Source organism: Callorhinus ursinus, unplaced genomic scaffold (genome assembly GCF_003265705.2).
Source record: "Callorhinus ursinus isolate GAN/ISIS: 27379988/994484 unplaced genomic scaffold, GSC_fseal_2.0 scaffold7, whole genome shotgun sequence".
NCBI lineage: Eukaryota > Metazoa > Chordata > Mammalia > Carnivora > Otariidae > Callorhinus > Callorhinus ursinus.
Window position 1 is genome coordinate 73,908,481 of NW_027397069.1, and position 60,948 is coordinate 73,969,428.

Genomic DNA, 60,948 nt, shown 5'->3' on the forward strand with positions numbered 1-60,948 from the left:
TCCATAAACGGATCATCATTCCCCACTCCCGTCAGCCAGGAAGATCGGTGAGAGTGAAAATCAGTTTTGCTCACTTGTGACTTCCCAGCACCCAACGCAGTGCCTTGCCTTATGGTCATTGTCCCGCCAACATTGGCCAAATGCAAGACTAAATAAATGACCAGGCTGCAAAGAAATAGATTGAAATAAAGCCTTTATTACCAAAAATGATATGTAATAATGGTGATGTGAAAGCACCAAAGATCTAGCAGGGTCACTGTTACGGACGGTAGGATATGGAATTTTAGCGTTAGAAGAGCCTTTCTATTAAAAGTCCTATATTTCAGTGATTCTCAATTTTTTTTCCAAAACAGCTCATGTGTGCACTTAGGGATTTTTTAATATATATTTTTATTTATCATTTTTTTATTTACACCTAGGATTTTATGCACAGTCTCCAACACACTAATATATTTCCACCCCTTTCCTTCCACCGTAAAAAATGTTTATTGGAATGCAACTCAATGAGAGTGACACTGTCACATGGGTAACCTTGAAGCCACTCTAATCTATTAAAAACAAAAAAAGTAAATAACTCACGGACTGTTTTTAGGAACCCTCCCCTGATGACCCTTGTGTGTACTTATTCACAGCCTTCCCCCTCTAGTGGACTTCAGCCTCCATGTGGGCAGGGGTGGCCCCAGCTCTGACACAAATCCACACATTCCCAGGTGCAGGAGGACATTTTTTGAGTTACTGAATTCTGAATAAGATTACATGTTCCACTACTCACAGCTGGTCTGTGTGTTGAGATGCAATAGACAAGACTGCTACTCCAACCCACCACCGTGTTTGCAGATTAGGTAGAGTGACTTGCCCCAAGTGACCCGAATCACAGCACAGCCAGAGCTATAGTAATAGTTCTACTGTCGATTTACTGAGCTGCCATCGATTTATTGTCGATTTATCGTCGATTTATTGACAGCTGCCATCCGGTATGTTATGTTTTTTGCAAATGAGGAAACTGAGTCTTCAAGAAGTTAAATAACTGTGTAGATCAAGCAATGGATCAGGGATTGAGACCACAAGGGCCACAGAGCCCACCTGCCCACCTGCCCACCTGCCCACCTGCTCCTCCTCTGCCTCCTGAGGATCCCTCCCCATACTCCAGATTTCTTTGCACCAGTTCATCAAGCAAAACTACAGAGCACCAGTTTGGGAAGATTTGTAGTGAACAGAGGATTCTCTTTGTCAGTCGAGCCCTTGATGAGTCCAGACAGCCCTTGATGCATAAATTTGTTTCTGAAAAAGTCAACCTCAAAACCTAACATCCATCTATGGAATTCCAATCCTCCCACTAACACCCACAATAAAACGGTAAACATATTCCAGGGAGAAAGCAAAGAGAGGGAGCCATTTTTTCACTTGACTTAATAAACTTGCTGAATGCTTTGTAGGCATGGGGCATACAGAGGTAAACCAGACTCAGGCTTGCCCTGGGAGCCCAGGATACAAAAACAAACAATTTCAATACAATATGCTGTGTGGTCAGTGAAGGGAGAGGTGCTGTCTTGCCGGTAAAGACCCCGAAGGAGGTGATGTCTACAGTGAGTCTAAGAATGTGCCCAGCAGGGGAGCTTGGGCACTCCAGGGAGGAGGGAAGCATGAACAGAGACAGGGAATCAAGAAAGAGCATGGTGCACTTGGGGAACCAGGTCAGGGGCCCTGGGGCAGAGGGGGAAGGAAGAGCAAATGTTACCCTTGAGGAAGTGCAGGGCTCCCAGGTGACAGGAAGCTGGGAAGTTATATTAGAATCTGTCCCGTAGGCCAAGGGGACCGTAGAAGTTCCTAAAGTGAAGAGAGCAGTGCAGTGAAATGTAACTGAGCGTGCACAGAGCGGAACCCAAAAAGTTCAGAACACAGAGTTTAACACTTTAGGTGACAAAATCGAGCTCAACCTGATCTTAAGGCCACAAAACCTGGCCTGCACTGGTCTGAAGCTATGTATAGACTTTATTTATCCAATTAATGTCATGCATTTTTCTGAGCAGAAATATTAATGCTTTGGAACTTGAGGTGCTACCTCAGATCCTGCTGGGGATGTTACATAATATTTGGTATGTATAATGTATTGCCTTTCTAAAATCTACATTCCAAAACCCAGCAGGCCTCAGGGGAGTAGGGAGGCAGACCTATACCATTCCAGCAGCTCTGTGAAGGATGGAGGAAAGGGACTGTGATTTGAGGTGGAGTCCAGATCAGCTGTTGCAGTATGTTCAAATGGGGTGGGGGGGTGCCGTGGTAGAAGGATAGAGGAAAAAGAAATGATTTTGAAAAATAATTTGGAGAGAAGTCAGCAGGATTTGGTGACTATGGGCAATAGGGTTAGGCTAGGGCGGGGACAAAGACTCCAAGTCTTTTGCTGGGTGCCCATATGGATGGTGGTGTCCCCTTAGAGATGGTGTTCACAGGAAGCAGGTTACACTTGGACACGCGGAGTTTGAAGCACCCATGAGACATCCAGGTAGAGCTGTCTGACAGGGAGTTGGACATACAAGTCAGAAGCTCAGGGGAGATGTTTGGCAATGAATGGTGGTAAATTAAAATTTGATAGAGTGATCCCAAGCAGAGGCAATTCAGAATTATTTTCCACCTGGCAAGCAGAGAAAGGCAGAGAGCATCTGGCCAGGCTCTCCAGAAACTCCCTAAAGAAAGTCTGTCAGGTAGAGTTGAGGCAGGTGCAGGAAAGCAGAGAAGAGGCTCTCGAGTTGCCCTAATCGTCTGTTCCTCCTGCCTTCCTTGTGCTGGCTTGGTCACATATAAAGCTGCTTGCTCCTGTTGGGCCCCATTAGCACCAAAACACCTCTCCCTATACAGCCTCGCCTACTCTCCAAAGGTGGTCACTATCCACATCCTCTTTTGTTAATTCCAGAGAGACGAGTTACCAGGCAAACAACATGGTAGCAATTCAAACAAACACCATTTTATGGCAATAAAATAGAAACACACGGTTTGCTCTCTCTTCTATTGTTATAGAGGGGGAAGAATGTGGGTTTATGCATCTTCTGAAACTGGTGCAATAAACAGTTACAGAATCTTTGGGGCGCCTGGGTGGCTCAGTCATTAAGCGTCTTCCTTCGGCTCAGGTCGTGATCCCGGGGTCCTGGGATCGAGCCGCACATCGGGCTCCCTGCTCAGCGGGGAATCTGCTTCTCCCTCTCCCACTCCCCCTGCTTGTGTTCCTGCTCTCTCTGTGTGTGTGTCAAATAAATTAAAAAAAATCTTTAAAAAAGTAAAAAAAAAAAAAAGAACAGTTACAGAATCTTCTGAGCTGACTTTTCATTAAGTATAGGTAAATACAATAATAAGACAATCATATATCCTTCCACCACCACACTTTCCCTAGTGCTGGATTACTTATTTTTAGTCTTAGATACCTTTAGTATACATATTTTTACTCTTCTCTAGATAAACTCTGAAATGGTTTCAAAAGTCATTTGTAAAACATAGTGTGTCCTCTAGTAATAAACCACTGAATTCCAAACCAGAGAGAATGTATAACAGTGTACGCATCAAACAGTCACCAACAAGGTGGCTTTATTCAAAAGTGTAGTTCTGGAACAGAAAATAAACAATGGAATTGCCAACGGCTGCAAAGTCATGTTCTGTGACACAAATTCTTCTCATTCAATGAACATAGACGGTAGCACAGCCATTTTCTGTTTTTGTCATTAGAATTCGTTACTCATTTCAAGTGGACAGAACTCTGTTGTGAAACACCCAGCATAAGCCTGCTAGAAATGAAGAACCCAGTCTTAGATAGAAAAAAAAGGCAAGATGAAATAAAGGGATTTAACAATATAGTGTCAATAATATCTTTCTTGATTTCTCTTTTTACAGCCCAGAGTATGTGGGCTGGATGCTCTACTCTATGAAAGTATTTGAGGAACTAAGGTTTCTTCCTGTCAATCTCCGTCACCTCACCAGCCCCCCAGGACATTGGGCTTGTCTTCCACGGTCAAAGTTGAGTCTCAAGGCCATATGGGTCTCAACTCATGGGAAGGAGAAAGATGGGGGAATGAGCGTGTGATGTTTGTGGCCCAGGTCCAAAAATGCCATAAATTTTTTCTGCTTGCATCCATGGCTAGAAATTAATTAGGTGGTCAAACCTAGCTGCAAGGGAGGCTGGGAAACTGAGTCTCTAGCGGGGTAGTGGTGAACTCAGCTACCCACTAGTTGGGAGAAGGAAAGAATGAACTGGAATTAACAGTGGTCCCCACCTGTCTGTGGTCTCCACATCAAGCCCAGTGACAAGGTCAGCCCAGGCAGGTACTGTCTGAGGATTCCTGGACTACCCATAGGCTAGATCTCCTCTGCATGGAGATGAAGTAAATACATTCAGAAAATTAAACAGAAGGAAGTGGGCATGTGATTGGGATACATAAAGGGAAAATTAGATCACTGTCTTCTAAGGTGAACTGTCTTTCACTCCCAGTGGAAACAGAACCAAATCAAGTCACTTCACTTCTCCTGCTTACATTTGTTTGAAACTAAAAGAAGAAGGAGGAGGAGGAGGAGGAGGAGGAGGAAAAGAAGGAGAAGGAGAAGAAGAAGAAACTTATGCTGGGCCATCGTTTCCACACTCTAGAAGGTGGTGAAGGTAAATGAGATTGTGCCTTCCCTCTGCTTTGCTTTCCAAGAGGCACTGCAACCTGCAAAGGACAGTACAGACTGCAAGTTTGGACTGCCAAAGCAGTGTCAGGAGGAGCACATGGAAATCTACCATGATTTAAGAAAAATGCTAGGTGGGAATTTCCAAAAAATAGGAACCTTAGTGGACATGGTGTAATACAGTATAAAGGAGAAAAGCTTGGGCCGAAGTCAGAAAGCCTAGGTGCAAGCACAGATACAGCATGAACTAGCTAGCTTACTATCTGTAAAACAGGGCTAATAAGTTCCTCATTATGTTATTTTAAGGATTCAAAAGGAAGGTACATAAGGTTAGCCAAGATCTGATGAATGCTTACTGTGTGCCAGGCACTACTGAAAATACTTCACAAATCCTCATGTCCTTAATCCTGACAAGAACCCCTATACACGTAGGGATAGAGGACCAAGCTAAGGCACCAAGAGATCTGCAGTCTTGTCCCAGGCTACGAAGTTGGAGGAAGTGGTGCAGATGGAATTCAAATCCAGGCAACCTGATTACAAAGTAGATGCTTTTAAACACTGTGCTAAGTGGCTTGGTGGAGAATAGGTATATAATAAATGTTGAAAATGATACTAATGGCTCACAATTCTTCAATTATCTATCAGTCTCATTAATCTTCCACCCCCTGAGAAAAGGCAAATAAATATTCTTTATAAACTGGTATTACCCAAATGTGAATTGACACCAGTATGGTTAATATTTCATTGAGTTCTCAAATCTCTTTTTACAAATAATTAATTAAGCAGCACAATTGGAACATGTGATTCTTAAGTCCAGTAGACTCCCATTTGGTGTAGGCACAACACTATATAGTGCAAGGCACAAATTGGCCCAGTTTCTATTGAGACAAACCATAGCTGATTTATTTACTGCCCACCAAGTGAAAAGTTCTCATTCTAGTTGTAGAAAACAAAATTGAGGCTCTGATTGAGTCTTCTCTCCCTTATATATAATTTGTTTTCAGGCCATTAATCCATAACCCGACAGTCTTGCCCTTCATGTCATATCTTAAATATAAAGTAGAAAGGATAATTCTGTCATTGGATTACATGTATTAGTTCTTTCCTCTAATCTCTCACAAACTTCACAGCAGTCTGAATTCTGGCGTTTGCTTCAAAGGCTCAGTCCTTTCTAGAGAGCAGTAGCTAATCGAATGGGTTTATAATTTGTTCATACATTTGTCACATAGCCCTTAATATAGTTCCCTGAGTGTGCTCAGAACCATCGGGTGTGGTTCCCAATTTAGCCTCGTGACAAGTTGTCACGTGTTTCTGAGATAAAAACAGCTAAACAGGAATTTTGAAACTTAACTCCTGTTCTGAACTAAAAATATAGAATTAATCATTACAAAGCATCCCCAAAAAGTGCTCTATATGATATTATATATACATCTTGATTTTCTTGTTGGTTTCTTTGTTTTGCTTCCACATCTCCTTTGTTGAGCGTTGTAAGTCTAGTCACTCTCTCCTAAGGAACAGTGTGCTGTCCCCACATGAAGGCTTCATTTAAAACTGGGGTGGGGTGGGGGATGCTTTCAGCCATCACTCATCAGGAAATGCTCATCCCCAGATTCATCTGCCCCTCTCTGGCAGATCGCCCCCGTCCAAAATGGTCATCAAGGACAAATATCCTAATACTCTTCCCCTTCCTCTGAATTCTCCCTTTGCCTGCTATTTAGCAAATTTTAGGAGCTCTTCCTTGATGGGAAAACATCAGGCTCTAGTTGTACGTAAAGGGAGCTGACTTGTATTTGGGTTCCCTGATGTCCCAGGATTACACTAGCATCCTTATATCCTTTTATCAATGTAATAACTCTGGAAGGTTGATATTATTTGTAATCACTTCACATGTGTTTACATTTTTATTGTGGTGTAATTAGCATACAATAAACTTCACAAAAGTATATAACTTGATGAGTTTGACATATTTACACACCCAGTAATCAAGATCATTAACATATCCATCATTCCAAAAGTCTCCCCGTGTCCCTTGGAAGTTCTTCCTCCCATCTCTGTCTACTCATCTCCAGGCAACCACTGATCTACTCTCTGTAACCCTACCTCAGATTGAATTTTCCGTAATTTTACTTAAATGGAATCATACAGTATGCAGTATGTATTCCTTTTTGTCTAGCTTCTTTCATTCAGCATAACTATTTTGAAATTCATCAATGCTGCAGCATATTTCAGTAATTCATTTGTTTTTATTGTTGGGCAGTATTCCAATGTACAGATGTTCTATAGTTGATTCATTCACCTGCAGAGTACATTTGGTTTTTTCCAGATTTTTGGCTATTACTTAAAAAGCTGCATATTTTTATGAACATATGGTACATATTGGGTACATACATTGGAGTGGGATAGTTGCATCATACAGTAAATATATGTTTAACGTTTTAAAAAAATGACAAAATGTTTTCCAAAGAGATTGTAAAATTTTATATACACCCGCTGTGACTGAGAATTCCAGTTCCTCCAAATCCTCACCAACACTTAGAATGGTCATTTTTTTTTTTTAATTTTAGCCATTTTAATAGGTGTGTAATGGTATCTATCTCATTCTGGTTTTATTTTGCATTTCCCTAGTGAGCAATTACGTCGAGTATCTTCATGTACTTATTCGCCATTCATAAATTGTTTGGTGAAGTGTCTATTCAAATATTTTGCCCATTTTCTTGAGTTTTGACAGTTAGACTCTGGATATAAGTCCCTGGACATACAAGTCAAGACATACTTTGCAAATATGTTCTACTGGATTGTGACTTTTCATTTTCTTAGTAGTATCTTTGAAAGAAATGTTGCTCTTTCTGTGTTGTATCTGAGATATCTTTACCTATTATCACAAATATCTTTTCCCTTGTTTAATTTTAGGAGTTTCATAGTTTTTTGTTTGATGTTTTAGGTCTATGATCCATTTTGTTTTTGCACATGGATATCCAGTTGTGTGGACCATTTGTTGAACAGCTGTCTTTCTCCACTGAATTCCGTTTGCATCTTTGTCAAAAATTAACTGTCCATGCTGACAAGGATGTGGAGCTCTCATTCATTGCTGGTGGGAATGCAAAATAGTACACACTTTGGAAAAGAGTTTGACAGTTTCTTACAAAACTAAACACACTTTTACCATACGATCCAGCTATTGGAATCCTTGGTATTTTCCCAAAGGAGTTGAAAACACATCCACACAAAAACCTGCGCCTGGATGTTTATAGCAGCTTTATTCATAATTGCCAAAATTGGAAGCAACCAAGATGTCCTTCAGTAGGCGAATGGATAAACTGTGGTATATCCAGGCAAGGGAATATCATTCAGTGCAAAAAAGAAATGAACTATTAAACAATATAAGTTGTTTAACTTATTTAATTTATTCAACATCCAACATTAGCATCAATTGTTTCTAATATTCCCTTATTTTATTTCAACATCTGTAGAATCTGTGGCAATGTCACCTCATCCTTTTGATATCTATAAATTTGTGTTTCCTTTTTTTCCCCAATCAGTTTGGGTAAAGGTTTATTGCTTTTATTAATCTTGTCAAAAAAAAGTTTCAGATTTCTTTGATTTTTTTCTATTGTTCTTATGTTTTCTATTTCATCAATTTCTGTTCCAATCTTTAATTTTCTTTTCTTCTGCTTACTTTAGGCTTATTTCCTCTTATTCTAGTTTCTTAAGATGGAAGTTGAGATCATTGATTTGACAACTTTCTTCTTTTCTAATATAGGAATTTAGTGCTACATATTTCCCTCTAAGTTTTAATTTAGCAGTGTTCCACAATTTTTGATATGTTGTATTTTAATTTGTATTCATTTCAAACCACTTTATAATTTCACTTCTAATTTCTTCTTCAAAACAGGGTTATTTAGTAGTATGTTACTTAGTTTTCAATATTTGTGGGTCATCCAGAGACCTTTCAGCTAGATGAAATCTATTGTGATCAGAGAACATACTTTATATGACTTAAATCCTTTTAAATTTATTGAGATTAGTTTTATGGCTCAGAATATCTTCATAAATATTCCTTGTGCACTTAAAAAGAATGTATACTCTCCTCTGGGGGTCCGGGGTGGGGCAGTGTTCTATAAATGTCAAATAGGAAACTGGTTGAGAGTTTTGCATAAGTATTCTATATTCTTAATGATTTTCTCTCTACTTGTTCTATCAATCATTTAAGAAAGTTATGGAAATCTCAAATTATATTTGTGAATTTGGCTATTTCTCCCTGCAGTTTTATCACATTTCATTTCATACATGTTGAAGTTTTTTTTATTAGGTGCACAAACATTTTGGATTTTTATGTTCTCTTGATGAAGGGACTCCTTTATCATCATGAGATGAACTTCATCCTTGATATCATTCTTTGCTGTGAAATCAGGTTTGTTTGATGTTAATATAACCTCTTCTGCTTTCTTTTGTAGGATGTTAGCATGGTGTATTTTTCCATCTTTTACTTTTTATTTTTCCATCTTTTTACTTTTAATCCATCTGTGTCTTTAAAGTTTATTTCTTATAGGTAGTATATAGCTGAATTTTTGCCTTTTTAAATCTAATCTATCTCTGTTTGGGGATGTTTACACCATTTACTTTTAATGTGATTATTAGTGTGGATAGGTTCACACCTATGATTAGTGATTGACTTAGAGTTTTATACCACACATCTTCAACTTATTGTGATATTATACCACTCTATGGATATATAGTATAAGAACCTTACAATAATATACTTCAATTTATCCCCTTCCAGGTTTATGCTATCGCTGTCATGTATTTTACTTTTACATATGTGATAAAACCTACAGTACATTGTTATTATTTTTGTTTAAACAGTCGATTATCTTTTAAAGAGATTCAAATATGAAAAGTCTTACATATTTGCCCATGTAGTTATTTCTGGTGCTCTTCGTTCCTTGGTATAGATCCATATTTCCCTGTGGTATCTTTTTTCTTCTGCCTGAAGGATTTTAAGATTTTAGAATTTTTAACATTAACAAGTAATATTTACAATTAAACATTTCTTATAGTATGGGTCAGCTGATGATCAATTCTTTCAGTTTTTGTATGTCAGAAAAAATCTTCACTTCACCTTTGTTTTTGAAATATATTGCTGTTGGGTATATAATTCTTGTTCAAGAGATTTGTGCTTTCAGTAATTTAAAGATGTTACTCTGCTATCTTACTGCTTATATTGTGTCTGAAAAGAAATCTGTCATCCTTAACTTTGTTCCTCTGTATGGAATATGGGTTTGTTTTTTTCTCTTTCAACTGGTTGCTTTTAAGATTTTTCTCTTACCACTAGTTGTCAGCAATTTGGTTATTATGTGCCTTTGTGCAGTGTTTTTGTTTTCACATTTATTATGCTTTAGGTTCACAAAGCATCTTGGATCTTTGTGCTTATAGTTTTTATCACATTTAGAAACTTTCTGGCCATAATTTATTCAAATATTTTTTGTTTCCTCCTCTCCCTCCTCTCTTTTGAGGACTCCAATTATATGTATATTAAGCTGCTTGAAGTTGTCCCACAGCTCACTGCTCTATTCAGTATTTTTTAATTCCCTTTTTCTCTGTCTTCCTTTTAGATAGTTTCTATTGCTATAATTTTGAGTGCACACATCTTCTATTTTGCAATGTCTAGCCTGCCATTAATCCCATCCAATGTATTTTTCATATCACGCATTGTACTTTTTATCTCTAGAAGTCAAGTTTTAATCTCGTGTTGCACCTACCCTGACCCAAAATTCTTTTAAAATATGGAATAGAGTTATAATAGCTATTTCAATTTATTTTTCTGTTCATTCTAAAATATTTGCCAGTTCCACATCAGGTTGAATTGAATGGGTTTTTTCTCCTTCTCATTATGGGGTGTATTTTCCTGCTCCTTTACATGTCTGGTGATTTTAATTGGATGACAAACATTGTGTATTTTATCTTGCTGGGTGCTAGATATTTTTTATTCCCATAAATTTTATTGAGCCTTTTTCTGGGATGAAGTCGGCTTAAAATAGTTTGATCCTTTCTGGTGTTTCTTTTAAAATACATTAGGTGTGGGGTCCCTGGCTGCCTCAGTTGGTTAAGCATCTGACTTTGGCTCAGGTCATGATCTACAGGTCCTGGGATCCAGTCCCACCTCAGGCTCCCCACTCCCTGTCCTTCTGCCCCTCCCCCTGCTCATGCTGCCTCTGTTTCTCTCTCTCTCAAATAAATAAATAAAATCTTTTTTAAAAATAGAGTCGGTGAAAATAAATAAATAAATAAATAAAATAATAAATAAAATACTTTAGGTGGGACTGCAATCGTATTTGGTCTGAAGCTCATTATTCTTCACAATTGAGGCAAGACCCTTCTGTGTACAGTGCTCTATGAATCTTGAGGTTCTCTAATCTGGCTGGTAGGAAGAGTCACTATTCTTTGTAAGCTCCAAGTACTGTTACCTTTCATCCTTTAGGGTGCTCCTTTCTCTGTCTTCAGGTTATTTCCTTATACTCATGTACTAATCAGTGTACAGCCCCTTTCTAGAGGGCAGTAACTAATCAAATGTATTTATAAATTGGTCATACATTTGTCACATGCTCCTTAATATAGTTCCCTGAGTGTGCTCAGAACCATTGGGTGTGGTTCCCAAATAAGATAGCCTCATGACAAGCCATCACATGTTTCTGAGATAAAAACAGTCACACAGGAATTTTGAAACTTAACTGCTGTTCTAAACTAAAAATATAGACTAATCATTATAAAACATGCCAACAAGGTATGCTAAATGACATCATATTAACTTTATGCATGTTTTATTTTTCAGAGACATTTTTTAATTCAAAGTCAAACCAAGAATGAATTCCTTTGGGAACAATTTTAAGCACCCAGTTGAATGAAAACCAAAAGATCTCCAAATGGCTTAAGTCCCTTATTTAAAGTACCTGCTTTAAGAGATGGTATTCTGCTTCAAACCACATCCTGGTCCTCTTCTCCAAGAAGAAGTAATATTTTATATAAGAAGAAAAACTTATGACAATTAGTTTATCACACTTTTTCAAGGGGTAGGCATAAGCCAAGCGAGTCAATATATAGTCATATTGTATATGAAAACAAATTTTAACCATTCTGTTTTTATTTTCATAATCCCAAGAATACAGTATATATCAATAATTGCTTGCTGAATAAATTAATGAGTTTCAATGAAAAGTTCCCTTCCTTTAAATTTTGGTCAGATTTTAAATCATCCATTGGGTATTATATAAACATATTGAAAACCCATAGGTTTATCTAAGAATAAAACTCAATAGCTGAAAGATTTTTAAAAGTTTGTTAAAAATAAAAGCACCAAATATGAGCCATGACTACAAAAAAATGACTTTTAATTATTCAAACTACAGTAATACCTCCATTATTTCTATTTTATTTTTAGTTTTCCTATAATCTAAGCTTCTGCTACTTGAAAAAAAAAATATGACCCAAGCGTCTATAGTAACCAGCTAATTAGGACATAGAACAACTAATCTGAGATGCAGTTTCAGCCATTTAAGAATACATTTAGGACCACATGGAACACAGAATAGGGCCATGGCTCATGGATATGAGCTAGATGTGACAAAACTGTGTTTTCAGGCAGGTTAATTCCCTTCCTTCAACAGGAAGCATTGTTAAAATAATGCAACTCTTCCACATAGTATCTATATATTAAAAGCAATAAGCATTTTGCATCTGGAACCAAATGAAAGCTCTGAGACAGAGCATAGTAGAATTCAGCCTTCTTGCTTGGAAATAAGCCAGGAGGAAGAAACAGGAAGCATATATATGTAGGCACATTAGAGTCACCACAAAATTAAAAAGTTGCTTCTCTGAAGTAGATCTTCAAAAGAAATAGCCTGATTTCTAACTTTTCACCCATTTACCCAAGAGTCATTTATAACTTGAATCTATCTCACTTCGGATATCAGGTGAATGGCAGCATCATAGAAATGTCCTGCCCTTAGATCTTATCCAACCAGGGACAGTCTTGATGTATCTCCTGAAGGGTGGAGAATTTCTCCCCTTGCCAATATGCCCTGCTTTGAGTACTGCTCTAATTCAATTAGCCCTCATTTCCTAAGCCAGATTTGGGATCATAAACCTCTTCTGGGAAAATTCCAAAGACCATCCAACACATTCTATCAGTTCTATTTATTCTGTACCATGCACCTAAACACGTGTACTCTTTAAATGTGGAATAGGGAGAAGGAGAGCCAAGAGAGTGGGAAGTCAAGGTACCCCTATAACAGAAAAGGAGATTGAAGCAAGCAACAAGGAAACCAGAAGCTGAGTAACCACAGATTTGTGATTCTGATGAAGACAAACAATGAAAGATGGATAATTTCATCTCTCTGCTATTAAAGCTATGGTTATATACCCATTTATAGTTTAGTGACATGAATTCTATGGGAAATAAAGTATTTTCCATAGCTCCTTAGTTCTTTTAGCTTCACTGAGTTCTGGTACCCTTAAAAGACCTCACAAATCTAAAACTGATAAACTTTTAGAATTCCATTGCCTTTTCCTTTGGATTTTCCTAAAGAAGGAAAAATGAAACAGTGTCTGTTCTGGTCTTGGTTTTCTTTCAAACGAAATCAATTTACTGTCAAGAAGGAGCTCATCTTTTTTTTTTTTTAAGATTTTATTTATTTATTTGACAGAGACATAGCAAGAGAGGGAACACAAGCAGGGGGAGTGGGAGAGGGAGAAGCAGGCTTCATGTCGAGCAGGGAGCCCCATGCAGGACCGGATCCCAGAACCCTGGGATCATGACCTGAGCCAAAGGCAGACGCTTAATGACTGAGCCACCCAGTCACCCCAAGAAGGAGCTCATCTACTGAAAAAAATCTGTATCATCAAATCTAAGAACTCTCTTAAAATGCTTAAAACAATAGGATTTGAATGGGGTTGCCTCTGAGTTTTTATATTTTAGTGTAAACTGACGTAGTTGAAGAAAATTAAGTTCATGGAATATTACCAATGTTGTCCTCATTACCTTACAATGTGGACATTCCAGTCCTATAGTATCTTAAACAAGTACTGTATGTTTGTATAATCATTGACATAGAACCTAGCCTGGTATTTAGGATCAGAATGTCTGGGTTTTTTCCCTATTATATCCTCAACACTGTTCCATGTTATATAACAGTCGTTCAATACATTGAAAGAGTGAAGTGTATATTTTAAAAATTATGTTATAGGGGCGCCTGGGTGGCACAGTCAGTTAAGCTATGGACTCTTGGTTTTGGCTCAGGTCCTGATATCAGGGTCTGGAATTGAGTCCCAGGTGGGACTCCACACTCCGAAGGGAGTCTACTTGAGATTCTCTCTCTCTACCCCTCTCCCTGTGCCCCTCCGCACCCCGTTCTCTCTCTCTCTCAAATAAGTCTTTTTTATTTTTTTCAAATAAATCTTTTTTTAAAAATTATGTTATATTGTACCTTTTTATTATCCTATATTTTCATCGCTATTATATTGTGGATTTTGCCTGTGATGTCAGGCAAATGTGAGGGGGGAAACTGAAGTGAGTAACACTAACAAAAACGAATAGAGTCACCTTCCTCTGGATAGAAATCAACAGTAACCAGCAAAAGAGCGTTCTTCTAAGTATGGCCTCAGAAAGTACAGGGCAACAGAGCTGATCCAATTCAAAAACTGATTCTGGTCATCTCCATGAACCAATGCCCCTCCCCAAGGGCTAGGAAACCCTCCAAGACCAGCGCTGGCCAATCAGCCAGCACTCTTTATATCCTCAGGCTCAGTCAGTCACAGGCATCCAGGAAATATCAGTAAGAGTCCAGATTCTCCAAGTACAAAGCACTTTTTCGACCCAGTTAGAATGCGAGCGACTACAGCTCTCTTTCTGTACCTCCTATCACCTTTTGCATTTCACCTTAGCCATCACCAGCCATAAGTCTGTACTGGACACACTCTGTCCCGCAGCCCCTGGTACTCTCCTTACCCCGTGTTCATCCAGTATACCAGGACGCCTGTTTGTTGAAATTCCAAGTGTGCCATCGGGAATTGGGTCTATTTATTGCTGATGCCATCTCCCTACAATAAAACGAAGGAAGGGGACGGGGAGGGGACGAGGAAGGGAAAGAAAAAGAGAGAAGGAGGGAAAGAGACTTTGGTCAACCACAGAATAAAGAGATGTTCAGAGTATGGCTTCCTTCTGAAAGAAGAGTTAGAACTCCGATATTGGCACAGACTAGGAAAAGCCCTCTTGCCATTAGTTGGAAACAAGAGTCTCACAGAGCTGTCATTTAGCCTGTACACATGCGTATCCTAGAAGCCAGAGGCCACAGCCAGGTGGAGCTGACAGAATGTTTTGCAACATCCCACAAAATGGTTAGGAAAAAGCCTGCATGACTGTTTTTAAAAATAAGTGTCTCCAAGCTGGGCCATGAACACCGTCCACAATGCTTGTCCCTCCCCTTGGTGAGGAGGGCAGGACCAATTGTTCAGCTCTGAATGTCCTCATTACGCTTTTTAACTCTTTAGTTCCCGGCATCAAATGTTCCTGGCTAAGTCCACTAACAACAATGAGAATCATAACCAAGATCGCATATATCAGTAGAAGGATCTTCAGAAGGGACAGGAAAAAAAAAAAAGAGCCGGTTACAAGTGCAGCCTGCCAAGGGCTGTTGAGATATTTGGTATGCCTACAGTTATTTTCAATTAAAATTAAGTTGTAAAAACGTTTTCCAAGATATCAGATGGAATGTAATTGGTGGGTAATAACAACTCTAAGGATTTTCTTTGACCATTAACCAAAATAACAAAGAGACCTCACTTTGGTGTTTCGTTTGCCTCCCTGGTAGCCGTCACAATAATCATCCAAACTTAGAGCCAAATGGCTCTCAACCTGATGACTAAGCCAGTATAGAAGCAAGAGGGAGCATTCACATTAAGAATACTCATTTTCACTTTCTTTCCAAAGAAAATGAAACACGAGGTTATTTCTTATTTCCACACGGTCCTGTCTGGTGAAGAAAATGTTACATCAAAAAATGCTTGTAGATGATGGATGTTAACTAAAGTTATCATGGGGATGCAAGTAAAATCATTACGCTGTACACCTTAAACTTAGACAGTGATGCATATCCGTCTTATCTTACTAAAACTGGGGACCAAATTCTCCTATAGACCCAAGAGAAAGCAGTCGCCAAAGCACACTGGAAGTAAAAGGTAGAAATCACGCTCCCAGCCACTGTTCACACCCTGGTGACCACACCTGTTGTGTCCAGGGCCACGGCACAGAGCTGAATCCCAGAATTGGGGGCTATATGCTGAAGGAAGCAGGCACTGTTTATTCTCATACTTCCCCCCCGTTCCACTTTTAACAATAATATATCAATTCTAAACTGTGACACGTCTATGGACGGACCCACAGGGCATTATGTGGCATATATAACACATGTACACACACATGCACCCGAGGGGGGCCGGTGGCTCGCACAACTTTTGAATCCATCTGGCGTATTTCCCCACCCCCGCGATTTCATTGCTCTCTCGTGCAAGTGACCACAAACAGTGGATCTAAATTCAGCACATTTCAAGGTCAAATGATGCAGCAAACAGAATTTGACCTCAAACAATATGCCTTTGTCCGTTCACCCATCCACGTAAATGTGTGCACACACTGCATTTTGCTCGCTGCGAGTTCATAAATCTTTATCCCAGATTACTCGTTTCTTCATCTAATGCTTACAGAAAAGAAAAAAAACATCTGGATGTTTGTTCCTCTGCCTCCAGCCCCCACACCCCCCATCCGCTCAACACACACACAACAGCTGTAAGAGGAAGGAGAGCTTGTTTTCAAAATTCCATTGGTTCATGTAGGCACATAATCTGAAGCAGCTCCAAAATGGACATCGAGTAAAAAATACCAGTTTTCAAAAGTCTGTAATTATGTATTTACACAAATTACATAATCCTGTATGTATTTACATACAATTACAGATTATCAAGTAAATAACACAATGTTGTAGTGTTAATGAGATGAAATAGAAGGAAAACACCATAAACTAAAGCCATTCATTTATCTACAACACAGGACCTGGCAGAGACAGGTTCCCCAACACTGACCTGGCCTGTCCTTCACACTGCCTGGGGACATTCACGTGACAGATGGGAGGGTGGTTCAGTCCGTGCCCGTTAAGTCTCTAACCAAGGTGCAAGTGCTGCCACCAATAAGACAGTGGTTTGGCTATCTGAGCGTCTGTTTGTGAAAACTGGACCCACCCATTGCACAGTGGCTCGGAGCTGCCATCCAACGGGCTTGCGGTCTCTTACGACAAGAACCCGAGGCAAACCCACTTGCTCTAAAGCCCGACAGGACAATGCCCATGCCAAAACCCTGAGCCATCTACTCTCCCAGAACACTTATTTACATAAATTGCATAAGTCAATATTTATTTATTTACAGACCATTACAGTTTATTGTTTCCATTGCCAAAAGCATATAACATTTTTCTTTAAAAAAAAAAAAAAGAAAAGAAAAAGGTACCAAAACGAAATTAACTCCAAAAGTAGACGTTAAAGTAGCATTTTCTAGGAATGCGTGGAGATTTTAATCTTTTTCACAAATTGGTTGCTTTCGTTCAGGCCGATTACCTAGCATCTCATGCTACTTCAAGATTACTTTTGGCTACCTCCTAAAACCAGTTTCTTCAGTGCTAAGTATTGTTACCTATGACATCCTAGAAACCTGCTTCTTCCCTGTGGTCAGATGTTTAATGTTTTCAGCCAAAAATATCAAATGCCTTTTGGAAAAACTAAAGCCTGAATATGTGCACATTTTAGCAGCAGCAAAGGGTTAAGTAATAAATAAGAATACTATATCTTGGAATTAAATGCAGTTTCTGTTTCGAAAGTTAAAGAAAAAAAACCCGAGAAAATAAATGAAGAGGACATTCTGAGTTTATCATAAATCAACTACTTTACATCGCTTCTGTCCCCTCCCCCCAAATATTTCTTAATTCCAAACGTTAGACTTAGTTTTTCCTTAATGCACATCAGCAGGAGGGCTCTGCTACATACTCGAACTTGGATTATAGAAGGGCCACATGTGCTCATGGCAATAAGTCATGCGCTTCTACTTCCAAACAGCTTTAACTCAACAGTGACATACTTTTATTTTTCATAAAGAATGTGCATCAGAGCAAAACAAAGTTGGAATATTAAATTTTAAAATTAGTTACATAAATCCCAACACAATTTTTTAACTGTCACTTTCAATTTCCCAACATAACTGGCTAGAAAGTGTTATATGTGGTATGTGAATTTGTTATAAATTCCTTTTTCTTAAATATTGCTTTAAGAATTTGGCTCTTTCCTCCTTAGTATATAGTAAGAAATAGTCTTCCTTGCCCAAGGGCAAGTTCCAAAATTATTGCTACTAAAGAAATATGTATTCTTATGCTTTTCAGCATAAAATGTTATAAAAGCCTTGTAAAAGATATTCTATATAGTAACCTCCCCTCTTAAAAAAAACTGAGTGCTTGTGAGGACCATTTTAAAAAAAAAATACAGTCAACAAGTGTAATACTTTCCCCCTCATTGTCATTACTGATAAAGATTTATTAGTTTCATTTTGCAAGTTTTACTTGAAGGGTGCTATTATGTATTACGATGGTTCACACCAAAAGCAATTTTCTGTAAAAGATGTTACAATGACCTCTATGGTGCTTGTATAATGTCATATTTGATAGTGCACAAATAAAAAGTCTCCAAGAATGATCCTGTTTAATCTGACTCTGTCCCTTAAAAAAATTAAAAAAAAAAATCTGTGCTAAGTTTTTTTTTTCTTTTTGAGGATTCTAAATCAGTACAATGTTTGATGTTAGTCCTGTTGTCCTGGAGATCAACTAAAATAAAAGCATAGTTATTGTTCAGCTTTGGTATATTCTGCAATAGGTTTAAACACATAGGATATATACCAACCCTTATATTTTCCAACCGTGAAGTTACAGTGATGGAATAAGTCACTTATGAGAGAGGAAATATTACAGACACAGAATAAAAGTTTGAGACCCAGTTTTTCTTTAATCCTCTGGGATAAGCTAGGAAACAAGCAGTCTGAAGAGTGAATACTCAGTGTCATGAATGATGTGCATAAGTTTACAATAATATGGGCACAAAAGAGATTGTCGCCTTTAGTACATTAGGGTCATTAGAATTTCTCATATCCATGCACCGTTATATTTACTTGCATGAATTTACCACAGGTTCGTAGCGGACTTTGCCATTTAATGCTTACAGAGCCTAAAGCTTCCAAAATGCCTATCTGGCCTGTACATATTTCATTAAAAATAAACTCTATATAATAAATAAATATATAAAATAAATAAAATGTTGCCTTTGGAATTTCTATAAATAAATTTAACTTTTTTTTTATTTTTATTTATTTATTTTTTTTTTAATTTTTACTAAGAGGTCTTTGCTTTAAATTCACCGGGATGGAACCAGTGAGCATTAACTGAAAAAGTCTCTTAAGTAAGACTGCACCCTCCATGCCTTTGAAAATGCAGCGTACCCTTGCGCAGGCCACCAGCCAAAATCCTGATGAGTCGAAGTATGGCAGCTGTGCTGATACAAGATGAAGTACAACTGATCAAAAATGTAAAAGCGCGTCTAAATCCCAGCATGCATCAGGCCGCGGTCCTCTCTGCTTCTGCTTCTCTCTTCCATCTCCCCTGCTCCTCATCCACGCACACACTCACACCCCCGCTCAGTCTCCCTCTCCTCCTCTCACAATAAATCAAGCAAGTGGGCAGCGGCGGTCCTCCAGGAGGACAAGCCTGTTTAAGTGCAGAACAAAATCAGCATGTTCCCATCCAAGCCTCCATCGTACATTATGCATGCGGCAAAGTTTGGCAACTGTGGAGCTGGTGTGATGACACAGCTAATCAATAAGAACCCACTGCGTGAAACCTTTATAGTGGTTACTTTTTTAAGGGCTCAAGTGAAGAAATTGTCTTTGTCAACTTTGGCTTAGAATATCCTTATATAGTTCAGGTACTTTGTCGGGGTCCACTGGTCTAGGTAAAAAATGTGTGAATTTCTGGTGCCGTTTAGTCCTCGTTCCTTCTCTTGGGGTCCCGTCTTTATTTAATGCAACATAGTATCGCCTTCCAGTGTCCACGTGTTTATACAGATTCGAAGAGTACGTGTTATACCAGTTTTCTTCAAACTGTTCTCTGAATACACACTCTTGGGTTAGTTTCTCCTGTTAAAACAAACAAACAAACAAATCAGCATTTTCCAAAATAGCTACTTTCTGTTTTTAAAGCAATATCCAATCGCGACACAATATAACTCTGGTGAGAAAATACTGATTTTAACCCATGTTAACCACTGTGACGTATTTTGCAAAAAGTGCCTGACTGTATAAATTTAACTACATTCTAATTGTTTTCCATACCGACTGAAGTTCAAAAGATTGCAAACGTTTTCTAGTTAGATTTTTTTCGTATGTCCATTATTTGAACAAGCCCGACAGACAAAGGACGACCAATGCTATGAGTTGTTCCCATTTTTACTGCAGCAATTAGGACGGTGACCATCCTGCGAGGTAGAGCCTTCGCTGAAGGGAAAAGTTCAGATAACTGCCTCATCTTTAATATATGCTTTATAAAGTACTTGCAATATAGACCAACATTCTCAACACCAGCACTGTGGTCAGATACCTTCTGCCCTCTGAAGTAGGATAGTTGCAAATTTGCAATGTCCAACCCTTTAAAATTCTGATCCAGAAAGTCTGGAAATACGCATTTTTAACAGGCCTTTGGGGGAATTCTGATGCAGTTAATCCATGGTCCACATTTCAAGATAGAATGCTTTCCGTGTGACTGAGTCTTCCTGAAGACAAAGAAGTAAAAACAATTGTTGTAGCCCTCCTACTTAAAAATGTATTGCACCTCTCCCTCCACCTGAGCTTTATGAAACTCTAGGTCCCATTTAACCGCATGCCCCAGGGCTCCTGCAGCCATGTGTCTCCTGGACAGAAGTCATGACCAGAAACCACATACACCTCACATCCCAGAACCAAGAGCACACCCAAGCCACAAAAGCTGTCCCCTGGAGAAACAAGGCAATGGGACTAGTAGCCTCTTTGCTCTTCTCACCACTAGGCCACAACTTCTCAAATCAATAGCTTCCTCGTCGGTACTTTTAAAACATGAACACAAAATGACCTTTAAAAATATTCCCCTTGCTCTTGCTCATCTGGCAACTTACATAAATAAGAAAACAAACCAAAAAAAAAACACATGTCCATGCACACACTTAAAACAGCAGAACAGGTAAGGGCATTTGACATTCTTCCATTTCTGACATTCAGACCCAGAGGACAACAAACTAGACATCACCAAAATACAGATATCCTTTTTTTGTTGTTGTTTAAGATTTTATTTATTTAAGAGAGAGAGCAAGAACAAGAGCACAATAAGGGGGAGCAGCAGAGGGAGAGGGAGAGGGAGAAGCAGGCTCCCCGCGGTGCGGGAAGCCTGACACGGGGCTCAAACCCAGGGTCGGCAGACGCTTAACCGACTGAGCCCCCCAGGCGCCCTCTTTACATGCACACACCTGAGACACAATTTAGCACACTGAGTTCATAGAGAGTAGGCAGGCAGGATCCATCACGTCCTTGCACTGGAGTAAGTCAGGAGAGCAAAGGGAGAAAGGGAGAGAATTTGACAAAATCAACAGTCCAATGTGAGGCCGGCTCCCCTATTTCTTTTACGAACCGGAGGCTTAACACCCACTCCAAAGCACACAGGGCCTGCCCGCACCTCCTGATGGGTGCTCTTCCAAGCCCCGAAAGGGCTTCTGACACAATGTTATCTCACTGGACAAGTTCTTCTTAAATCAAACAGGGCAAAGCAAAAAGAAAAAACAACGTGTCTGTCAAGGACAGATTCGACTGTCAAGGACAGAAACGACGGGAAAGCTTTGGAAGGCTGATGCTGGGTTCACAGGGACAAAATGAATTGCGGGAGTGAGAAGTGCTCCACGGCTCCCCCCTCGGAGGGATTACTCCACTGGGGTTCCAGGAGGAGCTCCGCCCTCAGGAGGAGGGGGTGAGCATCGGAGAGGCAGCCCTTCACCTCACTCCACATGGAAACCTAGAAGTGCATTCTTCTGAGAAAACACAACCCCTGCCCTCCCCTGCACTGGAGGATGAGGCTGCATGTGATTTCTCTTTCATCTCTATTAAGACTGACGAAATAAAAATAGTGTGTTAAAGACATTACCAGCAATTTTAGTCTTTACTTCCATCTGTATAATAAATATTCTCCTCACAGACAAGATTATTCCTGGCTAAAAATGCCTGGTTTGGGTTTGCTGTGATTAAGTAAATTTTCTAAACAAATTGTTTTTGTTTTTTTCTTCTTACCTAATAAAATGGACCAGCGTATGGAACTGTATGCTGAACCTTTAGTTCCTCAAAAAACATGAAAAACTAATTCATTTTAAGCTTGCTTTTTCTCAGCAGGAAATCATATCACCTGACAGACATTTTACTTAAAAAATAGAACACTTCTTTCTTCTTTTGGAACCATGAGTGATGTACTAGTCCTGCTTGCTTTACAGAGCTACCAGACCTCTCGTACAATGGCCTTTGTTGGATTAGAAACACAGACACATCACCTCAGCAGAAGACAGGAAGTTTTTGCATGCTGGTGAAGAGCCCAACTGTGGCGTCAAAGGCCCATGCACATCCCAGCTTTGCCCTTCACTAGCTGTGGGACATTTACGACTCTGTCCTTAACCTCCACAAGCCTCAGTAACTTCAGCTTTCAAGCAGGTTAGTATCTTCAGACAGGGCTATTACAAATACGCAAAGAACATGCCTGGCACAGAGGAAGCCCTCCATAAACAATGGTGGTTGGTGACATTATGTTAACATCATAACCTCTCACAACTGGGAGGAACTTTGGAAAACAGCTAATACAACTTCTCCTGTTAAATACATGGGACAGTGAGACCCAGATGTGAAATGACTTGGCCCTGGTCTCTGCCACAGGATCTCGTTATTATGGGACTGAAGCCACTAGAGCAAGAAGTTTCCAGGAGCCCTACTGGAGGCGCCGCACTCCGGAGACCAGTCCCTTATGGGTTTTTTTGGCTTTTCGCTAAACACTTTGATTCCTCCAGACCTCCTCCTCCAGGGAGGCTTCTGGTGCTGTTTCCAAAGGGCCAGGCACTAGAGAGGGCTGCGCAGGGGAAAGGCTAGGGCTCGCACACCATGCTCAGGAATTACACGAAGCAACTGTTACTCTTAAGACTCCTATGTGCTTCCTTCCTTCTTTACCTTAACAAAATGTAATTTTTAGAAAACACTATTCGCTTTGCGGGAGGAATGCGTAGAGATGATGAACAAAAGTCTACAGTGGTAGGGACATCACAATCTAGCAAGGGAACACATTTGTTTTCAGTATTTATGAAAAGATTCTCATTATATATGTTTTGAGGGGTTTTTTTAGTCTACCAAACAAACAAACAAAAAAACCTTTTTTTTAAAAAGTTATAAGCTAAGAAACTGAACTAGCCTTTTCACTGCTCTATTTCCCCTGGCAGGCTATTACAGCACTTTTTATATATACATAATAGAACTTTTTAGGCAACCCAGAAAATAAAGTGAATTATCCCATTTAAAACAGCATCATCTATAGCCAGAACTTTTTGTGATGGTTAAGAGTTCAATTGCCTCCTACGCGGAAGGGTTGTCTGACTTCAGTTAACAAGTTAAATGAGATCGTGCAGACATTACATTGCAAAAGCGCTGGTACATTTCAGCTCCTGTAATTATGACACAATTAGTATAATGCCACTCAGATAAACTGACATACCTTAAAAATTAAAACGATCATTAAAATTAAAGACCCTGTTACTTTTTTATGCCATGTATATTCTTTTAAATAATTTCTTCCTCTTATTGGGGATTACATTAACGTGTGATTTCTGCTTTGGAGAGACAGATAAAATAGCAAGATTTACAGAATTACTCTCTTTATGATCACACTTTAGAACTCAGTGACAAAATACTTAGTCGAGGTGACTATACTTACGTATTTGTACCCCGCAGTGATTTTTCTAAATTAAAAATAAGCAAACGAGTGCAAATTGGGACAGCAAAAACATATTAGCCTGTATTCTTCTATATATGCAGTGAAGGAAAAAAAGTCTCTGCCTTCCAATCAACTATACACTTTAGAATTATAGAACTCAGATGTTTTAAAACTCACCACATGTTTCCAATGCAGACAGTTTATAGAGTATTCCACTATAAAGTGATCAATTCTTGTTTTATTGTATTTCCATGTTTTAATTTTTTTTTCTTTAGATTATTTAACTATAGCTGTTTATGGCATACCTATCTTTGAACTGTTGGATTATATCACTAGGCTTGGGTGGAGAATGTGGATTTAATTCAAAAGTCTACTAAAGTCCATGCTTTGGAACAAAATCTGGTGAATGTTAGCAACTATGGAAACCTCTTTTCATTTTATATCATCAAATTCTAAGCAGTGGGAAAAACTGAAATTAAAACTTCAAAACTTTTACGAATCCTATTAAAACCAAAGAATGAGATAATAATGTGAAAATTACAGCACACCCTAGGGAATGCTTAGGAATGTTATAAGACATAAACTCATATAGACACCACTTAAAATATTAGACAATTGGAAAATGTGTAATCCACATGGGCATTACTATGCCCAATTCATATCTATACCCACTTAAAAACTGAAATCAGAATTTTCAAAATTTGAGGCTCAACAGTTCTCATGGAAAACATATAGGCTTATGGCGTGCTGCCATTTTAAAACATGATTTCCATATTCCTTTGTATATATAAATACATTTATAAATATGTTTATAAATATATATGGTGTAGCTTTAACCACACTATACAAAATGGTTGCATTTATTCAACTCAGTGGGTCACTTAAACTAGTTGCACAAACCAGTCCAACCCGTAAATCCAAGGTCAGTGACTACACAGAAACTAACTCGATAGTAGAGTTCCCAAACATTTTGCAAGTTAATGATTTGATGCAATCACTCATTCTCATATCTCCCGTTTATTACAGTCGTGGTATTTAAACCTCCCTCAACCACAATTACTCGTACAGATGTACTCTTCCTCATTAATAATCTAGCAGTAAAGTCTTAATGGGAGTTGTTGCAAGGATCGGGGTGATTAAATATAATGACTAAAGGACCATTAATAAGAAGCCAGGTCTTTTAACTCTTCTCTCCTGGGAGAAGTCCCCAAATGGACAGAAAGCAACAAACACAGAGGAGAATAGGCAAGAGGGCACTATTTCTTATTTTATTAGACTCCAATTCAGAGCCAACCCCCCGGCACCTTGATATGGCTCCCCGTAAGCCCCGTCTTTCAAATCCCCACCGTTCCAGAGGGGCCTGCTTTCTTTCCATGATCTCAGAATTGTGGGAACAATTGGATCAGTTGTGTCTGGTCAATGTAAACAAAATGAAGCAAGGAGGCAGGCAGTTTTTCATTTGGTCTCATCAAAGTATAGAGAAAATTAAGAATTCCGACATTCTCTCCACTCCTCCCCCTCCAAACACTAAACAAAACAAACACAAGCCACCCTTTCTCCAGGAGCAGCTTACTTGGGGTATTTGCGGATTCAAAGGCCAGGCCCAGTCTGAATCCAGACGCACACGGACCCTTTCTAGGCTGTGCGCTCACCAGCCTTGTGGCACCAACAATGCCGCCAAGGACAGAACCTGCCCCAGACAGGCTAGACAATTCAGGGGCCTTCCTTAGAAGCCACTATAGACACGGATACTTGTTTAGCAAATCTTAATAGCTCGCCAACTTGTACTCCATTTCCAGAGACGTAGTCCCACAGGGGAAAGAAAACCTTGCTCCAGGTACACGAGGATTCAAATTTGAGAAGTCCAGTGTTCACTTTAAGAAATATTGTTGCTTGTGCCCGTATGCAGACAATGCACGATTTAATGCTTCCACTGAGAACCTTACAGGAAAAAATCATGAAACTTCTTTTAGGATCTTAGAACACCAGAGTAAAAAGAAATTACATGTAACATTTCTTACCCTAGATGATGATCTGGCAAGAGTAGCAAGTCATCCAGCGACCACTGAAAATACATATCAAAGACCTGCAAACGCTGAAGAAACCTCACAGTGCATAGCGCAAGAGGGAAGAGCCCAGAGCAGAGGGAACACCTTGGAAGAATCTGACTGACACACCATGGTGGAAACCCATCCCGCTGACAGGAGGAGGGGAAATTAAGGAAATACGGGATCCAAAAAGACAAAGACAATTGAGTCCAACTACTTTGTTTCCATAATAACCATTAAATATACCGTAGGGAGTGGAAGCGGAAAAGAAAAATGTGCCAAAGGTTTTCTATGATAGACAAACCGGGTTAAATTAAGAACTTGGTTTGTAGAAATAAAATTAAGAGAAACCGAAAAATGAACCAATACAATGACAGTGGAAGCCCAAAGACTATTTTTGAAGAACTAAAAGATTCATGGAATTTCCTTACATAAAGGAATGCCAAACTTACACACACACACACACACACACACACACACACACACACACACACGAGTCTGGGAGCAGTGGGCGGGTTGATTAATAATCCTGGGCCTCAATTTCCTTATCTGTAAAATGAGGGAACTGGACTAAGACATTTCTAAGGTCTCTTTGGGTCTAAGATTCTAGGGATTCAGTCTTGGAACATCAAAATGGAGAAAGCAGAGCTATCCACAAGAACTCTGGAAGGACACACTGAACAGGAAATGGAAAAAGAAACTGCAGTGGAGGAAAATAAGGAAAGAAACCAAATAAAATGTGCTGCATCAATTGCCCACTGCAGAGAAGGTGGGGGCAGCTGATCAGAAATGCAGACTGAATTAATGCTTCCAGAAGCAGCCACGGGAATGAGGTTGCTGTTTCGAGGAAGAAAGGAGGATAAGGAAGAAGACATCACTTGGGCACAAGGAGCCCCTTCTTTCTTCTCCCTGGGAGACCATCAGGATGATCCCGTCCTGGAAGGTGTCTTGACCACTATGTCCTTGCACTTTAGGGCCCACCACCATCCTCTTCACCATGTTGGCCACCAGAAACATGCCGGACCCACAAACCCTACATCATAAGCTCTCCCTCAGAGAACTTACTTGGGAGAAAAAACAAGTCTTGCAAGAAAATGAAAAGTCAGCAATGTCGTAGAGCACTCAAACCGAACGGGAAAGCTGGATGCGGGCATAAGGCAGACAAAATGCAACATCAAAGATAAATAATACCAGAACTCTTGAACTTCTCAAATACCCCCAGCCAATGCTCATGGGCCCCTACACCCCCATCCCCACCCCCAACACCCACAGAGAAACCCTACATAAAATCGCAAAGCAGATGAAGCCTGTCTCTGGCATCCCCTCTACTTCCTGGGTCCCCAGCTCCTAGCTCCCGCTGTACTCATGCCAGCCCAGATTTCTCTGGAACCAAACTTCTCCTCCCGCCCCTGAACTTGTGATATATAAATGGCCCTGCTCTCTTAGAAAGTGACCGGTGTGGCTGTCCCTTCCCCTTTGTAACATGAAGGTGGCTGTGTCTAAGTCTCTCAGGGCCCCTCTCTCTGCTAGAGTGGAACAACCCACTTCCAACAGTAATCAGGGCTAATACCATCAACTAATAATTCCATCGCTCCAAAACCAAATTCATATGCTGACATAGATCCTTTTTTATAAAACAGTGCTTTAATCCTGAAAAACCAATTCTGATGGTAGACATTTCAGGTGCTGTGACAGCCTGGTGAATCCACTAATGTGTGAACATTAGAAAAAAAAAGAATTACAATAGTACTGAAGTAAATTAAATCCCAAAGAAACTTTTTTAACTATGTGGATAAAATAATAACGAGCTACATATAAAAATAAAGTATCTAAAATTAACCTTGATAAGCAAGGCTTTATGGTTAACATTTTAAAGTATGATTCAAGGGATGCAGGAACGAAGGAAATTTATATTTATTTTCATAGACTGCGTCATACATCTTCATTCCAGAATTCAAACTTGCGAGAAACACACTTTCTGTGCATCTCGTGTCCAGTAAGGAGTATGAGAGGCTGTACCAGGGCAGCGTTCCACCACGGCCACACTCATCCATGAAGAATGCTACGGGAACAAGCCTGCACTAACGAGCCACTGCGAGCCAAGCAGTGTGCTGGCTGTTTTATGGGCTTCGTCTTCTCTAATCCTCACGGCAATGCTGTGATGCGGCTGTCATTAGCCCTGCCTCACAGTTATAGCTCAGCAAGTTTGAGCAGACTGCCCAAGGTCGCACAGCAAGTGAGCAACAGAGCTGGGATGCTAAGCTTTGTGTTTCCACTACTCCCTGCTTTACCTCCAGCTTCAAACCGTTCCAAATGCAAGTAAACAGGCTTCGATATTCCATCAAAACACTGCAAACTGAAAATGAACTTGAAAGATGGAGAAAGAAAAAGAATACAGGCCAAGTCAACACAGCCAAGAGAAAACTATCTGAAACACAGCAATTCATGTGGAAAATGGATGGAGGGATGAAATCTGGAGCAGAGGGTGGACAGCAATTACGTGAGAACATACAAAGCAACATGGCAGCTAAATGGGCAAAAATCATTCCATGCAAAGCAATCACATCGTGCACCACAGGGAAAGGGATGTCTTTGGTGTGACCTTGGCAAGTCTGTTCTGGAATACCGCATTGAGCTTTGAGCACTTCATTACAAAGGAAAAGCAAATCATGATGGAGATTTCAGTGAATTACAATACACGCGACAAAAAGAATAAGAAAAGAAGGGATCGACTTATGTCAGGATTTTAAGGATTTATAAAGAGGACAAAGGAAGACAGCTCTGTATATGTCTCTCCCACGTAACACCATAACCTTTTAATCCTGAGGGGGAGCCCTTGGCAGCAGGGGTGTCAGGAATGCAGACGATTTCCTCAGCCCCCCGTGAGGATGCCGCTAAGGTCTACCAGGTCCACATACTGAGAAACGATGTCTGTGCATGAGCACAAGTCAGTCCCTGGCAAGGGGGAGGCCGGAGGGATGAGGTGGCCCTGCCACCACTGTAGCTGCCCTCAGGGTAGCACCCCACCCCCGGCTCCAGGGGGTGGGGGGGCAGCTTTCTTTGTGGGGTTCCAGGGCACCTCCCACACCATGGCTGATGATAGTGACAGGAAAGAGGCTCTGGATGTCAGCAGTGGAGGCTCCAGCAGCAGCGGGGAGAAACAGAAGCGGAGACAGGACATGGCCCGGCGTGGGGGGAGGGGCAGGTGGAAGTAAAGATAACAGAATTAGGGTGCAAGCACAACCACCATGTTTCTGAGCCCAGTGGCAAATCCGCCTTCTCACAAGCCTTCCTCTCCTCAGGACACCCGCCTATTCTTCTCCGTCTCCTCTGGGAACAATCCTGAAGTTCTCTCCCACCCTGGAATTAAGCTCTCTAAGTTCTCCGAGCCCTTTTTGTACATAATGCTATCATAACAAGTATCATACCAAATTATAATTCTTGGTTTGTGTATCTGCCAGCCCCCACAAAGTTGCAAGTTCTTGGACCAGTTCTAAGCTCACCCAGAAGAGGAAGTACCATTTGCATTTGTGTGTTCAGTTGATCTCATTATCCACAGTAGTTCTGTTCTCTAAAGCCTCTGTGAGCACTGAAGTCATGAATACTGACCCGCTGTTCCCAAGAGAAACATGGCATTAGGTGCCCTAACACTTTGGTCAATCAATACATAACCTTGTTTTTTGTGGGTTTCTATTTAAGTTAATGTTGTAGATTCTTTAACAACAAACTCACCGACAACACAGCAGCAACAGCACTGTGGCACACACTCACCCAAGTCTCTCTTACTTAGCTGGTGTGCTCGGTAAGACACATCACAGCCATCTCGCATTTAGAAACACCAGACAGCACTTCAGTACTATGCTTCGGGGGCATTCTAAACACTGAAATCACCAACAAAAAGCACAAAAAAGGAAAAATGTGGCACTAAATAGATCCCCAAAAGGACGCTTTTTTATAGTGTGAGCTGAAGCAAGAAGGCAGAGCATCGCCTGGCAGGACCTCTGCTGGAAACGTGCCCATCAGGCCATTCCCTTCTGCTTCGCCTTGGATGTCTGCAGACGATATGGAAGTGCCACCAGTAATGACTTCGGGATCACAGGCAAATTTAGTAAGAGAAGCAGAAGGCTCTGCAATTCAGAACCAGTCTGTGAAACAGGCTCTGGTGAGGAGGAGTTCAGGTTGTGTGTGACCAACAATCCATTCTGAACCGAGAGGTGATGCCGGGGAGGTTAGGATGGAGGACGGGGTGAGGGCAAGTAGCAAGCAAGGGAGGAGTAGAAGAAGCTCAGTCAGCTTGTGCCTCTGTAGCCCCCAGTGTTGTTTTCTCTTGGTGGTCCTCACGCTCCCCAATTTACACATTAACCAGATTTCATGCGTGCAGGGAGGCTCAGAACAAGAAAGCCATTAGTCAGCATTGCCAGTCAACTATGTAAGTGAAATATCCATTGCACAGATATGCTGCTCTTTTCAAATGTGTATATGAACTGTTCTGTAACACATTCATTTTACAATGTTAACGAATTCACAGTAGGTTTTGTCGCAATGTATTTTTTTTTTTTCAATCAAAAGACACAAGCACAGACGCCCCTGGGTGGCCCAGTTGGTGAAGCCCTCTGGCTCCTGATTTCAGCTCAGGTCTTGATCTCAGCATTGTGAGATCGAACCCTTCCTCAGGCTCCGTGCTCAGTGGGGTCTGCTTGAGATTCTCTCTCTCCCTCTCCCTCTGCCCCTACCACCCACCATCTCACGTGCCCCCCAAATAAATAAATCTTTTTAAAAAGTGGGGGGATGTCTGGGTGGCTCAGTTGGCTAAGTGTCTGCCTTCGGCTCAGGTCATGATCACAGGGTCCTGGGATCGAGCCCCGTATCGGGCTCCCGGCTCAGCGGGGAGCCTGCTTCTCCCTCTCCTTCTGCGTGCCGCTCCCCCTGCTTGTGCTCTCTCTTTCTCTGACAAATAAATAAATAAAGTCTTTTAAAAAAAAAGGCAGAAGCACAATTACTATCCTGTGGATCTCCCTAACATTTTTTATCAAAAAGAGAGCCTTATACACAAAATGGTCAGGAACCACTCTGGTCTGCACATCAACCCTTCTAATCTTCATAAATTAGTAGGTGTTTAGGAGCCAGGATCCACAAGGTCTTCTTAGAAAGAAACAAACAAACAAACAAGTGATTTGGGATCCCACTGACAATATATTCATACTTGCAACATGTAATAAGTGCCAACTGCATGCAAGACACTGTTTTAAGTACTGGCAGTTCCATAGGAAACAAAAGTAAGCAAGTCCCTGCCTCCATGGAGCTACTCTTTATGAAATGGAATTCTAGTAGGGACACAGAAGAACTAGGTGCCAGGGGAGACTCTGCCCCAAGAAACGGCCACACCCTCAAGCCTTCCTCATCAGACTTCTTGGGCAGACACTAAGGCCACAGAGCTTCTGCAAAGGCAGCAGTGTGGAGCAGGGAATATGACTAAAACCAAGGGCAGGAAACAGAAGGGATCTTGTGTGAAGCCTGCACCTGTCACGAGGAAGATTCTACTCCAAGACTCCTGAGCCTGAACAAAGACCACTGCTGAGCATGTTGCCTGGTACCCAGGACCATCCTCCTCCAGACGAGATGAGAGCAATCTCCTGAGCTATTAATGATTAAAACCAAGTCCTTTCCAAGGCCTTTGTCTCCAGACCTGTGTTCTGTGACTTTGGTCATTACTAATGTGGGATGTTTTAAACATGTCTCAGTAAATCAGTAAAGCTAATCCACTAAACAACATATACTTAACTAAAATTAAATAAACAAATAGATACATTTGTTAAAAGATGATTTTCCATGAATTAATGGCCATTGGTACAGATGCTAAGGAAACAAACCAACCACAAAATAAAAACTAGGCTACTAGAAAGAAAAAAAAAACTGTTCCAAAATCATATCTATAAAGGAAATACTAAATCCTTCTCTAACAAATACATGGTTAATTCTGGTAAAATTATTTTGTATTCACAAAAATGGATGGCAACTCTTATGCATATGTTTTGAACAAAGTTTATTCATTCACCTACATTCAAATCGTAATTTGTCACTATCTATGTGACCCTGAGTAAGCCACTAAGCCACTAAACCCTCACTCTCCCCATCTCTAAAACAAGGACAGTGTATGAACTAAATCAAATAATATAGAAGATGCTCTTCTGAGGAGCTGCCCTCTTTATCATCAAAGAATTATTACTCGATCCTTTGAAAACTGGCAACGTACATATGCAGTATAAGGTAATGCTCTATTTCCCAAAACATCTGTTTAAAACCACCTATTTCCATAGCATACTGCTGTCAAGTAGATTACTAAACAAATGACCCTTTTCATTTCCTTTATATGAATTACATTCTTTGGAGACTATCTACAGGACATGCCTAAACATCTATCATCAAAGTAATCTGAACTGACAAACCACAGTGACAAATTGCTAAGTCTAGTGGTGCCTTGCCTTTGGTACGATATCCTGTTCCACAAACACACTAGTTTATTCTGCTCGTTCAAAAGTTGCTCACAATTGTTAATGCAGGATGCCCGATGGAGACAAGAAGGTCTCTGATACACTGCCAGGCTCAAGCTGCCTCTCCAGCATACCCCTAAGCCTCCTTGCTGGACTTCACACCTACTGTGATGGGATATTTTCAAAACTGGCATCTACAGACCCCCGGAAGACAAAGAACCTAATTTAGAGAGCACTGCAGCCCTCCAAATTAGGTCCTTTGTCTTCACTTGGTCTTTTCATTTCATGAAAAAGGGATTGTTTTAAGGCTATTCTGGCCCCCCCCAGATGACCACTTGTAACTGTATACTGCCACCCAAGAACGTATTTGTGCTAAGTAGTGCTAATTAGTGCTACTTTCACCACCAGGGCTAATAAGAAAAGAGAAAGACATACCTAGCACATCATCTGGTCTCCCAGGAATTAGAATAGGAAGACTTGAGGGTTAGGGGCACAACTGTCTTCCTCAGGTGCTCAAAGGAACAGGTGTGCTCAGCTCAAAAAAAAGCTTTAGGGCCACACGGACAGTGAAGCAGCATCTTAGCCTCAGTCATATACCATCTTCCATCACACTAACTCAATCATGCCAATCTGGATTTTATTGGTCTTAGAGGTTAGTGCAAATTTTAACATTAATATGTTTCGAATTGGAGTTGCTAAAGAAGTATGAGAAGTTCGTGTTGGAATGAATCATGGAACACTACATCAAAAACTAATAATGTACTGTATGGTGACTAACATAACATAATAAAATAAAATAAAATAAAATAAAATAAAATAAAATAAAATAAAAATTTGTGTTGGTTCATATTCAAATGACATAGTCATGATCATTTAAATCAGTATGTGTTTCTAAGGATCTCAGAGATTTTATGTTTTCCTCTTAAAGAGATTTATAGGGGCACCTGGGTGGCTCAGTTGGTTAAATGTCTACCTTCTGCTCAGGTCGTGATCTCATGGTCCTGGGATCGAGCCCCACATCGGGCTCCTTGCTCAGCGGGGAGTCTGCTTCTCCCTCTCCCACTGCCATTCCCCTTGTTTGTGCTCTCACTTGCTCCCTCTCTCTTTCATAAATAAATAAAATCTTTTTAAGAAAATAGAGAGATTGATATATTCCTTCATTCTGCGACAGGTAGATCTATAGGCCCCCCTCTACCCCATACCATGGAGACACCTTGCAAGGGAAATTCTTTGACTCATATACCCCTAACCCAGTAGAGACAACTGCCCTGACCAATGTATTTTTTTTTAAGTTCATGTGCATAGGAAACACAGTCAAAAATCCATCACACCCAGTTATTACATGGATTCATATAAACCAGGGCCCAATTGTGTCTCTAGAAACATAACAACCAAATCTACTAGGAAATACATGTTTTATAAGCATCTCCATCAGGATGATGGTCAGGTTCCAAAGCACTGGTCTGAGGGCTGCAAGAACTAGGCATGAGTCACTCTGTCATCTACAAAGTCTGGATCTTTAAATAAGGAAGAAGAGGACCCTGTAAGAGGACAACCACATACTAGGTAGTGCTATCAACCACAGTGCCCAAATTCAGTGAGGCTCTGCATCTATGTGGGTCGTGACAGGCTGAAGAGCCAGTTCAGCAAACACTGACCATATGCCAACTGCACTGAACGTGTACTGCTGGGCCTTTAAAAAACAGAAAGATTATAAAGACAGAGAATCCGACTCCTAGAAATTTAATCTAGTGGAAAAGACCAACAGGAATTAAAATTCTGGACAGAAAAAAGTAAGTGCTATAAAAGGGATACAAACCCAAAATCTGCACATCATCCTTTTGTATCACTTTTACAGATTCTATGCTCTACTTTCCTGTATCATTACAATTTTAATGATTGTGCTACCTTTTTTAATGAAAAGGTAAAATATCTTTCATTAAATGCAAGCTTCTTAAAGGAGATTAATTTTTTTCATGGCATTCTTTTTAAAAGAGATATTTATTACAGTCAATTACTCTTGATGCTTTAAAGTATCTTGATAACAGGGGCGCCTGGGTGGCTCAAATGGTTAAGCGTCTGCCTTCAGCTTAGGCCATGATCCCAGGGTCCTGGGATAGAGCCCTGCATCAGGTTCCCTGCTCAGTGGGGAGCCTGCTTCTCCCTCTGCCCTTCCCCCTGCTTGTGTGCTCTCTCTCTCCGACAAATAAATAAAAATGTTTTAAAAAAAATAAAGTATCTTGATAACATTCAGATAAATTAGATTAAGACTCTAAAAGTAACTATCCAAGCCTTACTTCTAGTCTCCTTGATACAAACAAAAGTGACAAATGTAAACTAATACTCTAATAAACTATAATCTTCTGTGTGTGTGTGTGTGTGTGTGTGTGTGCCCGCACATGCACGATCTAACACCCTCTCTCTGACTCAGGCAGGATACTCTAATCTTTACATTTGAAAGCTCATGTGCCCTAACTTGTCTGCCCTGCCTTTTCTGAGACTCCTATTCCTCCCTCAAGATCCAGTGTAGATGTTACCACCCAATTTCCTCAAGCAGTTACTTAAACACTCTTTTGGACCCCCAAGATGTTTGCGTGTTTCTCTAATACAAGCACACAGCACTCTGCACTGAATTATTTATAAATACATGCCTGCTACCAGATTTTGGGATCTTTGTTGCACAGTAATGCACTCAGCACAGTGCTGGGCACATAGTGGGTATAAATGTTTACGAATGAAGGAGCAAACGAAGGAATTGATGCCTGGGTGAATTAACACATGAATTCAAGAATTGAACCCCACCCCAGAGCCAGAATCTTTCAGGTTGTCCTGAAATCATATCATGACACACAATAGCGATTGTATTTTTCCTATTGCCACATTCTAATAGGGTACCAGAATTCCGTGCATTTTTCTGAAGAACTATGACCCCTTTCACCTCTGGCTTTTTAGATACATTCCGAACATAAACTTGGAAACCAAAGAATTACACAGATGAAAAGAGAAAATTTATCCTAAAATACATTTTAAATTAATATTTGCTATATTTTGCTTTACTTTTTGAGGGGAAATCTGCTATTTCCCCAGATCTCCTATTTACCTTCTTTCATAATAAGGTAAGTGTTCTCAAGGTTTCCCCAATGTTTAGAAACTTCCCCACTTTAGTGTACTGAGCTTTACCCAACTTCATATAGGTAAAAATTCTTTAAGCTGCAATTTTTAGTGTACAATTGACCCTTGAGCAACACAGGGGTAGGGGCACTCACCTCCTGCCCAGTCAAAAATCTGCTTATAACTTTTGACTGCCCCCAAACTGAACTACTGATAGCCTACTATTGCCTGGAAGTCTTACCAAAAACATAAACAATTAACACATATTTTGTACATTATATGGGTTACATACTATAGCCTTAACAATAAAGTTAGCTAGAGAAAAGACAGTGTTAAGAAAATCACAAGGAAGAGAAAATACATTTATAGTATTGTACTGTATTTACTGAAAAGAGAAAACGCCTGCCTGGAAGTGTACCCACACAGTCCAAATACATGTTGATCAAGGGTCAACTGTATTTAATAATAGAATTATCACCTGTTTCTTTTCTTTCCTTCTCCCAGTCTCATCACAATGAAAATGTAATGTTTTTGTCACTCCTCATGTCCACTGCCACATCAGATATGATAACCACAAACCCAAAGGAAAATGTGATTCCTAGCCACAGAGGAGCACAGATCTCATCTCCATTCCCCTCTCCCGCCTTAGGTACAACCAAAAGGAAGACCATCTGGCTATCCAGAAAGCTTTCTTCCCAGCTCTGTACATTAGAGGCAAAAAGATCTCAATGTGTAAGCATTTTGTGTACATAGAGAACATCATGCATGAGGCAGACAAGACTCAGGAGTAGCCTAAAAAATCCAAAGCATAAATTCTTGAGATCCAGACTAGGAAAAGACACTCCAGACATCGAAGTCAAGCTATTCATCTCATAGAGGAGGAGAACAAGGGCCCAGCACCTCACTAGTGGCAAACACAGAACGAGAGCACAAGTCTCCTGACTCCTTGCCATGCTTTTGCCACTACACTACCTCTTTCCAGCCCCAGCCCCAGCCCCCTCGGGCGGGACACACCAGGGATGGCATACCACTGTCCAACTCAGCATGGGAATGAAGAGGCGGATTCTCCCTACCAGCGGAGTTCTCAGTACCCCCTGACAACACAAGCAGACCCGGTGAGGTCCACACCCATGTGTTTCATGAAACATCAAAATAAATAACAATGCTTAGTTCATTTCAATCCAACAAGTGTTTATTGAGCCCCTACCACGGGCAGATGCAGCAAAGTGGTTGGTGAAAAGTCCTGAATGCTAGGCTAAAGCACGCGGGCGTTCGCCTTCAAAGGCAAGATTTGAAGGGATCCACACTGAGAAGTGACACTCATATGTGAGATTTGAAAGGTGATTCTCCCGTGAGTGTGGAGAATGGACTGGAGAGGGGAGAAGCCGGATGCAGAGAAGCTGCGGGAGATACTCTTCCACAAAAGAAATCACAATTTGGAAAAGCACTCCTTATTATACATTCCCCCGGGCAGTTTCCAAGCCTGAAGATACTCTTTATGTGAGAAACTGTGCATTTTCAAGCACAGGAGGAAATGGAGGCCTTTTCTCGGACTCGCCCCTTTGCCTAGCTGGGGTTCCATGGTGGCGCTGTCAGCAAGCTGTGTGGCTTTGCAGCCACATAGCAGTGGAGGTGGGAGGCATCCTCCCAGCCACACTCTGTGTGCTCAAAAAGCCCTACACGAGGCAGTCGGGCTTCCCAGAAAACATGCCAAGATGGGGTTCTCCAACTTTCTGCCACCTGGCCACAATTTCAGGCAGGACTGTCACTGATATTCATTGGGTCTACATTCAGGGTATCTTCTAGAGCCTGCACTCTGTTCTCAGCCTGTGCTGCAGACGGGGGCACACAAAGGCAGGGGAGCAGCCAGAGGAGAGGAGAGATGAGCAAGAAGCCACGGCAAGAGTCCAGACAGGGAGATGAGGCTCGGCTGGACAGCAAACATAGAGGCCACCACTCTCCTTGTCAACCAGGAAACTGCGGGAGGCTGTCATGCTGGTGATTTCATCTGAAAGACTGGTCATCTCTCTCTGGGGGAGGGTACTCTGCAGAGGGGTGTGCAAGGTGGTCCATGGAACGGTGAACAAAAATGGCCTCTATTCGTGTTAACTCATTTGTCACAAACTTTTAAAATGTTTACCTTAATACAAGTTTTATAAAATAAAATAATCTCTATGAACTATATTTTATGTATTGAATCTTTAAGTAATTTAATATATACTGTTGAGATTCATACTCAAAAAAAATTGTTTTGGTGGTGGTATGTGATCAAAGAAGTCTGGAAACCATGATGATAAACCATGGAACCTTCCACCCACTAAAAGCTGGATTGTGCCCTACACACAAGAAGCAGTTTATCAAGTTCAACTGTGACCAACTTAATTTCATCCATAAATTAAATCTCCATATACCTAAGAGTGAAAACAACTGAGGGGGTGACAAAAGGAGAACATCATTTTATGTTTTAAAACTGTGAAAGCGGGGGCACCTAGGTGGCTCAGTCGGCTAAGCATCTGACTCTGGATTTTGGCTCAGGTCATGATCTCAGGGTCGTGAGGCTGGGCTCTGTGCTGGGTGTGGAGCCTGCTTAAGATCTCTCCCTCTCCCTCTCTCCCTCTATAATAATAATAATAATATAATAATAATAATAATAATATGGAAAGCTTCCTTATACCTTCTATCTTTGCACTTAAAAGTGCTGACAAAGATAATTTAGGCCGTAAATAACTTTATCTAAACCACAAACTGTGTTTAAAAAGCTAAACCCAATCCTATGCTTAAAAACATATTTTAAAATAATCTATTCTCTCAAGGAAGCACTTTTTTAAACAAGACTTAAATATCTAACAAAATCAACCAATCTAGATTCAAATTTTACCAAGGCAGAAAAACCAATCTTACACCATTAAAAATGGTGTGTGCTATATTCAAATTACACAGGCCATTTCTTGTCATCTGGAGTGTTTGAGTAAAAATTTGATACCATTCCAACCCTTGCGTGTGTGCATGTGTGTACACATTATATATATTTACTAATATGTGGATAAGAAAGGCGTAGACCTAGAAAATGTTTCTCCTAATTATATATGAAAATCCCCTTCATTTCAGTTTCCCATTCTGAGTTTCTTTTAATTTTCAACTTCCTATAGATTCTAATCAATGTTCTCCTTTGTAGATAATGTGAATTAAATTCTCATTTGGCCACCAATAATGGCAAGGAAAAACCAAAGGTTGATTTCACTATAAGCCTCTTGTCGAAAACTCAAATTAGTATATAGTAACTAGTAATCTATGATCCACACGCATACATTTAGCAAAAATGTATCAAGTTCCTATGGTGTAGCATGCACTGTAGTTTAGAAACTCTGCTAGCACAAGTAAAGAGATAGCAAAGATGTAAAGTCAGTCCCCTTCTCTCAAAGCAGAAGCGGGGACTTTGTGTCATTCACTGCTGTCCCCGAGCACACGGAAAAGCACTTGGCACCTGCCAGGCTATAATAAACACTTCTTCACTGCCTCCTTCAAGGAGCTTACAACCCAGTAGAGATGGGAAGTGAGACAGGAAAAAAAAAAAACCTCATAATACTTGCAAATAATTATAATATTTTTATATTCTTATTCACATACAAGAATGTCTGACAATAATTTCCATCTCCCTCTTCTCTACATAATGAAAGTCTTATGTAGCTCAAAGAAAGAGGTTTATACTCACTGCACAGTTGTCTATTTCTAGTTTTAATTACACTGCTTTGCAAAGCTTAGGAGAAGATAATTTCAATTCATTTCAAAAATAACTTCCATTCAATACAAAATATGGGATTTTTCACACTTGTGAATTTTTTATTTACTTGATAATGAAAATGGTTTGGCATATAAATAAAGCATTTTCTTAGAAACTTTGGTCTAGTGAAGATCCAGGGCTGATATCTATAAATAAGAACAAAATGGTTTTTCTCAAAAAGCAAGAACTTATACTCTCTCCCAACAGACTCAGTTTCATTTCTAGATATTTATAATCTACAGAAAATGCAGTTCAAATCAAATGTGAAGCATAAGGATTGGCAAAGTCTCTCCCAGTACTTACTGATCCATACAGCTCCCCCTTCTCATTCATCCCGAGGTAGAGTCCACTGTCCACGCCTCGAATGCTGACCAGGCCCACTGCTATACTGATAAATTCCAGAATGCCTATGAGACAAATGGCAGAGGGCAAAAGACAGGTCAGAGCACAGAGCAATTCCTAAGTCTCAGCATCCCTCGGACTTTTTAGGAGGACACTGAGCCCAGTTCCCAACTTGGATAATCTCACACTCATTAAAGAAGTTTCTTCTCTTAAAACCACTTCCAAAAGAACTGATTTTTCAGCTAAACTCTATCTTATAATAATGATACAAAAATACTTACCAACACAACACAGAACAAAACATTTTAAAAATGAAAAAGCTACTATTTATAGATACCCTAAGAAGTGATATGACAGATAAGCCAAAATACATCTCCTAATCAACCTTACAAGAGTATAATTTAAGAGAAAAACAACTTACTCCCACTTTGTAAATATGAAATCAAGTATTTGTGTATGGGCGTATATTGGAAAACATTCTATTCAGAGAATGGTCTTCTGTCCCTTAAAACAAGAGTACCAGGTGCTAACCAAAGACCTGATTAGTTTATATGGAACAATAAACCAAGTTAAAGTTATTGTATAACTTTATTGAGCTCCATCTGGAAAATTAAAATAGCCTACATATATCCCAAATATTTCTGCTTACACAAAGTATGGATTTTTACTGTACTTATCTAAGCCTCAAAGAGCTAGTTAAGCAATTAAGATAACATAATATTCTGGAGGTGGGGGGGGAATACTGATACCAAAAATCCTCTTGATTTAAAATAGGCATGGGGCACCTGGGTGGCTCAGTTGGTTAAGTGACTGCCTTCGGCTCAGGTCATGATCCTGGAGTCCCGGGATCGAGTCCCACATCGGGCTCCCTGCTCAGCAGGGAGTCTGCTTCTCCCTCTGACCCTCCCCCCTCTCATATGCTCTCTCTATCTCATTCTCTCTCAAATAAAATCTTTAAAAAAATAAAAAAATAAAAATAAAATAGGCATGGAAGACTATATCTCAAAATCAAACGAACATAATGATCTTCTTTTCTCCCCCCTTCTTTCCCCTTGCTTACCTCACTAAGAATAATAACACCTAAGCTGGGTATGAATCCAGAATTTTATGGCCATACAACAGCAGCTTTAATTTCCCTAACCATATTGTTGTTTTAAGATGATTACCCACCTGTATATTTGGGACAATGCTAGTATTACTTGTGCTGAGCCACTTGCTCAAGTTTGTTATAAAGTGCTACACTTTGTGTAGACCTTGAGTTAACACTTACCAAATACTAAGTTCTTATTTTAAAAGTATCTTTAAATATTGAAAAATTCACTTATAGTTAAGAGTTTAGGAAAAAACTAAGGATAAAAGTATGCTATAGGTAGTCTCATGTGACTAATAAAAAAGCACTTACATGGATTTTTAAACAATTAATTTTGCAACTCTCACAAAGTAGACTGTGTGGCAATCGAAAGAAGACATGCACTACATAAATCTGAGGAAGCAAAGGATTTCAAGGCAATGTAAAAAAAGAAGAGAGATTTCTTACAAAGGGGTATTCTTAATTCTTTGATAAGCACAAAATATAACAAATATCTTGTGTTTACATTTTATAGAATATCTATCTGGATATGCAAAACTATTTTCATAAAATGGGAAATAGTGTATAGAAAAAAATATAAAGGAAAATTACAAATTGCATTTGGGATCTGATAATCTGCTACTCTGTATCAGAAGATGCGTCTAAAAGCAGCTAGTTTATTACGAGCCTTCCCTACCTCACAAAGCAAATGGGAAGATAAATAAGGAAATACCTCCATGAGATTCATTTCATGTGAGAGGCCCTCCCTTACTGATGCAATTATTTCATTTCATTGTACTATTTTCAATTCTTATGATTAAAAAATAACTTACATTGTGGCATTTTATTACCATTAGGAGCCATATGCATATGAACCTCTTGTTAGCTACCTGAAAACACACCACAATATAGGTCGTAGTGATTCTGAAATTAGTGTAAGGAATTCATCGATGTCCAATTGTCCTTATAAAATGACAGGACACATTTTGCCCCGGTTGAGGTCTGACCACTTTAATATCTTATGTCAAGGGGGAAGAGTTTAATCACAAAACTAAAAGACACTTGTACCTTCCAACAGGGTCTTTGATGACCTCTTGGTTTTTTCCTAGTGAGGAGGCAGAACTAATCATGAATATTCATCATCATCATCACCCACCAGGCTCCAAAACACAGGGTGTGTGCGATCTTACAAAACCATCTGACTAGCTTGTCTTTAGAACAGCAAGAAGACTATCAGTAAACCACAACAATGACCATTGTAATAGCTTGAACACTTGAGCATTTAGTCTGTGCCAAACGAGAGGCCTTCTTTCACTCAATCCTCAGAATAACTCTCAGCATTACAATATGTTCATCTCCAGCTCACAAATGGGGACATTGAGGTTTAAAAATGTTAAGTAACTTGCCCCAAGCAATCAGACATCAAAGCCTAAATCCTTATTGATTATGTACCTCTTATCACTGTTTTTACCTTTTTTTCATGTGTCCGTGATTTCTGTACCATTTTTATATAGTCATTCCCTTACTGGTGACTAGAAGATGTTACCTAGATCAGATTCCACAGACCCAATGAGCAGGACTAGAAGTAGCAGAGACAATGAAGAGCAGGTAAGTTCCTGGGACTGTGCTCTCTCATCATGCCAAATTTGGGAAGATGGGCATCTCCTATGTATGTAGACATTTACCCAAATTTTTTATGTGCACAGAGTTAACGTCTATTAAACGACTTAAGTACTGAAATTATTATTATATACTTTAGAAATGAAAGTGTTAAGATACCTATCTTGTTTCTTTTTCTGGCATCAACAAGACAGCTGTTAATTCATATGCACTGACCTATTTGATCAACAAATTATTATTGAGTGACCATTATAAGCCAAGAAACATGCCATTTGTTAAATATACAAAGATGAATAAAATACAGCCTAAGCCCTATATCCTCAAAGAGCTTATCATCTAGTGGAAGGAAAGACAAATAGATAAATATAACAATGTGGTGAAGGCAGTGAGAAGGAGAGGCTTAGGGTACGGCCACTCAGGTTTGGGAAGGGGAGTCAGAGGGGGCCTCCTGAAAGTGAGACCAGTTTCTGAGGGGCTCTCCCCGGGAAACGGAACTACCTATGTAGTACCCCAGGTGGGAAAGATTTCATCATCTCACACCACCGTCCAGATCTCTGTAGCTCCTTGAAAAACAGGGACCTCAAAAGAACAGCCCAGCCTTTTATGAGGTCACCTCAGTGATCCAAGGGCAAGCAGAACACTTGAACGTGTGAGTCACAGCATTCCCCCCCCACACACAGAGAGAACACCAATGTTGTAAGGTCAGAAAGACCTGACAGCCTGGCAACAAGATCCCCAACGCCCAGATTGGAATCCTTAACATTCCTGGTACCATCTTGTCCACAAGAAACTCCATAACCTCCACCAAGTCAACGAACCTCTCTCTGGGCCTGAGCCAAGCAAGTGCTTTCAACCATACTCATTCGGGTACAGCCCACTCCCCACGTTATCTGTTTGCGTGAGTGTGCAGTACAGAGGGCTGATGCATCCATAGCAACCTAGGAGAAGTCTTCGGTGTAGAAACATTTCAATGTTTAATGAGCAACAGGAGAGGAAGGGAAGGGCAAGGAAGAGAAGAAAGAAGACTGGAAGAGAGGGAGGGAGGGAATGGTGGACTTGTGCCTGATGTTAAAACTGTGACCCTCACGTGTGTGCCATGGTGGGCTGTTTCTCCTCTTCAGCAGACACAACCAAGACATCCTCAATTCAGAAGGGCCACCGTCATGGGTAGTGATGGAGTGACAGGGGAAGCACAGGGTCAGTGGCTAGTGGCATTTGGCTCTTCTCTTTCACAGCAGCCAACAGTTCCTTTGAGGATGTGCTCGCTGGGCCCAAGGGGGTCTGATGGGGTCTGACATCATCTCTGGTCCACAAGAGGCCACGACAGTTCCTGGGACTACTTTAGGAAAATGACCACACCAGACTCAATCCTTGCTCCAGACTTGCTAGGTATTACTGGTCAGCCCAGAGCTCTGTTCAAATGGACCATTAACCCAAAGCTGGCCCAGCTCCCAAGAGCCCCTCTGCACTGAGCCTCACCTTCCAGGGCCACAATAAGACTAGCCATGGCAAATGGGAGGACAGGCAGAAGCGGCTCCACTCTGGCCCATGCTAAACAACCCTCTAGCCTAAAAGCCCCCAACACTTAACAGAGCTGCATTCTTTAGAGGACAAAATGTATGCAGACTGTGGAGAGAGGCATGACATGAAGCTTTCGAAAACAGGTTAAACCCCCTCCCTACAGAGCTCCTTGCTCACCCAGAGAATCCCACACCAGGGCTGCCAAATCAATCATCTCAAAGCCTGGGACAGAGTAAGTCCGAGTCTGTAGCAACCTGAGGAAATCTCAGAGTTTCCTTAGGAAATGACTGACTAAAGGGGAGTTTACAACTCCAATTTTTCAAGAATCTGAACCAATCCAGAAAATAACACCTTAAATAGGAAGTCTTTCCCTTAGTGAGATATTGAACAGGAAGCCCCAGGTCATGCTTGTCTGGGGTCCTGATGAAGTCCAGCCTTTTAGAGCCACCACTCCAGGCCAAAGGGCAGACTGCAGAGAGCATGCCATCGTCCCACAAAGTCAGGCGGTCAATCCACTCAGGCTTCCTTGTGCCAAGTTAAATAGCGGATCAGGACCAACGCTCACTCTTTTATTATTCTGCATTACCATTTCCTCAATTGATTTTCTGCTCGCTTTTTTCTGTCTAGCAAGTACTTTAAAAAGAAAAAAAAAAATATATATATATATGTGTGTGTGTGTGTATGTATGAAATGAAACCTCTCGCTCCCCCAGCCTACTACCCAGAAATACAATTCCTCCTTCCTTTTCTCCATGCTCAACCTTATCTCCACACCACCACCCCCAAAGGAAAAAACAAAGGGCTCTCTCAAGGTCCCACCTAAGTTGTCACTGCCGCAGCTCCTGCCCCGCCCCCACGTCCCCTGCACTGCCGCTGCTGTGTCACCGCCAAGCTTGCCAGCAGCTGCAGTCACCGGCGGCTGCATGGGGGTGGCAAAAATCATCTTTCCAGCACGTTTCCTTCTGCCGGTTCATTGCACGTAGAAATGCACCTTCTATTTTAATCAAGGTGTAAAGCTACCCCCACTGCAGCTACTCTTTTCTAGAGAATCAGAAGAGAAACAGGGTGAGACAAAATCCCCTGAAGGGAGTCGGGATGAGGAGAGGGAGGCTGCAGATGAGGGAGGGAGGAGGGCAGAAGGAGAGGCTGCGGGGAGCTAGCTGGAGCGCCAGGTGTGGCGAGCTGCCGCAGACCCCCGGCCCCCTGCCGGAGCCCGCTGGCTCCGCGGCCCTCCCCTCGCACTGCCGGCCGGGTCCTAGCGCCCACGAGCCCAGCCCTCCTTCCGGGCGGGGCTGGGAAAGCTAGGGTAGGAGGCTCCCGGCACTCGCACCTCGCTGCAAAGGTTGCTAATATTGGGACCTGCCGCAGCGGTAGCAGCGGGAGACCGCGGCACTGCTGTCACCCCGGGGGCCGCTTCTCTCTGCAACCGGATGAAAGACTTAAATAACCCTCCTGCCTCACCCTCCTTCCCCACCCCCACTGCGCACAGCCACCCACTCAGCTCCATCCAAAAGAGGGTGAGTGGTACAGCGGAGCGCCAGGCGCGCCCTTCCCCGCAGCCAGCTCCCGGCCGACCCCTGAGCTCGCCTGCTCGGCGACCCTCCCCCCCCAACCCTGGCCAGGGCTCTAGTCCCCTCCCACCCGCACTGCCCCTACCGACCCAGCCAACAGTGCCTAGTGAGTCGAAAGACTAGAGATGTCACTTCCTTGGCGACACCTTTCTCCAACCTCCAGGATTGGGGGTGGGGGAGAGGGTGACGACGTCTAGTTTTTGTTTTATGATCTCTGTTCAGCTGCTGTGCCAGCAGTCCTTGTCCGCTGACCCCAGAACTCGCCTCTCGGGCTCTCTCCGCCCTCGTGGTCCCCACAATTCCACCCCTGAATCCTCACTCTCCCCTGTGGCACTTACTGGATTTCTAATAACTCGACTGCATTTAGCAAACGTCCTACCCTAAAGGTGACTGCGTTTAAAAAAAAGAAGAAGAAGAATCTCATGGGGGGTGGGGACGTGGAGGAACCCCAGCTGGAACATCCCATAATCTCTCCACGCCGGGGCCCAGTCGGGCTGCGCCGGGGTTCCGAGGTGCTCTCTCAAAGGCAGGGCTCGGCTAATGTACACAATGAAGCTGCCCCGGCCTTGCAGCGGTGTACCCCGCCGCGCTCCCCCACCCACCCCCCGCCCAGAGGCCGGGGCCCAAGCCTGGGGGCTGAGACGCAGGCCCGCGAGCCGCGAGCCCTGCTCCCGGAACACCGTTAACAATAGCTCACCGCCCCCTCCGCCCGCCTCCGCGGCCCTTTGTCCCCCCCACCACCACCACCACACCTTCCCCTGTGGCTCCGGCCTTGTCGGCCAGGGCCCCTGACCCACCTCCCGGGCACAGCGGAGCCACCGACTCTCCGAGACCTGACTGCGTGCTTCAGATGAGGGAGATGGGTCCGAGATGGCACGGGGGAGGTCAGGGGTACGACCTACGGCCAGTCCTCCGTCCCCGCCACCAACTCTCCCGCCGCGGTGCGCGCCTCCGGCGGTTCCCACACCACAAACGACCGCGCTGCCCGGGGCGGCGGCTGTCAGCCCCGCTGGACCCACACTCGCACACAAAGAGAAAGCGAAGGGACTAAACTTTGGCAAAAAAAAAAAATCTCATTCCCCAAACACGGCCTGAAGTGTGTCAGCCCCTGCCCGTCGCCCCCGGACACAAGGAGTCCCTGCAGCACCGAAGGGCGCACTCCAGCCGGGTAGAAAGGAGGACGGAAACGGAGCGTATTTAGGACCGCGCGGAGCTGGCCCGGCGGCCGCCGAGTGCGCCGGGGGGCCCGGGTTGCAGACACGGCACCTGCCGGCTGGGAGCGCGGGAGGATTGGGGCTCCCCCCGCCCAGCGCACCTAGGCCGCCCGCCCACGCCACTAGCCATCAGCCTGCGCGGTGCAGACGTCCAGTGGGTGCCCGCTGAGGCCCGGCACACACTCGGCTCTCCCACCCACGGCCGCCCACTGCCTGTTGTTCGGGCACTGAACGCTAGGCACTGTAGCAGCCCTTAAAGCGGCCAGATAGAACAGCACTTCTAGTAAAGTTTAGTCTTCGCTTTGCAACAACCAGAGCTGAGTTCATTTCAGCGAAGGGGGGGGGGAGTGCAGTTATATTTCAACTGAATAATTGCAAAGCAGAGAGCTACAGCTTTGCCTTTTCTTTCTTTCTTTCTTTTTCTCTTTTGAGCGGGGAGGGGAGACTGCCAGAAATTCACACTAGTAGGTTCAGCCTGGGGCTTGGGATCGGCCGTGAGCAAAGGGAGAAAATCCTGGGCCTCGTGTATCTGGGACCATCCCCATCCCAGGCCTGAATCTTCCTCACCTTCTGGCATCATCTACAGCCCCACGAGCCTAAACAGATAGTTTAGGCTGTGTTCAACATCTGGCATTAAAGCATGAGGAAGAAAAATCACCACAGGACTTTGTTTTTTACGACCTAGTTTAAGTGTTGTCAGGTGGGTTCACTGAGAAGTTAACTCCTTCCAACAGTCTGGTTGTCCAACTGGCGCTTTCTTTTTAGTAAGTAAGGAAAACACCCTAGAGTCCCTCCATCGGTATTGTGCTCGCTGACACTGTGCTGCTGGGCTCAGGGTAGCCCCGCAGGCACGTGTGTGCAGGCTTTAAAGTGAGCAGAGTCACCAGCACTCGGGTCTGCAGCCCTCAATGCTGAGTCACAAGTACCCTCCTTGGGAAATGAAATCCTCGCAATGCCCTTTAAAATTAGCTCGCAGCTTTTGCACGCGCGCGCACACTCACACCAGAGAGCCACCCAGGAAACCCACACAGGGCTACACACTATAGAAATATGGAGCATAGGTAATAACTTGATAGCTGCAAGGACAAACGCCCCTGGTGAGCGTTCTGCCCCTTCCCGTCATTTTCCCCCAGCGCCTCTGCCTCTGCTGCTCTTGGAGTCTAAAATATGACTTTAGTCCTCCCAACAGAACAATCAGTCAGCAACCTTCGCCTTCGGGGTTTTCAGACCCTCGCGGTGGGAATAAACAATACGCTTAATTTACAATTGAAGCAGTATACTTATCAGAAGAAAAAGAGAAGGAGCAAAAACTTCATTGGGGCACAAGATGATAACCACTGCTTTGAGCAAAAGGCATTTTCAAGTTCTCAGTAGTTAATGATTAAAGCTTTAAACTCGTGGAATCAGTCCATTCAAAAGAAACTTCCTAAACCCGATCTTCCCGAGTATCTGATGCAAAATAACTACAGACTTTTGTTATATTTATAAATCATGCCCTCTTTTCAAAAAAAGTCGGGGAGAGGGGGCTGCCTTTCAATGTAGACTTGCATCAGTGCCAGAGGCAGACCTGCAATTCCCGAGGCTTTTCCCGAGGCTTTTTCTTCTTTTTTTTTTTTTTTTTTTTTTTTTTTTAGATGGAAACACAGAGACAGAGGGACAGATCCTTTCCCGCATCCCCCGCCCGGCCACCACCTTCTTGGTAGTTATAACCCGAACATGTCATCGCCCGGACACTAAAGGGTTAATGGTATACCTACCAAATCGGCTGTGGTCTTTCCTGGTTCCCTGGATAGTACCATTGGGGAAGATTTCTAAGTGAAATCCAGTCCTGCAGTATAGCTGCCTCCGCCTGAGAATCCCCTTTAAATGATCCAAGTCCGTGACTGCGGGTCCCCTGGGAAGCCCCCCTGCTTCGGACTGACCCAGGTGGTCACTTAACAAAACCGGACTGTCCACCGGCAACACGGGCACATTCCCAAACGGTACCGCATCCTGCACACCGAAATAGTTCCCAACTTCACCTAAGGGAGCCATCAGAGGACTCGGCTTTTGGAGCACAAGAATAAACAATAATGACGGTATCAACCCAGAAGATAATTAGGCGAGGTATATCCAACTCCCCTCCCTTACTGCAGTTGCAGAGAGAGAAAAAAAAAAAAAAAGGTTCTTTTCTTCAATCCATTAAATGCATAAATAAAAGTAATCTGTTTCACTGGCACAGGTTCAAGGTCAAACCACTGATAGTCTAAGAAACCACCACTTTATACTCACACACTGACATATTGATAAACATATCTATGTATCTCTATAGATAGATCCCCAGCTCTTAGCAGGCAGGAAGGTCTTCATCCCATCCGACCGTAATAAGGAAAAAAAATCCGTAGTTTCTCCATTTGGTTTGAGATCAGAATGACCATAGCAACTTAAATGCCTAGGCGTTATTATAGGGATTTTAAGATGCACGGGCTACGTCAGAATTTACGGATCCCGACTCCAGGAAGGCATGCGCTGTTTTTACTCTAACCGACTCTGCAGACATCAGCATGAATCCTTCAAGGGGAAAAAAATATCTCACGTTGGCGGCGGCGACAAAATCTCCCCTCCTGGTCCCCCCTCCAGAAATAATAATAATTATTAAAAAAAACAAAAAGAAAAAAAAACTTTAGGCGTCCAAAGCTAGTATCCAGAATTCTCCAGAGGCTCGGCAGATGTCCATTGGCTTAGGACGGGTGGCGAGCGGCGAGCGAGGAGAGCCACGACCGGGAGCTCGCGTGCCGCCCTGGCTGCCGCGAACAGGTGTTGCCGCGCCGGCTCGCGGAGCGTTGTAGCCGGGCGGAGCGCTCCTCCTGCGCAGCCCCCGCCGGCGCGCAGAGTGGCGCAGGCAGCGGCATTGGGCTGGGTTTAAGGTAGCGCCGCGGCCGCCCGGGTTCCCCGCGGTCCTAGCGCCCGCCTGCATCAACCGCGCCGCTCTGCCGCAGGCCCGGCGCTGCGTGCCAGAGCGCGAGACTTCCTAGGGGACAGCCGACGTACACTTGCTTTACAAAGAAAGATGCATGGAGAGAGGCAGGAGGCAGAAACCCTGAGTGTCCTGCGGAATTGAATCTGATAACCTAAAGTCTTGCTCGGTACATTGATGGAGGTTCAGACTACAATTGGAAACTAGTTTTCACATGGACTCTGTAATTTTGCATTGCATTATAAAATAAAACTTGGTTGAAAGAGTTGGAGGGAAGTGGGCTTGATTCAGTGAGCTTGAATGGATATGGCAGTTTCTCTTTCATTCTTCTGCCAGACACACACAGAAAGAAGCGCAAACCGTATTGCAGGTAAGCAGCTGGAGGGATGTGAACCTAGCGTGTGTGTGTGTGTGTGTGTGTGTATGTGTGTGTGTGTGTGTGTGAGAGAGAGAGAGAGATACAGAGAGGGAGACACACACACACAGAGGACACACACACACACACACACACACACACACACGCAAACACAGAGGCAGATGTGGCCACCGGTTTTGTTCTGGGCTTCCTGATGGCATCGGTTGGGGCTATGTTTAGGTCCAGCCCCGCCGCCTGGATCCGGGCCGCCGCGGTGCAGTCGGCAGGGGGGGCGCCAGAGAACCGCCACTGTCCCCGAGTTCGACTAGCGCGCGCATCTTTGGAGAGTCGGGGTGGAGAAGAGCGCGCCAGTGGGCTCCCTCTTTCCCCCAAGCACGCTAATGAGGGGGAGCTGTGCCACCCCTCGCTGTTTCAGCCTGTTTCGCTGTTGGGAAAGCGAAAGAGGAGTTCCAGTGTCTCCCCCCACCACGGTCTGAAGCCCGCGGCAGAGCCGGGAGAGCTGGCGCGAGGCGCGTGGGGGGCGCCCTGGGGCCCGCAGCCGTTCCTTCCTGCTCTGCCTCGCGGGGCCGCCAGTGGAAGCCTGAGCTCCAGAGCCCAGGCTCGGCTTTCTGCTCGCGGCCGGCTGCCTTCGGGCACAGCCACAGGCCGGGACAAAGAAATCCGCGACCCCGGGCCTCTAGGGGCCCTGCCGGGCCAGGCCGGCCCGAGAGCCCTGCGGCGGCGCGCTCTGTGGCGGGGACACCCTGCAGGCGCCCGGATCCCCTGAGCGGCGCCCGCACAGCCCCCGGTCCCCAGCACCCACGCGCGCACACATTCGCCCCGCAGCCCGCCCGCGGGTCCCTCTCTCTCCCCGGCTCCTCTTTGTTCACATTGTCTTCGAAATGGCCCGACTCTCGGGCCAAAATGGTGAAAGTTGCCGAGACTTGAGCACAGCTCCAGACTGACTGCAGGACAGGCGAGTGCGAAGCAAAGTCGAAGCAGAGACTGGACCCCTGCGGTGGGAAAGGGACTCAGCCTTTTGGGGGGTGGGGGGGACCCGCCTCAGTAGTCAGCTAAAGGCTGGAGGTGAAGAACTGGGGCTGGCCCTATTCAGGACGGAAGGGTTTCGCCCGAAGACGACAGGGAGTCATGAATTTGCAGATTTCTCGGGCGCACGAGGTGCCCGCGACCTGGAGCGACCTTCCCCTGCCCCCAGGGTGGAAGGCTGCTTGGGCCCCAGCAAAGAGGAAGGAGAGGGGCGAGGTGGTCCTCCCTTCTTGCCATTCCCACACCCCTTTGCCGCAGTCCCAGGTCATTGGGTGTCCGCGGGGCTGACTCCGTGCGTCGTGCTTACGTGTTTATGAAGCACCAGAGCCCTGCCCCGTGGTATTTACAGCAGTCACATCGACGGTGGGCTTTAACGTTAACTGCTCAGTGGCAGATACAAGAAGCCGGGGAGGAAGTGTCACTTCTCATAAACCACCTGAGTAGCTGGCATTAATCACGGAGGCAGCCAGCAGCTCTGGGTTAAGCAGGGGCGTTCCTGGACCACTCCGGTACAGTGTGCAGGGTGGGTTACTTTTTTATAAAACCTGATAAAGAGAGATAGGCGGACGAGGAGAGATGGAGAGAGGGAGACGCCTGATAAGGGAAGACATGAGCAGCACGTGGACATTTCCACTGAAGACAGGACTGGGACAATTTCCACCAGCTGTCTCCAACCACATTCTTTCGGTCTGAATTTAGATTGTGAGCCAATGAGCAAAGACCATTTCCGCTTCCGAATCCTGCAGCCTTGTGATTGTCACTTTAAAAAGGATGCAGCAGTGGGAGAGAGGGCTAAGAAGCTGATACCGCACTTTCCCAGTTAGAAGCAGCCTGCCTGCTCAAGCATCTCTTTTCTACTGCAGTGAATTTAATCCACATTTCATCCGCATCCCTAACTCTACCTGCAGGAAGCTTTTGCTGCTTCCTTGCCCCTTGAACTTGCCGGGCAGGTTTCTTTCCCTTCTTCTGTTTGGTCCTGTTTTCCTATTACAGTAATGCAAACACTAGATCCTTTCTTTCATTGATCACATCCCATTTTCTCCAGAACTCACTCCACTGGCTCTGTCTGGCTGACTGCCTCAAGATTCCCTTCCAGCTCTGCCATGATCATGAGTTCCTACGTCCACGCCTGTGTGCATGTTTTACAGGTGTTCTTCAATTAGTACATAGATGTTAAACTCCAAGAGGAATGAGGCCTTGCTTTCTAGACACGAGGTATAATTGGCTTAATAACACCTGCCTTGGAAGATTGTTGTTAGGAATAAAAGGAAAAATGCACATAAAACGGGCAGTACACAATAGACACTTAAGACATAGTAGCCCTTATTATGCTGGTCCTAATGTAGTTCCCCCTAGAATTCTGCCCATGAAATATTCAGCAAATACTATTACTGATTTCAACCCCAATATTCTCTCAGGCTCTCTTCTTAAAATATTATAATCCCTCTGGTTTTCTCTTCTTCCAGTTTGTCACCTGTCTTTTCTGCTGATAGTTCAGTGCTTAGACCCAGATGGGAATCATGATGAGGTAAATGAAGAGAGGTATGAAGAGAAATGAGCGCCAGGATAGGGATCAGCAGATCTGAAACTGGCTTCTCCAACCCTCCCCGCACCACCGCCATCTACTCCCTGTGTTTACGACACCCCTTCACCGGCCCACGGTGAGTTGCTGTAAATATGGGTTTATGATACATGTATGTAAAAATGGCCTGTAAGCTATGAAGTCCCTACAGATTTAAGATGACCACTGGACAAAAGTGCTCGGTCCACCTCTACTGCTTTGTCCATTAACATGTTTCTCCTCCTTTGCTTTCTTTGGACCCCCCCCCCAATGCACCTCACTAAGGAATACTTTCATTCCTTTCCTACAACAATAAAGGTATAACTGGGCCTCCACCCTTCCGTTTCCATTTCCCCCATTCTCCTCGCCTCTACAGCCCTTTGGCTTGGGAACTATAATGAGTGTGGGGTGGAGAAGAGTGTTTGGGAAGGTTGAAGTCCGTTCCTAGTCTGATCCCCATGGCCTACATTTAAGCTTCAGTGGTTAAGAATTCTGGTAAGAGGACAGAACTATTGTAGTCAACATTTATTGACTGTTTTGCTATGTTCCAGACACTCTACTAAGTGCTTTTGTGCCTTATCTTTTTAATTTTCAAAAGTGCCTTATGAAATCAGCACTATTATTATCCCATTTTACACATAAGAAAACCGACTTATAAAGATGAAGTAAGGGGCGCCTGGGTGGCTCGGTTGGTTAAGTGTCCAGCTCTTGATTTCAGCTCAGGTCATGATCTCAGTGTCGTGAGATGGAACCCCGAGTCAGGCTCCATGCTGAGAGGGGAACCTGCTTAAGATTCTCTCTTTCCCCTTCCCCCCTGACACTCACTCACTCTCTCTCTCCCTCCCTATCTTAAAAAAAAAAAAAAAGATTAAGTAACATGCCTATTGCTACAGTGTCAATAAATGATGCAAGCAAGTTCGTAGACCTCAGACCCCCATTATGCACACTGCCTTCTATTATAATAGGCATATACTTCTAAATTTTTATAAATGGCATGTTTCCATAAAATAAATATATAGAAGTAAATAGCTTCTATACATATATGAACAACCCGTTAAAACACATAATGAAGGAATAAAAACCCTCATTACAATAGGGGTGGGGGAAAGAAAGATAAATTCCTAGGAATACAATTAACAAAAATGTGCAAGATCTAGATGAAGAAATACATTTGAAGCTCTCTAGGAACACAAAAGAAGACTTGAACAAATAGAAAGGCAGATTAGATTAGATTAGATTTAAAAAAAAAACTCAATTTCATAAATATATAATCATGCCTAAATTAGTCTAAAAACTTAACCCTGATGCTAAAGTTAACATAGAAAATTAAAGTTGACCAAAAAGTGTTTGAACTTGACAAGAAAAATAGGAGAGTAACTAGCTATACAATTTTTCAAAATATTTTAAAGCTGTAATACTCAAAACAAAGTAGTGTTATCATATGAATTATTCATATTAGCATATGAATAAAGAGATAAGCAATAACACAGAATAGAAGTCACAGAAATAGACCTAACTTCATAATATAATTTTTTTTAAGATTTTATTTATTTGACAGAGACGGACACAGCGAGAGAGGGGACACAAGCAGGGGAAGTGGGAGAGGGAGAACCGGACTCCCTGCTAAGCAAGGAGCTCGATGTGGGACTCGATCCCAGGACCCTGGATCATGACCTGAGCCGAAGGCAGACGCTTAACGACTGAGCCACCCAGGCGCCCTCATAATATAATTTAATACATGATAAGCAATCATGAAGAGGAGGTGGGGGAGGGGGGAATGAACTACTGAGTGAATGGTTTTGAAACAACTGAATAGACAACTGGGAAAAAAATAAGTGGTATCTATTCCTCATACTTTACATGAGGATAAAACCTAAATGGAGCAAACATTTCAATATTTTTTAAAAAACCATAACAAGTACTAAAAGGAACAATGGAAGAACTCCTTTATAACCCAAATGCCTCAAAGGGAATAATGACAAATTCTACCACATACAAAACAAAACATTTGTTTAACTGCGTGGATGGAAAACACAAATTCAGAAGATAAATGAGAAAATGGAAAAAATGTGCATCTCTCTAACTCATTTCTATAATATATAAAGAGCTCCTATAAATCAATAAGAAAAATATGACTTCTGTTTTCCATTCTGACATGTAAAGACTTGGAAGTCATTATTCCTGTCCACAAAACAAGAAAAAAGTTGGACAAACTAAAGTCAACAACTATTCCTAGATCCCTCAAAGAATCCAGGTCACAGGACAAGCTGCTGTTGTGAAAACTGAAGAGACAGAGATAGAGAATTAGACCTTACTGGAGCAGAAGCCCACATCTGAAACCAATATCAGTAGGAACACTAAACTGTAGTTGATGAATTAATTGCTGGGGGCTCAGTTTGGACAAGCTTGAGAGTTAAAAATTCAGAAAAGGCCTAGTCTTAGAAGGGCCCCTACACTTTCCTGAGATGTACCTATAGGAGCTCTACCAGGTTCTCACTGAGAAGATCTGAAAAAGATTCCTTCCTGCTTCCTTTAGGGGAAGGGAGAAAATAACCATTTTGAACTATGCCCAGAGTTCTCTGTTCTCCTTAACAAAGCCTGCCCTCAAGGGAAGATATTTTGCCAGCACCTAACCAGCCTAGACAAAGGGAAATATCTACCTCCAGCCCCCTCCAGACCTCATTGTAGGGAAAAGGAAATACCCAGCTGAGGCTTTCTAAAAGACTGAGACCTAGTCATAGGACTATAGAAAACTTCCCCCGCCCCTACATCTTACCCGGACATCCAAAGGGCTCCTGTATAATAAGAGGGACTAGAGCTAAAAGAACTACAAGACTCAGACCCTATTTTAGAAATCTCTAGGGAAACCCAAGGACAACAAGGGAAACAAAAACAGGGACACCAGAAGAAATTTTAGCCCGTGGCCCAGAACTACTGCAAACAATAAAAACAGCCTAACTCCTCACCAGATAAACATAAAATCTCCCCTAAAGCCTTGTCTCCCTAAGAATTTTTACCTGATACATCATATCCAGTTTTCAACAAAAAATTACATGGCATATTAAAAAAAAACACAGTATGAAAAGACAAAGCAAGAGTTAGAGGTTTCGGAATTATCACACCAGGAATTTGAAATAACTGTGATTAGTAAGTTAAGGGCTCTAAGGGACAAAGTGGATAACATGCAAGAACAGATAGGTAATGTAAGCAGAGAGATGAAGACTAAAGGAAAGAATCTAAAGGAAATATGAGAAATCTAAAGCACTGCAAAAGAAATGAAGAATGCCTTTGATGGGTCATCAGTGGACGGAACACAGCTAAGGAAAGAACCAGTGAGCTTGGAACATATGTCAATAGAAATTTCTCAAATTAAAATGCAAAGATAAATAAAAGAAAGAAAAAAATGGAACGGAAAAATCCAAGAACTGTGGGAAAATTACAAAAGAAGTAGCATACACATAATGGAAAAACCAGAAGGAGAAGAAAGAGAGAGGAAAAAAAAAAAAAAACAGAAGAAATATTTGAAGTGATAACACTGAAGAACTGTCCAGAATTAATGACAGACTCTAAGCCACAGATCTAGGAAAGTCAGAAAATACTAAGTAGGATAAATACCAAAAAATCTGCTGTGTATCTCATATTCAACACATATTCCATGTCTACAGTGTAGACAAAGACAAACAGAAAATCTAGAAGAAGGCTAGAGAGAGGGGAGGAAATCTTAATTGTAGAGGAACAAGGGTAAGAATTACATTGGACTTCTCTTCAGAAACCATGCAAGCAAGAAGAAACTGGAATGACATATTTAAAGTGTTGGGGGGGAAAAAACAAAAATACTAACAATAGAATAAAATAGTTTACAGAAAATACAAATGGGGGACGCCTGGGTGGCTCAATTGGTTAAACTTCTGCCTTCGGCTCAGATCATGATCCCAGAGTCCTGGGATGGAGTCCGGCATCAGGCTCTTTACTCAGAGGGGAGCCTGCTTCTCCCTCTGCGTGCCACTTCCCCGGCTTGTGCTCTCCCTCTCTCTCCCCACCTCTGACATATAAATAAATAAAATCTTAAAAAAAAAAAAAGAAAGAAAATACAAATGGTTCTTAAACATTAATAAATATGCTCAACTCCATTTATAATATAAGAAATGCAGAAAAGGGGGCATCTGGGTGGCTCAGTCTTTAAGCATCTGCCTTCGGCTCAGGTCATGATCCCAAGGTCCTGGGATGGAGCCCCGCATCGGCCTCCCTGCTCCACGGGAAGCCTGCGTCTCCCTCTCCTACTCCCCCTGCTTGTGTTCCTGCTCTGGCTATCTCTCTCTCTGTCAAATAAATAAATAAAATCTTAAAAAAATAATAAATGCAAAAAAAAACAAAACCCTGTGCAGATATACCATTTTTTACTCATAAATTTGACAAATATTAAAAAATAATATAAAACACTGTGTTAGAGTTTGGGGAATTCAGATGCTCTCGTACATTACTGTGGAGATGAAACTGACACAGCGGAAGGGCACTTTTGATAATACCTACTTATAAATCACAAATACACAGATCCTTTGATTCAGCAATCTCTCTTCTGGAAATTTATCTTCAATACCTATGTACACATGTACAAAATCATGTGTGCAGAAGATTCCTTACTGTGGCACTCTTTGTAGAACCAAAAGAGTGGAAACAGCCCAGGTGTCCATTGAGAATGACTGGTTACATGAATTTAAATAAATTCGTAAAATAGAATCTTAAGCAGCTTGGTAAAGGAAAAAAAAAATTGGGAAGCTTTTTCTGTACTGCTATGGACTAATCTCAAAGGATATTTTTAAGCAGAAAAAATACAATCCAGAACAGTTTATATGTTATGGCATCATTTGTATCCTAAAAGGAAAACTTTTGTATTTATACATGTAAGTAATATCTCTGGAAATACATACAAGAAACAAGGACAGTAGCTTTGATTGCCTTCAAGAAAAGAAATTGTATAGCCAGGGAACAATGGATAGGAGGGAGAATTTTTACTATATACACTTTCTTACCATTTCGAACCACATGAATGTAGTGTTTATTTACAAAAACATAAGCACAGTTTAACTTTTTAAAGGCATTGCATCTTCCTCTTTGGAAGGAATGAACGTGCAGTGCCTGATGCAAAGGTCTTGAGAGGAACTGCAGAAAATGTGATCAGGGACCACTTTCCTCCATACAGCTCAGGTGCATGAATTAACACATCTCTGAAAATGTGATGGAGTCAAATCCTTTCCATCTCTTTCAGCATAATTCTTGTTTCCTGAGCAGTATTCAGCATTTTTCCTGCTCCTTTTCCCTTTCTGCCTCTCCTTATTCCCCCAGCATAAAACATGGCTGGCAAAGTCCTGGGACTTCCTTCACTTATAATTGTCCTAGTGTTGGATCACATTGCTGGTTCAAAATGCACTACCTTCCACTCCAAGTTCATTCTCATGGCCAGCAAAGCTGCCCAACTTCCTAATGACCTCACTTCCTTGTTTGCCTCTCTATTCCCATTTCTCTCCACTTTCCTTTTGATCACTCCAGCATAACCCATTTTAACTTTTTTTCTTGTTCATTTCCCTACTTTTATTATTATTTTTAGTTCCTTACTTTTAGAATATAGATGGGGTATAAATAATAACAATACCAATAATATTTATCACTCAGTACATGCCAAGAACTTCACATACACTATTTCATTTGAACTTGATTACACTATGAATCAGACATCATTACCTCTACTTGTTCAGGTTGAGGAAACTAAGACTTAGAGAGTGTAAGACACTTGACCAGAGTCACGCTGGGGAGCAATGGAGCAGAATTCTAATGCAGACCCTCCAACACAAAAGCCTAGGTTCTCTCCTCCTACTTCTTCTCAGTTTAAGCTTAATTTGTAATCAGATTCCCACTGAGTTATCTGTCTATATTCTCTTCTCCGTTTCTTTCTAACTCTGCCTTTTGTAACCATTAACAAGAATGCTAAATTTAATGGAATATCTATCTGCTTCATTTCTTATAGTTCAATGTTTTTTAGTGATTCAATGGATAATTACCAAGTTACTGGTTTTTAATAAGTACCTAAAAACATAGACATGGGAAGAATAGAAAAAACTATAAAAGCATAAATTATATTAAGAAGAATAAAATAGTATCAGAGGTGTGACTTACATTTTTAGAAGCCATATTTCAAATGTGCTGAAGGATGAGTGAAAAAGAATAGGCATCTGATTCCTATTATCTATCAGCCAACATAAACGTCCTACTTTTATTAAAGAATTGCTTTTCCAATTAGATCAGAATCTCTTTACAATGGGAGAAAGCATCTAGAAAATGTTTATTTTTGTACAGCCTATATTCATTCATATCCATGCATGTCTAGATATTGTTGATTATATGCCAGATGTTGCATATAGAAAAGTGGAGGTTCCTGCTGATGCTATATTCCACTAAAGAGTGTGTCCCTTTTCTTCTTAGATATGAGTGCTTGATCACATGAATCCAATCAGGAATCGAACTGGGTTGGGGCTGGGTTGTAGTTTTAGGAAGACTATAGACCTTTGATTCACCCTGTTCCTTGGACATAGCCCTCCCCTGGTTCTAATGGAGAACCCAGTAGGTGTCAGTTTCCTCAACTCTGGAAGATTTCAGACGTTTTCAAACCAGCTCTCCAGGTTCATCACGCCACAAAGCATCAAAGTCTGGCAAAAGTCTTAAGGCCAAGAGGAAACAGTCATGTGCTTGAAGCAGGCCCTATTCGCCAAAGGCTTCTTGTTTTTTTAAGAACAGAAGCCCATGGGAGGTTTCATTTGCCCTTTAGAAACTTTCAGCCCCATTCCCCCAGCATCCTATGAATCCCAAGAACTCAGCAAATATTTTGTGGAGAAAACCAGCTCTGAGTGTGAAACCCCTCAAGTTTCCAATTTGTCACACTAGGTCCTATGTTGTTTAGAGCTTTGCTGGTCTCTCTTCCCCTCACAAGGACCGTCAGCCTGAGCCATGTCTGATCCTCACCCTGTGCCCCAAATCAACAAGGGCCACTAGGGCCAAGTCTTCAGCTCACCTGAAGAACAATTCTTCCCTCTCTGTAATTTTAGTTCATCTGGTACTCATTTCTTCCATGACTCCCTGGTGCCTTCCAAAATCTCATTTTTGTAATTTCTTCAGTTCTTCCTAGTTGCTGCAGTAGAACTGGCCTGCCTCAACCAACTACATTCTATCCAAAAATAGAAGGTTCACATTTTATTCTTGAAGATGAGAAGGTGATTATTATGAGGATTCTACTTTAAATGTCATGGTGCTCGGTACTTTGCGAAGGTCTTAAACATCCCTATCTCAACTGGTTCAAGACGCTTACCAAGTCTGTGGCCTAGGTAAACTAGGCTACCTGACTTGGCAGGAAATCTCTGAAGCCATACCACCTGAGTACAACTGCCCTGGGAAAGAGGAGGAGGGCTCTTCTCAGTTCTTCTGAGACCTACCTGTCTGCAGTCTCTCCAAATTCAGGACATAAAAATAAATGGGAGATTTTGACGAGGCTAAAGAGCATAGTCTTCAACAACTGACTTACAGTCATTAGTCTTCATTTACAAGAATGCTTGCATGCAGACAGATTCAGGGTGGGATTTAAGATTATTAGTGAACCACCTTAAATCTTCATAAATGTGGGTTTACAGCATTTATGAAACAATCACCTCAGACAGCATTGTCCACTGCGTTACTGATTGGAGAAAATACAAAATCAAAAATAGCATTCCAAAAGCTTCTAAAGATATATATAGCAGTAAAATTGTACCCTATATGAACCTCCTGGCACATAAATTTCATGAATTATGCTGGTATGTAAACTTACCTCTAGATAACCATGCTTGCTTCTCAATACTGTAGAGCTGGGAGGATATGTTTATCCTTAGTATCTCTCTAGATAGGTTTACCAAGCTGACCTTTCAAAGAAATGGAATGTGCAACGTCTTTAAGTACCTTCTAGATAGCTTTTGCAATCCAACAAACTCCCTTTCACTATAGCAGAGTAGCTGCTATTCTGCTGAGCCGGTCTTTGACATGGTGGCCAGCAAATACTTACCTGGTATTCTCTGAAGGAGATCCAGAAAGTCCCTACCATCAGAAATTCTCCCCCAGCATTACTGCAATTTTTTTTTTTAGAAATCAGAGCGGGGGGGCACCTGGGTGGCTCAGTCATTAAACGTCTGCCTTCGGCTCAGGTCGTGATCCCAGGGTCCTGGGATCGAGCCCCACATCAGGCTCCCTGCTCAGCAGGAAGCCTGCTTCTCCCTCTCCTACTCTCTCTGCTTGTGTTCCCTCTCTCGCTGTGTTTCTGTCAAATGAATAAATAAAATCTTTAAAAAAAATAAAGAAATCAGAGGGGGGAGGAGAGCAAGTCTTATTCATAAATTGGCCAGACCCAGAAGACACATAGTTAATATCAACTTGTGTATTTTACACACACAAGAGTAATTAAATAGCACGGGTTCAAAGA

The 60,948-nt window shown here is 42.1% G+C and overlaps 1 protein-coding gene across 1 annotated transcript; it reads right to left on the minus strand.

Moving 5' to 3' along the window:
• Window positions 1-18,718: 18,718 nt before the first annotated feature.
• On the minus strand, window positions 18,719-49,350 carry FGF9 (fibroblast growth factor 9). Its single transcript, XM_025874696.2, has 3 exons — window positions 48,290-49,350; window positions 39,500-39,603; window positions 18,719-19,921 (listed from the first exon to the last, which is right to left on the minus strand). The coding sequence occupies exons 1-3, from the start codon at window positions 48,564-48,566 to the stop codon at window positions 19,676-19,678; spliced, it is 627 nt and encodes a 208-aa protein (XP_025730481.1). The 5' UTR covers window positions 48,567-49,350; the 3' UTR covers window positions 18,719-19,675.
• Window positions 49,351-60,948: the final 11,598 nt, after the last annotated feature.

What these genes read in the sequence shown, in the direction of transcription:
- FGF9 (XM_025874696.2), bottom strand. Translation starts at nt 48,566, where the DNA reads ATGGCTCCCTTAGGTGAAGTTGGGAACTATTTCGGTGTGCAGGATGCG. An exon ending in GAAAGACCACAGCCGATTTG is followed by an intron (nt 39,604 to 48,289) that starts GTAGGTATACCA and finishes TTTGTCTCATAG; the next exon opens with GCATTCTGGAATTTATCAGT. An exon ending in AGGGGGAGCTGTATGGATCA is followed by an intron (nt 19,922 to 39,499) that starts GTAAGTACTGGG and finishes TTGTTTTAACAG; the next exon opens with GAGAAACTAACCCAAGAGTG.